Source organism: Hippopotamus amphibius, chromosome 2 (genome assembly GCF_030028045.1).
Source record: "Hippopotamus amphibius kiboko isolate mHipAmp2 chromosome 2, mHipAmp2.hap2, whole genome shotgun sequence".
NCBI classification, from domain to species: Eukaryota; Metazoa; Chordata; class Mammalia; order Artiodactyla; family Hippopotamidae; genus Hippopotamus; species Hippopotamus amphibius.
In genome coordinates this window covers 161,126,258-161,198,346 of record NC_080187.1, presented here as the reverse complement: position 1 = coordinate 161,198,346, position 72,089 = coordinate 161,126,258, and the positions used below count along the sequence as shown (strand labels likewise).

At 36.8% G+C, this 72,089-nt stretch overlaps 1 protein-coding gene across 2 annotated transcripts; it reads left to right on the top strand.

Moving 5' to 3' along the window:
• The first annotated feature begins 13,922 nt into the window (after window positions 1-13,922).
• BRMS1L (BRMS1 like transcriptional repressor) lies at window positions 13,923-48,616 on the top strand. Of its 2 annotated transcripts, none has more exons than XM_057725278.1 (10): window positions 13,923-14,265; window positions 17,734-17,824; window positions 21,812-21,939; window positions 23,806-23,885; window positions 40,555-40,651; window positions 41,718-41,801; window positions 42,414-42,478; window positions 43,208-43,247; window positions 45,506-45,632; window positions 47,010-48,616. In XM_057725278.1, the coding sequence occupies exons 1-10, from the start codon at window positions 14,124-14,126 to the stop codon at window positions 47,125-47,127; spliced, it is 972 nt and encodes a 323-aa protein (XP_057581261.1). In that variant the 5' UTR covers window positions 13,923-14,123; the 3' UTR covers window positions 47,128-48,616. The 2 variants fall into 2 exon arrangements, with proteins under 2 accessions (XP_057581261.1, XP_057581260.1); XM_057725277.1 differs by having other exon boundaries at window positions 45,485-45,632.
• The last annotated feature ends 23,473 nt before the right edge of the window (window positions 48,617-72,089 follow it).

Here is a 72,089-nt window from a genome sequence, read left to right as displayed (position 1 = left end):
TCCATGATCTTATGCAGGATACCTTATTACATTTAGTTATTATTTCTCCTTAGGCTCCCCTTGGCTGTGATAGTTTCTCATATTTTCCTTGGTTTTGATGACCTTAAGAGTTTTGAGGAGTACTGATCAGGTTTATTGAAGGATGCCCCTCTACTGAAATTTGTCAGATGTTTTCCTCATGATAAGACTAAGGTTGTGGGTTTGAGGGAGGAAGATCACAGAGGTAAAGTGCCATTTTCATCATATCAGTGGCACATCCTGTCAACCTGACAACCTGACCTCCACTGTTGATGTTGACCTGGATCACCTGACTGAAGTACTGTCAGATTTCTCCAGTATAAAGTGTTTTGTTTTGTTTTGTTTTTGGCTTTTCCATACCATATTCTTTGGAGGTAAATCATTATGTGCAGTTATTAGTTGATTGCATTTTATTATAAAAGCTGTACATTTACTTCCAGTACTTTAGACATGGTATCTGTTTTAGTTTCATCGGTCTCATGTGAATGAGAAGGTTGAAAATCCAATCCGTTGCAATAGTAAGAGGAGGAGCAGAATGCTTACCAACTGAATCCTAATGAGACATGAATGGCAAGGAACTGAAGTTAGCAGTTAGAAAATTAAGAACCAAAAGAAGTGGTCAAAAGAAAGACCAGCAGTTCTCAAAGCTCTGTACCTCAGGATCAAAATTATTGAGGACCCCCAAAGAGCTTTTGCTAATCTATTACATTATTAAAAATTAAAGCTGAGGACACTACACTCAGATGAAAGAAATCAAATATATAAATAAGTGGAGAGATATTTCATGTTCATGGAATGGAGGGTTCAATTTTTTGAAGATGTCAGTTCTGGACTTCCCTGGTGGCCCAGTGGTTAAGAATCTGCCTGCCAATGCAGGGGACATGGGTTCCATCCCTGGGCCGGGAAGATCCCACATGCCGCAGAGCAACTAAGTCCATGAGCCTAGATCCTAGAACACAATACAAATCAAAACCCCAGCAACCTGTTTTGTAGGTATCAACACAGTGATTCTAAAGTTTATGTGGAGGGACTTCTCTGGCCGTCCAGTGGTTAAGACTCCAAGCCTCCACTGAAGGGATTGTGGGTAGGATCCCTGGTTGAGGAACTAAGATCCTGCATACTGCATGGTGTGGCCAAATAAATAAATAAAAATAAAAATAAAGTTTATGTGGAAAGGCAAAAGATCCAGAATAGCCAACACAACACTGAAGAACAAAGTTGCTGCAACCTGATTTCAAAACTCACTATACAGCTGTAATAATCAAGAGAGTGTGGTATTGGTGAAATAATAGACACAGCAATCAATGGAACAGAATATGGAGCCTGGAAGTAGAGCCACACAAATATAGTCAACTGACATTTGACAAAGGAGCAAAGGCAATTCAATGGAGAAAATATAAATCTTTTCAACAGATGTACTGAAACAAGTGACATCCACATGCAAAAAAATAAGCCTAGACACAGACCTTACACCTTTCACAAAAGTTAACCCCAAATGGAGTATACCTAAAGGTAAAGTGCAAAACTGTGAAACTACTAAAAGAAAACAGGAGAAAATCTAGCTGAGCTTTCATTTGGCAATGAGTTTTTAGATATATCAGCAAAAGCATAATCCATGACAGAAAAAAATTGATGTTAGATTTTACTAAAATTAAAGTTTCTGCTGTGGGAAAGACACAATTAAGAGAATCACAAGATAAGCCACAGACTGGCAGAAAATCTTTGCAAAACACACATCTGAGAAAGGACTTGTTTAAAATATACGAAGAACTCTCGAGAAAACAAGTGAGCCAATTAAAACATGGGCAAAAGACTGAATAGACCCCTTACCAAAAAAGATATACAGATGGCAAATAAGCATATGAAAAGATGCTCAACATCATTTATCACTAGGGAATTACAAATTAAAACAACAGTAAGATACTACTGCACACATATTAAAATGACTAAAATTCAAAACACTGGCTGCACCAAATCCTGATGGGAATGCAGAGCACAGGAACTCTTATTCATTGCTGGTGGGACTGTAAAATGGTACAGCCGGCTTTGGAAGACAGTTTGGCAGTTTCTTGTAAAGCTAAACATGTTCTTAGAATATGATCCAGCAATTACACTCAAAGGTATTTACCCAAAATCTGCACACAAATATTTGCATTATCTTTATTCATAACTCCCCAGATTGGAAGAACCAAGATGTCCTTCAGAAGGTGAGTGAATAAAAAAAACTCTGTTACATCCATACAATGGGATATTATTCATCAATGAAAAAAATCAAGCCATGAAAACACAGGGATGAATCTTAAATGCATATTACTAAGTGAAAGAAACCAGTCTGAAGAGACCACATACTTTATGATTTTAATTATCTGACATTCTGGAAAAGGCAATATTATAGCAACAGTAAAAATCAGTGGTTGCCAGGGGCTTGGAGCAGAGGGAAGAGGGTTGAATAGGTGAAGCACTGAGGATTTTTTAGGGTGGTGAAATTATCCTACATGATATTGTAATTGTGGATACTTGACTCTATGCATTTATAGAATATAGGGTGACCCTTAATATATGCAAATTACAAGAAATCAGTTAGAAGGTCAGAGGATCCCAGGTTGGAACACAGAATGTGATAAAGTAATTTAACTGTATTACAATATATGAAACAGCTTCACTGAAGAAGGTAGGGAAAACATACTCATTTGAAAATGAAAGGAATCTGTAAGATTAAAGACTAAAGAAAATGTACATAAACACTGTATTCTAGTTAAGTCTTTTTCCCATGGGGTATGGCTTGACAATTCTGATATTGGTATACATGTGTACTGGAATTAAAGAATGATGTAAGTGGATGGCAGATGGCGGGACCCAAGCTTCTTCCTGTTGGAAGTGGGAGTTTTTCAGATAAGCACAGGGAGGAGGGTAGAATGATCCTCTGGTAGTGAATTTAAGTTGGAAACATCATCAGGAACTCATGTTTAGCTTAATATAGATACAGATAGTTACATATAGAAACATTTATAGATAGGTGTGTATAGATGGATTATTAAACACATATATTTCCTTGCTCTGTCAGCTGAGAGGGCTTGGAAGCAATGACACCCTAGTAGTAGCAAGCACGCCTAACACCGAGATGTTGGTTTTAATACCATTTTCCAATTAAAAAACAAAACAACAACACACAAAGCTCTTTGGAGTAATGTCTGGTTCTAGGACAGGAGCTGATTCTAGGTCTCATATACAAGATGATCCTGGAGGATTTTGTAGTGCCAGAAATAAGGAAATGCTACACACACACACACACACACACACACATACACACACACACACACGATAGGAGTATGTCAACTGAAAGAATACCTAATGGTCAAAGTTGAGACAATATGAACAACAAAATAAATAAGGTAGCATTAAATGTAAAATAAACATCCATGAGTCCATACTAATATAAATAATGATTGAATAAAAAATAAATGGGAGTCAAATACCGTATGCTAATGCATATATATGGAATCTAAAAAAAAAATGGTACTGATGAACCCAGTGGCAGGGCAAGAATAAAGATGCAGATGTAGAGAATCGACTTCAGCACATGGGTGGGGGGGAGCGTGAAGGGGAAGTCGGGATGAAGTCAGAGAGTAGCATTGACATATATACACTACCAAATGTAAAATAGGTAGCTAGTGGGAAGCTGCTGCATAACACAGGGAGATCAGCTCGATGATGGGTGATGACTTAGAGGGGTGGGATAGGGAGGATGGGATGGAGTTGTGTGGGGGAGGATATGGGGATATATGTATAAATACAGCTGATTCACTTTGTTATACAGCAGAAACTTGCACAACAGTGTAAAGCAATTATACTCCAATAAAGAGCTTTAAAAAAATAAAATAGTATAAATGGGGGAGAAGAGACAAGTCTCCCATGCAAAAAGAATTCCAAAGAATGTATGTAGATACACAAGGACATGGAGAATAACTCCTACTTCTTAGGTGTGTTCTGCACATAATGAGTTTCCTCCAAGAGTACAGCATGAAAGGGGCAGAGGGAGTAACTTTACAGTAGAGAAATGACACACACTGCCTCAGCCAGGTGATCAAGGTCAATATCAACAGTGATATGTCACACCGATAGTGTGTACCCTTGATATAATGTAATGAAAATGGCACTCCACTTCTGTGGTTCCTACTTAAAACCTATAACTTCAGTCTAATCATGAGAAAAACATTAGACAAATCCCAACTGACCTGTGCTCCTCAAAACTGTCAAGGTCGTCAGAGCCAAGGAAAGTCTGAGAAACTGTCACAGCCAAGGGGAGCCTAAGGAGAAATAATAACTAAATGTAATAAGGTATTCTGGATGAGATCCTGGAATACAAAAAGGATTATTAGGTAAAAACCAAGGAAATCTGATACACTATGTAGTTTAATGTTGTATCATTGCTGGTTCATTAATTGTAACAGATGTACCATACCATTTGTAAGTAAAGGAAACTGGGTGCAGGGCATATGGGAACTCTCTATTAGTTCAATTTTTTGTATAAATTTGAAACTGTTCTAAACATAAAGCCTCTTAAAACATTAAACCTGAGAAATTGTAAAGCTATTCTAATATGCTTAAAATAACAATGATAAGCCATTGCATAACATTCACAATTTTTTGAAAAATGTATTCTGACATTGATGAAAAAGTTAAAATATCTTTTTTTAAAGATAAAAAATATTTTGTGAGAGAAGTATTGTTTTACAAATCCCCTTAATGTTTGGCTTCATAGAAAACAGCTGGATTCTTACAATGCAGTATGTTCCTTTGGTTGAAGTATATGGAAAAAATCTGGCTTTATATAGATATGTAATTGGAAAACGGGACTATTTTAGTATTTTTTTTACAAATAATTGTGGCCACTATATTAAAACTAAACCAAACTAAAACTCAGCAAGTGGTAATTTCTTTTCTTTTCTTTTTTTAAAATAAATTTGTTTATTTATTTACTGGTTGCATTGGGTCTTTGTTGCTGTGGGCAGGCTTTCTCTAGTTGTGGCCAGTGGGGGCTACTCTTCATTGCTGTGCGCAGGCTTCTCATTGAGGTGGCTTCTCTTGTTGCAGAGCACAGGCTCGAGGTGCGCAGGCTTCAGTAGCTGTGGCACACGGGGCTCATTAGCAGTGACTTGCAGGCTCTAGAGTGCAGGCTCAGTAGTTGTGGTGCACAGGCTTAGTTGCTCTGTGGCATGTGGGATCTCCCTGGAGCAGGGATCAGACCCGTGTCTGCTGCATTGGCAGGCAGATTCTTAACCACTGTGCCACCAGGGAAGTCCCTAGTGGTAGTTTCTTAATGATTAGTTGTAATGTAGATTGTGAAGGCATATCAGTAAAATTTTTATATTCTTTATATTAAAATCTTGCACTTTAAATGGATCTTTTACCCATGCATAATTTTGTAACATGATACATTTGTCATTCGGAAAATAATTGTTCACTGAGCTATACAGATATTCCAACTGTTAGCAATTTCATTAAACAAATATAAATATTTAAAAAATCATATACATCAGAAAATTCTTTAAGTACTAGAAAGTTGTCATGCTCACCATGGCAAATAAAAGTTTTCCAAATTCCTAATTATCATTTGGAAGCTTGAATTTTGTCTTTGGTAATAAACACTGTCAATTGTTTTACTAAAAGTGACAGGCTCACTTTGTTTATTTGAGTTTTTGTGAAAATATTTGACAAATATTCAAGTCTGAGTAACTACAGTTTGTCAGTTTTTTCAAGTAAAAATGTCATTCCTTGAATCAAGTTGCTAGGTTAGCTCAAAACTCTATTGCACAAGTGTTTTTGCTGAAGACCACCATTGCTGTGCAGTTTGTAGGATTTGCCATAGAAAATATTAAAAAGATGTACTCAAAGTTTGGGATCTCATAAAGAATAATTTTTCCTTCTTCATCAAGACATTCAAAGTAAGTGAAACTGGCAATGAAGAATACGATGGTGTGGTACCACTGCCTTCATGCTGATGTGCCAAGCAGTTTACCTATCGTTGCTTTTGCACCATCAGTCCCAATGTCAATAAATTTTATAATTCCTTTCTGTTGTAATTTCACAGATTATGATTGAATTTTTAGAGAAAACAGGTAGCATTCCCATATAAGTCAAGAAGCATTAGAACTAGCGATGTAGTATACATGATAAATATAATTAACACTGCTGTATGTTGTATGTGAAAGTTAAGAGTGTAAATCCTGAGTTCTCATCAGAAGAACAATTTTTTTCAATTTCTTGAATTTTGTACCTATATGAGTTGATAGATGTGCCCTAAACTTATCGTGATAATCACTTCTTGATGGATGTAAATCAAATCATTATGCTGTATACCTTAAACTTTTGCATTGTTGTCAAGTATATCTCAATAAAACTGGAAGAAAAAAAAAAGCATTGGTAGAAATTTTATGATTGGTTAAGGACAGAAAGCACTGAAAATAATATATAATGAGCATAGAACTTCTTAAGCGAAATATATATATTTTTAGAACTTTAATTGAGATATAATTGACATACAATAAACTACCAATATTTATTTATTTTTATTTTTTATTTTTAAGGACTTTTATTGAGATAGGAATAAACTGCATTTATTTAAAGTGTACAATTCGATATTTTTTTTCTTATTAGTATATAATATATATATGGCAATCCCAATCTCCCAATTCACCCCCCACCCCCCCCACCACTTTCCCCCTTTGGTGTCCATATGTTTGTTCTCTACATCTGTGTATCTATTTCTGCCCTACAAACCGGTTGATTTGTACCATTTTGCTAGATTATGCATATATGTGTTAATATATGAAATCTGTTTTTCTCTTTCTGACTTACTTCACTCTGTACGACAGTCTCTAGGTCCATCCACGTCTCTACAAATGTCCCAATTTCGTCCCTTTTTATGGCTGAGTAATATTCCATTGTATATATGTACCACATCTTCTTTATTCATTCATCTGTTGATAGACATTTAGGTTGCTTCCATGACCTGGTTATTGTAAATAGTGCTTTAATGAACATTGGGGTGCATGTATCTTTTCGAATTCTGGTGTTCTCTGGGTATATGCCCAGGAGTGGGATTGCTGGGTCATATGGTAGTTCTATTTTCAGTTTTTTAAGGAACTTCCATACTGTTCTAAATAGTAGCTGTATTAATTTACATTCCCACCAATAGTGCAAGAGGGTTCCCTTTTCTCCACACCCTTCCAGCATGTACTGTTTGTAGAGTTTCTGATGATGCCCATTCTAACCACTGTGAGGTAAAACCTCATTGTAGTTTTGATTTGCATTTCTCTAGTAATTAGTTACGTTGAGCAGCTTTTCATGCGCCTCTTGGCCATCTGTATGTCTTCTTTGGAGAAATGCCTATTTAGGTCTTCTGCCCACTTTTTGATTGGGTTGTTTGTTTTTTTGATATTGAGCAAAATTTATTTTTAATGAGATGTGTTGACGCAAAGGCTGTTGACATTATTTATTAGCATAAGGAAATGAATCAAATTCAAAGAGAAGGGAGATAAGTAACCTACATGTATATTCTCTCTCTCATGCTCCATATTTAATCTATTACTAATTTTTGTTGATTTTTATCTCCCATTGTCTCAAATTTGCCCATTTCTTTTCACCACACAGCCTCTTCTCCTGTCCAAGCCACCATTATCTTCCCTCAACATTTGATTGATTTATTCCTTTCCCTTGTTCCTACCCAATCCATTTTCCACTAAGAGACCAGTCCATCTTTTTTTTTTTAAATCTGATCTTAAATTAATATAATCTTACCACCAGTCTAATCATATCATCCCTTCCTACAAACTTCCTAATGGCAACCCACTGCATTTAGGAGTGAAAAAAAAAAAAAATCAAATTTCCTTACCATAATCTACCAGGCCCTGTGAGATGTGGCCTTTCTCTAACTTATCAAGCTCACCTTGCGCCCCTTTCACCCTTAAACACGGACTGTCCATAGTGATCTCTTAATTTCTCAAGAGTGAACACAAGAAATCTCTTCTCTACATCAGGACCTTTACATATGCTGTTCCCTCAGTTTATAATATTCCTCCTTCCCCTCCAAGTGAGGCTATTGCCAAACTGTCTGTCAGGTATTAGCTGAAATATTACTACTTTAGAGAAGTGTTACCTGACACACACTCTCACACGTCTCTGTATTATACTCTCATAACACCAGCAGACAGCATACCTTAATTTGTATAGTTAACTGTTTAATATTTATCTCTTTACTTTTCTCTAAGCTCTGTGCAATCAGAGGCTGTATCTGTTTTATTCGTTGATGAATCTCTTGAAACCACCACAGTACCTGACATAATATACACTCAGTATATAGTTAATATATAAGTGAATATGAGAGGGGAGTTTTGACAAGAATAGATAAGAAATTATGATGGGACATTTTAAAATATTTCACTCATTGCTTCCTTTTAAAAAATACACATTTTTAAATAAAAAAAATTAGCTGCCTATTGTAGTCAGAACTCTTTCAGCTGAAAGTAAGGAATAACCAATCAAAACCGCTTCAATAAGAAGATGAAGTCCTTGGTTCATGTAACTGAAAGTCTAAGGATTAACATTGAACACTTGTGGATCCAGGTGCTTAAATAATGTTATCAGGCATCTTTGCATTTTAGCTTTGCTTTTCCTCTCTTGGTTCCCATGCCTGCCTCACTGATTCCCCCAGTCACATGTGGAAGAAGAAATGGCCCTAGCAAAGCTAGGCTCATAGACGTAATAGAATTTTTAATTTCAAAAGACAAAAACTCCTTCCTCATAGCTCCAATAAAAGTTCTGGCAGTGCCCACCACGGCCTAAGTTGGTCCACATGCCTATCTCTGAACCAGGAGAATATAATATTCTGATTGGTCACCTGAACTACATGGGATAATGGGATGAATGGAGGAGAGGGGGTTCTTGAAAGGAAAATCAAGGAGCTATTGCTTTAGAAAGGGGATAGATACTGAGGAGGCTAAAAGATACCCACTTTAACTATATAGAAAAATTATCTGAAGAGCAGAAATACAGATTAAAAATAAAACTGCATATAAAATATTTGTCCTTGGGAAAAATTTTAAGAGAAAAGGAGCATTGTTCTACTAAAAAAAAAATCCCAAACAAACCAGATATTGACTATAGAAAAAGCACATGATAATTTGAGCTATGAGATAGTGGAATAATATAATAATAATGATGATGATAATATAAATATGCAAATAGGAATGTTATCAAATTTATAGTTGAACTAATCCAAAAACTAATTTCTGCAAATAGACATTTCATACAAGGATGAGCCCTGTACCAGTCAACAGGCTATTTCAAGCACCTTTAAATGGTTTCATTCTTAAACAATTGAAACCATGGTCTCATATAATTGATAATAAGTTGGTCTCATTTAGTTGTCAGTGGAGATATCTAAAGACCTAGATTTAGTTTGAATGATTAAAATGTTTGCCCTGATTTGAATATTAGCCATTAGTCACTGCCTCTGGTCTTCCTTTTGTTTTTCTGAGCTACCAGCATCCGGCCTGGGTCAGTCAGCAGCAAGGTTTGCGGGTGTACAGCTGATGTCTCAGCGCCACCACGTGGTAGTGGTTGGAATTAAGTTTGCTTCCCTTTAGCGGCAGAATCTGCTGATTAAAAACAAGTCAGCAAAGGAATATAATGAAGGTAAATCAGAGTAAAAAATGGGCTTATAGCTTCTTTCCTGTATCTACTTTATTCAAAAGATGAAATTGAAAATTATACACACAGAAGTTTTAATCTTTTCTTCCTGTCCCCTAGGATATGCTTGCTGGATACACACAGCCCACTTTGGAGACCTCTGACCTAGAGAAGTCCTCACGCACATGCTTCAAAAGATAAATACAAGAATAGTCATTGAGGCAACTGTTTTAAAAATGAAAACATTGGAAGCAACCTAACTGTCCATTAACAGGACAGTAAGTAAAATTTTTAAGATTCATTCAATGGAATACATATACTCAAGGGACTTCCTTAGAGCAGGTTAAAATAACTGGATTAGAGCTACCTGTATCATAATAGATACGTCTCAAAAACATAGTTGAGGAAAAAGGAAGTTGTAGCATGATATGCAGTGTATGAAACCACTTTAAAACATGTTAACCAATCCTTTCTATTATTTGTGGATACATAATATACGTAATATACAAAAATGGTATGTACACATGCATGGTAATCAAAAACACCGAAGCCAGAATGATGGTTACTCTGGAGAGGGAAGGAGAGAGTTGGGACTGAAGAGGGGTCTGGAGCAAATGTTGTAAAATGATAAGATCTGACAAAGCTTAGAGGGCAATACTGTCTTACATATACAATATTCTGAATACCTTTCTATGTGTTTAAATTATCATGTAATCTTAAAATATTTAATAAGACAAATTGAAAAGTTATCCCAAAGAAGGTATGGAAGAAAAACTAGAAAGAAAAAGCCAGAATTATTTAATGTCTACTGTATACCAGAGCAAACCCAGTAGGAAATGGAGTGGTATAGGATTATTTACATGAACACTAAAATGACCAAGGATTATGATAGGCATACCATGGGAAAGAATGAGCCAAGAGCTAAAATCTTCAAAAAAGAGGGAGAGTGAGCCTGGGAGGTATGTACATGACAGCTGCAAGTAGAGATCCTGTGTGGTATGTCCTGATGACAAGCTGGGGTCTTGGGGGGGAGGCAGAAGGATCATCTAGAAGGAGCAAGGAGGACGTGGCGCATACCTACTCCATGACAAGGCTCAGCTGGGAGCAGGGGTGCAAAGGAAGCAGAGTCCTAGGGGAGAGCCATGTTCCCTTTAGAACAGGAAAGTTAAAGGACCATTTCAGAGAAGAGGGTGATATAGTAGATTTTGCTGATGACCGACCATGAGTTTTAGAAGGCTCTCAATAAATGAGTGGGTATAAATGGATTAATGAAAAGTGAGACTTAAAATGTATCTAATGATTGTGTAAGCCCTACCTGAAATGTAGAGTGCTACATAAATGGAAAGCATCATTCCTACCTTTTAAAACGCCTTGGTTGAGGAAACTTCATTCTGCTTTCATGGTTTTCTTTACGTTAATTTGTATTTTCTAAATTGACGATATTCTTTTTCAGCCTTGCTTTTCCCCTTACGGTTCCTCTTACATTTCCTATGCATCTTTTCTAAAATTTGTTTGCGGAGGAGACAGAAACTCTCCTTTTCAGCAAAACACCATCAAGCAACTCTAATTGCATAATCTCCCATTATTTTGTCTGCCCTAAATATAACGATGACAGCATTTTTAAAAATAAATTTATGTATGTATGTATGTATGTATGTATTTATTTATTTTATTGGCTGTGTTGGGTCTTTGTGGCTGCACTTGGGCTTTCTCTAGTTGCGGCGAGTGGGGGCTACTCTTCGTTGTGGTGCACAGGCTCCTCATTGTGGTGGCCTCTCTTGTTGCAGAGCACGGGCTCTAGGCACGTGGGCTCCAGTAGTTGTGGCACACAGGCTCAACAGTTGTGGCTCACAGGCTCTAGAGCGCAGGCTCAATAGTTGTGGTGCATGGGCTTAGTTGCTCTGCAGCATGTGATGTCTTCCTGGGGCAGGGATCTAACCCGTGTCCCCTGCATTGGCAGGCGGATTCTTACCCACTGCACCACCTAGGAAGTCTGACAGCAATTTTAGAGCTGGAAGAGAATTTAAAGATAACATAATGCAACCTTCTCATTTTACAACTGACCAGAGATTATGTGATTTACCAAAACGAATCGCCTGGTTACTAGCAGAACCAGGCCTAGAATCCATGTCTCCACTCCAACTTCCTTTTGTTTTTTCTTTAAACAGTAGAAACATAGAAAGCACCTGCTAGAGGGGCACTGTATGCTGGTAGTTGAGAGCAGGCTCTGATGTCAGATTACTCAAATTCATATTTTAAATCTGCTACTTATTAGCTGTGTGACCTTGGCAAAGTAACCTAACTGCTTTGTGTTTCAGTTTCCTCATCTATAAAATGGAAGGCATAATTATATCTACTTCATAGAGTTGTTATAAGGATTAAATGAATTATGTACTTAAAGCACACAATAGTACCTGGCACATAAAGAGTGACCAGAAATCTGTTATTGTTACTATTTAGCACATACTCTGCTAGCTGCTGATATAACAGAGATTAACAGAGGAGGGATTTTACCCGCAGCTGTTTTTGTTTGGTTTGGAGTTTAATAAACCAAACCAAAGCAAAACAACAGCCAAAAAAACAAAATGCACTTGAGATAATGTTTACAAATCTGGTTTTTTCACATAGAGATCTAAATTTCCAGTTTCTCTTGAAAATTGGAAGTTCTGACATCTAGGCCAGAATTCCGATGTAGCAGCAATTGGCTGAAGCTAAGGCCAACTACCTGGCTTTAGTCTACACCACTTACATAATGTATGTGCATGTATTCACATGCTTGCCGCTGAAATTGCATCCCAGTCTAAAATAATCCCTGTTCTCAAGGAATTCACAATTCAATAGGTGAGATGCATCTGCTAAATAATGCACAATACAGAGAGAAAGAAACAAGTACAAAGTTGCAAAGTACAAAGTAGAGCAGTAGCCTGAAGAAACAGAAGTGTGTACTGCATGGTGGAAGTGCTGCTGGTGATGAACCTTGTCAAGAAAGTAGCTTTGAAAAAGAGTGGAAGAGGGTTGCAGAGAGAGTAGAATATGCAAAGACATTAAAATGGGAAACAATTCGTGTGTTTATCAACTGAGGAGTTCGGTTTTGGAGACTACAGTAAAAGAGGACAAGCAGGCTGACACTAGATAATAAAAGCCCCTTAATTTGGATTTAAGCCAAGAGATGTTTTCTGTGATTAAATTCTAAATCTAACTTTATTGCGTTTATGCTTGGATACTCTTGCCATTCTGTGTCAAATGGACCTTATGTTTGAAAAATAAATGTACAACCCACAATAGTCTATGAAATCTCTTTCAATAGCAAATTGCCACTTCAGGAAGAATTCCTGTCTTTATAATTGATAAAATGCAGTTTTTAGGTTTGTCTGCAAGTAAAGTTTCCTCATCTGTAAAATGGGTATAATAATAGCGCCTACCTCAGGGCTATTAAATTTAGAATTCAATTCAATCTAACTCATGTAAAGAACTTACCACGGCAGAGTAAAAGTCGTCAATTCGTGTGTTATTATGATTATAATATTTAATGAGTTTTCTTAGTGTATCATCCCTACCATTGAGAAAATATAACATTTCATCAAGTCAAATATGTATTTTTCACTGAAAACTGAAGTTAAGACTGGTGGCATTTTCAGGCTACATATGGTAAAAAATAATTGCAAAACATACTAGAGAAAATTGCCAAGATAAAACTTCTTTTCCTTCCATATGTGGATTGCAAAAGTTTCAAGAACAATTTAAAGATTTTTGTGCAACACAGAAAGTGCAAGCTGTCTGCAGAAACTAATTCAACAATAGTTTATTAGTGGTAATAAAAGTGCTTAGGTAAAGAGACATTTCTCCAGTTCCCGTAGCCTCAAAGAGGAGGAAAAACCCTCAGGCAAAAGACCTTTTCACGTCTGACAGTAACATCTTGGATGGCCTGGGAGCTCAGACAACCATTTGGCGGGAAAAGAATAAATACAGACCAAATTCTCACAATCTGTTTCTGCTTAGTTTATAAACTGCGATCGAGTCTGGCAGCTTTCGCGCCTTGTGGGACTTGAAGTCCAGAGCGGGAAGTGCTCAGGGCTGCTGAAGCTTGGAAGCCGGCGGCCCTTGCAGGTCTGAGCAGTAAGGACTACAACTCCCGACACAACTCGCGAGGCCGCGCCGTAATTACCGGCAACCAACCGGACCCGAGCAGGACAAGCCCCATCCCCCGACTCGGAGGACTGCCTGCACCAATGGCAGAGCTCTCAGCGCAGAGCCTGCGGGTTAGGTTGTGAGGCTCCGGCGGGGGCGGGGAGGAGCCGAGGGGGTTCAGAAAGAGCTCAGCCGCTGGGTGGGTCGGGGCGTTCGGCGCGCCCTTCATTGAAGCGGCGGTGGCCGGGCTGGGCGCCGGGAGTGGGAAGCGACGGCGCGGCTGGAAAATGCCAGTCCATTCCCGAGGGGATAAGAAGGAGACGAACCATCACGATGAGATGGAGGTGGACTACGCCGAAAACGAGGGGAGCAGCTCCGAGGACGAGGACACCGAGAGCTCGTCGGTCTCCGAGGATGGAGATAGTTCAGGTACGCGACCCAGCGGGCTGGGACCCCGAGTGCTCGCGCCGGGCTAGCGCCAGGCCGCTCTCCGCACGCCGGGCAGCAGCGTCCTGCTGGGAGAGCGGGGCGGGGAGAGAGGGAAGGGGCGGAGACTGGCTCCCGGCCCTCCGTGGCACCCGGATCGTTCGTGGGGCGCTGCCCGGCCCCCGGCGGGTCCCCGCTGGCGGGGCGGGGCAGGGCGCGGGCCTGGACCCGCCGGCTCCCGGACGCTGCGCGGTCCTGCTGGCGGTCCGCCCCGCCCCTGGGACCTCCGGGTAGTGCCCCGGGCTATCCGGAGCGGGGAGAGTCCCGCGTGTTGTCTGGGAAACCCTGGAAATGCCTCCTTTCCCCCAGACCACCGACTTCTTATTTTGCTCCTTTGCAACCCTTACTTGTCAACGTGGGTGGGTTGTCGGAGCCGAGGGTAGATTTGTATTGGCTCTTGGCTGGCTTAGAATTTATTAATCTCAGCTTCCAAGTCAGCACTTGACATCAGTCCTCTTTCGGGGGGCTGACGTGGGAGCTGGACCATTTACAGCATCTCTCTGAACTTTTCAAGACTGGGAAGAAGAGCCCAGCAACAGGGGTGATTGGGGATCTTCATATGCTTATAAATGGGCTGATTTTTGGCAACTTTGAAATTCTCCAAATCTTTTCTTCCCTGCAACCTTTTCTCACTTTGACTGTTTCAGGTTTTTTTGTTTGTTTGTTTCTTTGTTTGTTTGGGGGGGGTGGAGTAGAGTGGAGGAGGGCAGGTTGACACCACAAATCAATTTTTGCAAACTTTTAGGAATGGTTATTTTAAAAAAGAAGTGGAATTTGTGATTACCTGGCTTCTTTTCCTTCTATTCATATGATAAAGATGAGACTTATTTCTTTGTCTTGGCCTGATTTTTTGGCCATGTGAAGCAAGGATTGGATGACAGGTTGATGACAGTCTGTCATTACTCTGACACCCTCTTTTCAGGTTTCTCTTTCACAGAAAACCTCCATGGAAGTGTGTAATTTCAGTCAGTAAATCAACCCTCCCCAAATAAGTATTTCTGAGTGACTTCCTCTTGCAGTACTGGGTTCTACTTATGGTGAGGTATAGATAGTTATGATCTGACCGCAATTAAAGACCTTACGTAGGTCACCACTTGATTAAATTGTCAAATGAATGCTTAACTATAAACAATACTGTAGGAATTCAGAGGCAGGGAAAATCTTTTCAGTATAGGGTGGTCAGCAAAGGCTAATTGAAGAAGGTGGGATTACCTAAATTAGCTCAAATAATGGGTAGAATTTGGATTGGAGTGGTGACGTTCAGGTGTTTCTATAGAAGGAGGAATGCAAGAAAAAGTGCAGAGGCCAGAGCTTAAGGCTTATTCAAAAGAGTGAGAAAACCAGTTTGGTTGGGGAGGGATTTGAGCTAGAAAAGGAAAAGATATAGAGGTGAAAGATTTCAAAAAAAATCAGAAAGTGGGATTGATGACACCAAGTTTAGGAGTCAAGGTAAGAAGAAAAACCCAGGTACAAGGAGAATGGTGGTAGCATGAATAGAAATAGAAAAGTAAAAGATGTGAGATGGTGAAAGACAGAATATTACAGATATGTTGTTTTTGAGGTCCTGATGGTATATTTAAAGCAGAGTGCCCAACTGACAGGTGGAAACGTGGCGTTGGAACCTGCCTGGGATGGCAAGCATAATTTGGAAGTCATCTGCCTGGTCATGAAAATAGATGAGATTTCAAAAGTGAGGAATACAGAGAAAGAATATCTAGACTATATGTAGATACATTTCTTAGATCTGTAAAACACTTTATCTTCAAGTGTTCTTTGTTGTTTTATTTTATTTTATTTTATTTATTTTTTACTTGTATGGGAGCTAGGAGCTCACAAAATGACATCTGTTTACTAAAATTCTGCCTATTTTTTTATGTTGACCCTTGTAATTTTTCACTGTTTTTTATTCTATCCCAGAAAATAATGGACAACTTAATTTGTGAAGAATGTAATAATAATTCGAACTACAAGTCAACTTTTTTAAGTGCAAAGAAATTATTTAAATAAATTTTGTACTTTTGTGTGTTGTAAAGCATCTCTTTTCTACCATATGTCTTCCACAGTTTTATTCTTCTCCAACCTTGGTACTGGTCCTAAGGCTGCAGAAAACTCTATCCAGAGATATTGGGGAGTGAGTCATCTTGAGGGACCACGCTTTAAATAGCCAAGGAATAAGCTATTAAGAGCCAGAAATAATTTTAATCTATTTCAGAAAAGTTAAAAAAATTGTATACTTCCTCACTATTTGAGAATAACTGAACATAATTTAACTCTTTCTCATAGTTTGACCCTTTAATGATGATCATTGTGCACATCATTTTGAGCTTCATTTATTCTTATGTTGTCAACTAAATGTGATGTAAAAATAGAAGATATGAAATACAGGACAGAGCTGGTAACTTACAGTTGCTTTCCTTGAAAAGTTTGCTTTTTTCCTCATTTTCCTCTTTCTCACTGACTGACAGGAATTTGGGGAGAGGTAACAAAGGGAGTATAAAAATAGGAGACCAAGATATTCTGAGGTAAACATAATGAGATTAATTTTCTTTTTTATTTGACTGGCAAATCATCTGTGTGAGCAGTACCGAAAGAAGAATTCCATAAGTGTTTTTGAGCAATGTTAACCTTTAAAGGACATTATCATTTTGGTGCTTAAGTTCTGGTGAGTTGGTGGAAAATAAACCAAAAGTGGGTTAATTACTTCATAGTCATAATCTAATGTCAGTCCTTTAAAATTATTTTAAAATGAATAAAAATAAGAAGGTCTAGAGACTGTTGCAGGTTTTTTTTTAAGAATAATAATTTTTTTTTAATAACTTAAAAAAAAATGGTTTATTTAATTTTTGGCTGCGTTGAGTTTTCATTGCTGTGAGTGGGCTTTCTCTAGTTGCGGTGAGTGGGGCTACTCTTTGTTTTGGTGCGTGGGCTTCTCATTGGGGTGGCTTCTCTTGTTGTCGAGCACTGGCTCTAGGTCCGCGGATTTCAGTAGTTGTGGCACATGGGCTCAGTTGTTGTGGCTCTCGGGCTGTAGAGCGCAGGCTTAGTAGTGTGGCTCATGGGCTTAGTTGCTCCGCAGCATGTGGGATCTTCCCGGCCCAGGAATTGAACCTGTGTCTCCTGAATTGGCAGGTGGATTCTTAACCACTGGGCCACCAGGGAAATCCTGAGACTGTTATAGTTTTAACTGTAATCTGTATTTTAAATTAAAATGTATAGTGTAAATTATTTTTGATAAATATGTATTTTAAGGCTTAATATAGGCCTTGCTATATATATATATATATATATATATATATATATATATACACTTCACATTTCATTTTCTTTTTTTTTTTAACCCTGTGAACTAACATTCAGATATATTTGAACATAAAATTAATTTTATGTTTGGTATTTGCCTTTTATTAACAGAAATGGATGATGAAGACTGTGAAAGAAGAAGAATGGAATGTTTAGATGAAATGTCCAATCTTGAAAAACAGTTTACCGATCTCAAGGATCAGTAAGTAGTGACTTCAGAAGGTCATTATCACTGAGTCTCAACCTCGTCCCATGTATACTAGCATGACAGAAATCGTATTCTCTCTAAACTATTTTCCTTTTTGTACTTTATGGGACTGACTGATCTGAGATGGGCTTCAGCTATTGTTTGCCTGCTGAAGACCTCATTAACTAATCAAGGGTTTTGAGGCTGTGTTGGGGGGGATATAATGAGATTTTTATGTGGGTGATGGTAATGAAAATGTTTTCCTGGGTTGTTGCACCATTGGTTCTAATCTGCTTCATTCATTCCTTTGTTGAATAATTAGGTAAAGATAGCATTTTAAAAATTTGAGAATAAGAGAGATTTCCCAAAGGTGGCATAGTGATTTTTGTTTATATCTTAACATTGGATAATATATACATTGCATGTTTTCACATGCATTATGTCGTTTGCTTCTCTGTAAGATTGGAAGATAGATAGTCTAATCCCATGAGAAGATTGATGCTCAGAAATGTTTAATGGTTTGTTCATAGTTCATCAGAAAGTGATAAATTTAGCTAGGCTGTCTGCTTCCTAGTGCTATGGTCTTCCTTCCACTAAGGCATATCACTTTGGAGGAACTGTAGTGGAATAGGCTTTCTTGACAGATTTCAAAGATATAATAATAGATTCTTTATTATCTACTGTAAAGATTGAATGAGTGGTATGTAAAATTCTCAGCCATTTGTCTGGCATGTAGTGTGTGCTTATTAGCTACTGTTTTTTCCTCCTCCTCATAATGCCAGAATTCTTATGTAGAGTTGGTATCGCAAGAATGGGCCCCAGAGATTTGAGAGAACAGAATAGATGCAGATGCAGATTAAAAGAAAAAATCTTAAAGGTGAGCTTTCAGTTTGGAACTTGCTGGCAAGGTCACGGGGCATGCTACATTTTAGGAATTGTAAACGAAAGAGAAACTTCTGGGACTATAGACACCTTAACTTATTCAGAAGGTGGCTCTTCAATTTATGAATTCTTCGTGATTTTGCTGTTTATTCTTTTTCTCCTACTTCTTCCCTAGCGAGGCCCAAAGAAGAGATGAAAGCCCATTTAATGTCTGGAATTGCCAGACTAAAATAAGACAGATTTGGTTGTCATATGAATCCTGCTGTTTATGCCATTTCTGGTCTTAAGTTTCATTGGTATTAGAGGTGAATGTATAGATAGTGTTCCATGCTAGTGCAACAAATTAACACAAGCAATCCAAAATAATCCGAAGTTTAAAATTTTGGCTTTAAAAAACATGATATTTTCTTATTCTAAAGATTAATATTATTAATTTGAAATTAAAATTAGTTTGTATCCCCAGGAATCCATTATTTGGGCAACACGGAGAGTTCATTCAATTCATTTGGGATCATTCTGGAAAAGAGAAAGCAAATTTGTATTTTTGTATTTTAGTACAAGTAATCCATGAATGAATAATTCTTAAACTATTTAAGATATACCTCTTGAGCTTTTTTTAAAAAAGACTAATTGATTAATTAATTAATTAGGCTGTGAAGGCTTCTTTAGTTGCAGTGCATGGGCTTAGTAGTTGGGGTGTGTGGGCTTCGTAGTTGCAGCCTGCAGGCTTAGTAGCGGTATATGAGATCTTAGTTCCCTGACCAAGGATTGAACCCAGGCCCCCTACGTTGGGAGTGTGGAGTCTTAACCACTGGACCACCAGGGAAATCTCCCTATTGAGCTTTTAAAGTGCCTTTTATGGTTATCCAAGAAATGAAAATTTCTATAAAGCTCTAGTATAATATATTACATAGGAGAACTTTGCATCTAGTGAGTCATTTGATCTAATCTTGTTCATCTTGGGGCAGGCAGTTGTCTTAATTTTTGCTTTCTCATGGCTCACAATGACCATCAGCCAGTTTCCCCTACAAGCTTTATTCATTTCTGAAAGTATTAAAAGTAGACCCATTACCACTATTTAATAGGATTCTTTCTCAAGGAATTGGTATCTAGAAGTGTTTTAGAAAAAAAAAGTCTTGGCACCAGGTTTATAATTATTTTTTTATCTTGGCCCCCTGGTTTGTTTTTTTATGTTTTCCTGTTATACTGTGTATCTTTGTAAGCTGTCTCAAATCCTCTTTGGAAGAGGTGGGAGATATAATAATAATAATAATAAATAAATAAATATCCAGCTTTGCCTGTTTAGCTCTACAGGGCACAATACCACTCCTTTCCTAAGTCAGAAAATCCACAATTTGCAGTTTGTAAAGTGGTAGAAGGTGAGTTCTTCCACCTCCTTAAAAAGATAGAGGAACTTGCGGCACCCAAATTTCCATTCATTTTAGTGTTCAGCATCCAACAGACATTAATTGAGCTTCTGTTCTGTGAATAGTCTTGTGGTTGGTGCCAAGGGACTCTTGATCCTTGCCTTTGATGAGTTTATATTTGAATTCCAAGGTTGTAGAAATTATACTGATTTTGAGGAATCTATTCTTTTAAAAGTGAGTTAATTGAATATTGTTAATTCACATATCCTCTTCATTTAAGATGTTCATCTATTCAGGATACCTTATCAATATTTTATATGAGTTTGATATTTTTCAGGTGCAGTCATCTTTTGTATCAGATTTTTAGCATTTTGCCTAAAGTTGTATTTAAAATTTCAAAAACTATAAGTATCATGTTATACTTTTCTGACTTTATACATTGTTGAGTTTCAGAAAAATTTAACCCAGACATGATAATGTATTATTTTGGCAGTAATTCAGATAATTTTTCCCTTTCTGTTTAAAAAAAAAGAATAATTATTGTATTAACACTCAAACTTGCTTTTTGTTCCTTTAGAATCATTGTATAAATCTCTATGCTAATTATAATGACCAAAAATAGACAATTAATATTAGTTGTCTTAATTGTATTGGTTTATATTTTCAAGAGGAAAGAGCAGAATTTTATATGAAAGCCAGGTATCATATTTTCAATAGCCAATTGCTATTTATATTAACACCTACAAGCGTAATCAGTGCTTTCTTTTGGAAGTTACTGCATGCCATTCTTATGATATATTATGACATGTTCTTCACCTGTGATGAAGTAATGGCAAAAAAAAAATTTTACGAAATCATCTTAAATTGTTAATCTGCTTTGAAATTTTAGGATATCCTTGAAATGCCACAAAACTTGGGTTAGAAGTGCCTTTCATAACGAATGACAGTTTAAGCATTTTCCTGTTAAAAAAGAGTTAATTCTATCCTGCAGGCTTATTGCTAAAAATAAATATTGAGTTGTCTCACATACTGTCTTTTGATAATCAGGCTAAAGGTATTGGTGTGGCAGCTGGAAAATTAGGACTATTTGTATGTGGACTCATAAATAGAGCAACAGAGATTCCTTGCCCCACTTTTCACTTCCCTGTCAACTGAGCAACTCATATTGTTATAGCTTCTTCATTTGCAGTCTAGATGAAGTGAGAATGCCAGATCACAAGTTCTATAGCCGTGGGTTTTACCTTCACCACTGTACCTCCTCTTTGTTCTTTTTAAAATCAAGTAGACTGAATATTGTAATACTGACTGCTTTCCAGGAAACTTGGAAAGGAGACAGGGAATTATTTATTTTTGACAGCTGGTAATGCCTGTATCTGAATTATTCAAAATGATTTGTTTCTTTTAAGTTCAGTGTTTATTTGACTTTTTCTCTTAGAATTGATTTATTCTGCAGTTAAAACAAAACAAAAAACATCTAGAGTGCCCAAAAGTAGTTATTTCAGCTGTTTTTTAATATTGTAAATTAACCATTAAAGAGTGATATATCTTAAAAATAGAGAAACATTTCTTTGTGATTATGTGGGTGAAGTCAAATAATGTAACTGTGTTCTCATCACTTGAGATCAAGGCAAGAATACATTTGGTAGACTAGTAGAATATGAATGATATTAAGAAGAGATAATGTATAGAAATGGTAAATTGTTAGCCTTTGTTGGGCTTTTAAAATTAATATCTTAATTTTTGCTTTGTTAAGACTTTATAAAGAACGATTAAGTCAGGTGGATGCAAAACTACAAGAAGTCATAGCTGGAAAAGCACCAGAATATTTGGAACCACTGGCAACTTTACAAGAAAATATGCAAATTCGTACAAAGGTAGCAGGTAGGAAAGTGAAACATCTTTTCCATATAATAGAATATGAACTCTTCAATAGTTTTAAAAGGCATTTGTCAAGTGAGTGGTTGTTGTTAATGGAAGTACAAATGTATTTACATTGACCAGAGAATTTCATTATCAGTCAGCTCACAGTTATTTATTAAATGCCTTACGCTTTTCTCTGCTGCTGTGAGGGGTTAAAAAAAAAAAAAAGTCCTCAAATTGTTCACAGTGTTATTGAAAATGTACTTCCACATGTGAAACAATTAGAAACCATGATGCTTTCATTAAGAGATACTGTTACTATCAGTTTAATTTCCTAATAAGATTCAATTTAAATCCTCTTAGTATTTTTCATTTGTAAGAGTGATAAGGATTTTTCATTTGTAAAAGCAGTTTTAAAATATTTGATCAGGATATTAAAGAATGGGGAATTAGCCTTCAAACCAACAATCGTAAATTTTTATTTTGATAAGTTTGATGACTCATTTGTGGCTATGAATAAATGAAGATGTACTATAGTTGTATGTTAAATTCAGTCCTCTATTTGTAACTGGGATTTATTTAGTCAAGTTTTTATTTTGATGAGTTTGATGACTCATTTGTGGCTATGAATAAATGAAGATGTACTATAGTTGTATGTTAAATTTCAGTCTTCTATTTGTCACTGGGATCTGGCCTCAGAATTGTGTCCTACCATATGTGACAAGGACTATGACTATTTGAAGATCATTTAATGATTTTTCATAGACAAACTAAAAACTGAAATTTAATTAATGGAGATGCTGATTGTTTTCTTTTGGGGGGACACTAATTGATCCTCACATACCCTTATATAATACCTAAGGTATTGTTGGTAATAGGTTCTTTTTGTACTAAATCCACCTTTAACCACATTTTTTTCTTGAGTGCTTAATGTTAAGTATGTAGATGATGTGATGCTTAATCTGCTATCTTTGCATATTGGCTTAGCACACCCTGTAAACATGTCCTTAATTTTCTTTGACATTCTAAAAGAACTTAGTGAGCCTTAGTAGATGTTTAGGAAATATTACTTGAGTCAATTATTCACTTTTCTACTAGATGTCCTCCTTTACTTTTTGATTATACGAAGAGTATTGTGTGTGAATGGGTTGCTGATGGCATAGTTCCAGATATCTGTCCCTTGCTTTAACTATACAAGAAAGAGAATTACATTTTCTAGGGGCAACTATGGCATAGAGTTAAGTATATACATCTAGACCTCTTTGCCATTTTTGTGATGGCATATTTTCATGACTATAGTGCCTATTTATGCTGTTGTCTTGGTACCTCTAAGTTAAACTCACTTGAGCATCTGTTCTCTAGGTAAAACCCTTTTAGGAGCACTCAAACATCATATCACTTTATAAATTTTGTTGTATTAGGTTACACATTTAATCCTCTTAGAAGCTTTGGACTCTGAAAATAAATTAAAAATACTGGTTTTGATGGTTATGGTATCCAGTTGTTACTTTGAGTATATATGATTAGGAAACCAGAGCGTATTGACTGTTTCGCTTATGAGTCCTGAGAGATTGTTTTTCATAGGTGAAGAGTTTTATTTTCACTTTACTCATTCTCTATCAAACATTAGGAGTATTTAGAAAAATGGCTTAAGAACTAAAATTTGCAGTGTAGTTTCTTTCTAGCTCTTAAACTCTTAATTTTCGAGTCTTCTTTGATATATATTTTAACTGAGCCCTTTTATTTTTAGTTTTTAAAGGTAAAGTTAGACTCACTTACCAATTTCTTCTTGATTCATCTTATAAGATAGTTAGGACAGAATTCCTGTAGGGAAGTGATAATGAAACTCCTTGCTAACATAATCAGAGTAATTGTGTTTGGTTGCAGGAATCTATAGAGAGCTCTGCTTAGAATCTGTAAAGAACAAATATGAATGTGAAATTCAAGCTTCTCGCCAGCATTGTGAGGTACTGTTATTTTGCTTAACTTTTAAGCTGATTTCAACTCTTCAAATCTTCTAAGTGCAGCAGTTAAAAAAGTAAATATACTAAGTGAAACAAAATTAAATAGTACTTTAGTTCAGCATTTGTATTTTTTTTTTTATACAGCTGCAGTGGAAGCTGTATTGGAAATAGGACACAAAGAAGGGACCACAGAAAAGAACTAAGTGATATAATTTTAGAAGTTTTGCAACTGTTACCTTAAAAAGACTTTGTAATGATTATGTCATCTGGCATCACTGAAAATAGTATAATTAGTATAATATTCAAGGCTCAAAAACTGTATGTCCAGTAGTACAGTTAGAATGTTGGGCTATATTAATTTCTCAATTTCTAGATCTATTTCCACATCTTAGGGCAAATGTCTCTATGGGGAAAGAATAGATTCTGTATGTTCTGTTTATTTTGAAGAGCGTTTGAAAACATAGTGCTGATTTTGCAGATAACTTTTCATAAAACCTAGCCAAGATCATAAATATACTAGTGAAAATAAGAGGACAAGTTCTATGATAATTCTTATCTTACTTTAATGTACCATACCTTTATAAACCATTAAAGATACTAAGAGTAGATAGGTATAAAAATGATGGAGCTTGTTGTTTCATTTTCTTGGTTATAACTGAGATGAAACATCTTTTGGTATTTACTGGCTGCTTGGATTTTCTTTCCTAAGAAGTGCCTGTTCATATCTTTTGCCTTTACGTTGGGCTTTTAGTCTTTTCCTCATTAACTGTAGAGGTTCTCTATATATTCTGGATACAAATGCATTCCTGGTTATATGCTTTGCAAATATTTTTACCTAGGCAATGGGGTATCTTTTCACTCTTTCTGATAACCTTACGACAAAATCTTACATTTTAATGTAGTTGAATTTATCATCTTTCCTTTATGATATATGCATTTTGTGTCTTCCCCACTTTGAGATAAAATGGTGTATTTTCTTTTTTTTTTGAAGAATAATGAACAGGATATTTAATGTTTTTATTTATTTTATTTTATTTTTTGGGGGGTACACCAAGTTCAATCATCTGTTTTTACACACATATCCCCGTATACCCTCCCTCCCTCAACTCCCCCCCCACCCTCCCTTGAGTCCCCCCCACCCTCCCCGTCCCAGTCCTCTAAGGCATCTTCCATCCTCGAGTTGAACTCCCTTTGTTATACAACAACTTCCCACTGGCTGTCTATTTTACAGTTGGTAGTATATATATGTCTGTGCTACTCTCTCGTTTTGTCTCAGCTTCCCCTTCACCCCCCGCCCCCCCCAAACCTCGAGTTCTCCAGTCCATTCTCTGCATCTGCGTCCTTGTTCTTGTCACTGAGTTGATCAGTACCACTTTTAGATTCTGTATATGTGAGTTAGCATACAATATTTATCTTTTTCTTTCTGACTTACTTCACTCTGTATGACAGACTCTAGGTCTATCCACCTCATTGCATATAGCTCCATCTTATCCCTTTTTATAGCTGAGTAATATTGTATTTTCTTTTAAAAGTTGAAATTTGCTTTTTAACATTTAGATTGCTAAACTACCTTTAATTTTTATGTGTGGTTAAAGTATGGATCTAATTTTACTTTTTTGCATATGGATAGGTAATCTCAACACTATTTATTACATACTTCATTGTTTTCCCACTAATCAGCAATTCCATCTCTTTTTTATATCAAATATCAACATATGTGCTGGCTTGTTTTTAGCTTTTTTCATTTGTTCCATTGGTCTGTTTGGCTCTTTCTGCACCAGATTACAGGATCTTTTTTTTACAGCTTTCAATCTAATAAGTCTTGATAATTCAATAGCCTAATAATTTTATCTTGTTTTTTCCTTCTTACAGTTGCTGTTATTGTTAAATTTTTTTGTTTAGTAACAACTTTTTAAAAATTACTTTTTATGATCTGCTGCTGTAGAGAAAAGTAATTTTGTATATTGATATTATATCCAATCTTATCTACCTCTCTTAATTCTAATAAATTTAATTACAGATTCTTAGATTGTCCATGTAGATAATGATGTCATTCGTTAAATAATGGCACCCTTTTTCTTCCTTTCTGATCTCTTGTTTGTTTTACTTGTGCTAATGGCACTGTACATCTTGGAATAGAAGTAGTGAAAGCAGGTCATTATCGTATTCATGATTTTAAGGGAATGCTCTAACAGTTTTCCAATTAGTATGATACTGGTTTTTTTTAAATAAATAAATAAATAAATAATTTTATTGGCTGCTTTGGATCTTCGTTGCTGCACACAGACTTTCTCTAGTTGCAGCAAACAGGGGCTACTCTTCATTGTGGTGTACAGGCTCCTCATTGCGGTGGCTTCTCTTGTTGCAGGCGCATGGGCTTCAGTAGTTGCGGCACATGGGCTCAATAGTTGTGGCTCACAGGCTCTAGAGGGCAGGCTCAATAGTTGTTGCACATGGGCTTAGTTGCTCTGTGGCATGTGGAATCTTCCCGGACCAGGGATTGAACCCTTGTCCCCTGCATTAGCAGGTGGATTCTTAACCACTGCACCACCTAGGAAGTCCCCTTACTGTTTGGTTTTGATAGATACTCTTTTTATCAAGTTAAGGAAATTTATTTCTTTTTTTCTAAGAATTTTCCATAAATATTGTTAGACTTTATTAAATGCTTTGTCTGCATCTATTGAATTAGTTATTATTTTTGCACTTATATGTATGTGGTGACTCACATTGTTAATGTATTTTCTAATGTTAAACTGTCCTTGGATTCCTGGAATAATTATTTTTCTTGTGCATTACCAAATTCAGTTTGCTAATATTTTGTTTAAAAGCTTCATTTCTGTGTTAATAAGTAAGATTTAATTTTTAATTCTTATACTGTCTTTGATTCCAAGATTCATAAAATAAGTTAGGAATATTCCATATTTTTCTCTTCTATAGAAGTATGTATTTAACACTGCAACCTTCAGTTCCATGAGTGCTTAGTAGATCTTGCCTTTATGATGCATTTTTTAAAACAATCTCATAATAAAGTTGCAAGAAAGTATGAAAACTTTTTTGGTGAACATGAGAATGAATTGGCAACATGATGCTCTATAACTCACATCCTGTAATGAATATTTCAAACAAAGAGGGATGTTCTCTTACGTAACCATACTACAATCAAATCATCAAAATCAGGAAATGTACATTGATGTTACTACCATCTAATCTTCAGACTCCATTTCAGTTTTAGCAGTTTTCCCAGTAGCACTCTGTATAGCAAAGAGGTCCAGTTCAGAATCACATGTTATCTTTGTCATTGCATTTAGTTATCTTGTCTTTTTAGTCTCCTTCAGTGTGGAACAATACCTTAGCCTTCCCTTGGTTTTGATGATCTTTACATTTTTTAAAATTTCAAGCCAGTTATATTATAGAATGTTCCTCAGTTTTGAGTTGGCCTGCTATTTCTTCATGATTGCAGTCAGATTTTTCCATTTTTTGGTAGGATTATCACAGCAGTGATGCTCTGTTCTCATTAAATTCTAACAGGCAGTGCACAATTTCGATATGTACCATTATGGGTGATGTACACTTTGATCATTTGGTTTAAGTGATGTCTTCTAGGTTTTTCTAAGTATACTTACTTTTTCTTGTTGTGATTAATAAGTATTTAGGGGAGAAGTACTTTGAAACTGCAAATATCTCATTCCTGATAACACTTTCAATTTATTCATTCATTTATTTATATAAGTATACACATTGTTTCCTCACTTTTGTTGTTGTTGTTGTTGACTTCGTCTTTCAATTACTGAGGGAGGTGAGTCAGAATTTCTCTCTGTTATGGTGGATTTGTTAATACCTCCTCGGATTTATTTTTTTTAATTTTCTTTTTGATATTAGTTTTCTTTCATTTCCTAAGAAAATTTATGTGCTGTTCTTTTCAAAATAGTAACTAAGTCATTCATCGTTGGAGATCTGGAGACCAAAGGTGCTAATGATGATATCTCATGTTAAGTGTCCTTACCCCAGTTTAAAAAAGGAGAGAAAGAAGGGTGGGGGGTGGCGAGGAGTGAGAGGGAGAGAGGAAGGAAGGAAGGAAGGAAGGGAGACAGAGGAAAACAGGAAAAAAAAAAGATGAAAAATTCCACAGGAGATGAGTTTCAACTGGGTGCTCTGGAATCATGAGCATTCAGTGTCTCTGGGACTGTACAGTCCTTTTTGACCAAAGGAACCTGAGGCAGTGGACTTGTGGGATAGGGAGGGTAGGAGGTGAGATCTCCCCTCTTAACAAATTTTAAGTGTGTAATACAGTATTGTTAGCTATAGGCACATTGTTGTACAACAGATGTCTAGAACTTAACCATCATAAATAACTGAAACTTTATACCCATTGAATAGCAACTCCTGTTTCCCCTTCCCCATAGCCCCTAGCAATCACCATTCTACTCTCTGCTTCTATGTGTTTAACTGGTTTATATACCTTATATAATTGGTATCATGCAATCTTTGTCCTTATGTGACTGGCTTATTTCACTTAGCAAAATGTCCTCAAGGTTCATCCATGTTATAGCATATGGCAGGGTTTCCTTCTTATTTTTAAAGAATGAATAATATTTCATTGTGTATATATATCACATTTTCTTTATCCATTCATCCTTCAGTGTACATTTAGGTTGTTTTTCACATCTTGGTTATTGTGAATAATGCTGCAATGAACACAGGAATGCAAATATCTTTTCAAGACCCTGATTTCAGTTCTTTTGGGTATATACTCAGAAGTAGGATTGCTGGACCATGTGGTAGTTCTATTTTTAGTGTTCTTGAGGAACCACCATACTGTTTTTCACAGTGATCACACCATTTTACATTCCCACCAGCTGTGCACAAGGGTTCCAATTTTTCCGTATGCTCACCAACACTTATTATCTTTTGTTTTTTGAATATAGGCATCCTAACGAGTATTAAGTAATATCTTATTGTCGTTTTGATGTGTTTTCTTATGATTCGTGATGTTGAGCATCTTTTCATGTACCTGTCAGCCATTTGTATGTTTTCTGTTGAGAAATGTCTATTCAAGTCCTTAGCTCATCTTTTTAATCGAGTTCCTTATATACTTTGGAAATTAACCCCTTATTAGACATATGATTTACAGATATTTCTTCCCATTCTATTAGGTTGCCTTTTCACTTTAGTTGTTCCTTTGCTGTTCAGAAGCTTTTTATTTTGATATAGTCCCACTTATATTTTTGTTTTTGTTGTCTGTGCTTTTGGTGTCGTATCCAATAAATCATTGCCAAGACCAATGTCATGAAGCTTATCCTCTTTATTTTCTAGTGGTTTAACAGTTTCAGGTCCTACATTTAAATATTTAATCTATTTTGAGTTGATTTTTGTGTATGGTGTAAGATGAGGCTCAAATTTTATTCTTTTGCATGTGGCTTTCCAGCTTTCCCAGTGCCATTTGTTGAAGTTCAGTTGACCATATATGCATGGGTTTATTTCAGGGCGCTCTATTGTGTTCCATTGGTCTAAATGTTTATGCCAGTACCATTTTTTTTTTTAGCTCTTTATAGGAATATAATTGCTTTACACTCTTATACCAGTTTTTGAGGTACACCAAAGTCAGTCAGCTGCATTTATACACATATCTCCATATTCCTTCCCTCCGCGATTTCCCCCCCACCCTCCCCGTCCCGGCCCTCTAAAGCATCATCCATCATTCAGTTGATCTCTCTTTGTTATACAGCAATTTCCCACTGGCTATTTTACAGTTGGTAGTATATATATGTCTATGCTACTCTCTCACTTCATCCCAGCTTCCCCTTCGCCGCCCGCCCTCCCAACCTCGTGTCCTCCAGTCCATTCTCTGCATCCTTATTCTTGTCCTGTCACTGGGTTGATCAGTACCATTTTTTTTTTTTTGATTCCATATATATGAGTTAGCATACAATATTTGTTTTTCTCTTTCTGGCTTACTTCACTCTGTATGACAGACTCTAGGTCTATCCACCTCATGACATATAGCTCCATCTCATCCCTTTTTATATACATTCCATTGTATATATATGCCACATCTTCTTTATCCATTCCTTTGTTGATGGGCATTTAGATTGCTTCCATGTCCTGGCTATTGTAAATAGTGCTGCAATAAACGTTACGGTACATGTTTCTTTTGGGATTATGGTTTTCTCTGGGTATATGCCCAGTAGTGGGATTACTGGATCATATGGTAGTTCCATTTTTAGTTTTTTAAGGAATCTCCAAACTGTTTTCCATAGATGCTGTACCAACTTACATTCCTACCAACAGTGCAGGAGAGTTCCCTTTTCTCTACACCCTCTCCAACATTTGTTGTTTCTAGATGTTTTGATGATGGCCATTCTGACCAGTGTGAGGTGATACCTCATTGTGGCTTTGACTTGCATTTCTCTAATGGTTAGTGATGTTGAGCATCTTTTCATGTGTTTGTTGGCCATCTGTATGTCTTCTTTGGAGAAATGTCTATTTAGGTGCCAGTACCATATTTTTAAAATTACTATAGCTTTGTAATATGATTAAAATTTAGGAAATGTGAGGCCTCCAGCTTTGTTCTTCTTTCTCAAGATTGTTTTGGCTCTTTGGGGTCTTTTGTGTTTCCATATGAATTTTAGGGTTGTTTTTTCTATTTCTGTAAAAAAAAAAGTCATTGGAATTTTGATAGAGGTTACATTGAATTTGTAAATTGCTTTGGGTAGTATGGACATTTTAACAATATTAAGTCTTCCAATCCATGAACATGGGCTGTCCTTCCACTTATTTGTGTTTTCTTTCATCAGTATTTTATATTATCAGTATACAAGTCTTTCACTTCAGTTTATTTCTAAGTATTTTATTATTTTTGATACTCTCGTAAATGGGATTTTTAATTTCCCATATCTCCTTAAGTCTATCAGTTTTTAATATATATATAGAGAGAGAGAGGGAGAGAGGGAGAGAGAGAGTCTGTATTAGCAGAGTCACATATTTTAGAATTTTTATATTTTATCCTTTTTCTTATACCCTTCTATCTTTAACAATGCAGCGATTTTTGCCTTAAAGTCTCTTTTGTCTCATAGTTAAAACAGATACCCTGGTTTTATTTGGCCTGGCATTTGCCTATTAAAAGGTTTTTTTCATCCTTTTTTTTTTTCCCTCTCACTCTTTTACGGCCTTGTATTTTAGGTGTATTACTTGTAAATAGCATAAGCCTTGATTTAAAATAAAATCTGCTTTAATAATCTCTGTCTTTTAACTGATGAATTTAGTCCAATTATATTGATGGTGATTATTTTGATATTTCATTCCAACCTGTTTTGTGTGTTCAGTTTTGTTCTGCTTCATCTTTTTTTTTTATTCTTTCCTGACCTTTATTGGGAGGTATGTGTGATATGTTGAGTTTTAAAATTACATCATAAAATTGTACCCTCTATTTCTATTTTAATGATTGGTTCCACACCTTCCATTTCTATATTTTAATGATTGCCTTAAATTTTCAGCATGCATACTTACATTGGTAGAATCTAAATATTAATCAATAACTCTGTCCTCCTCCTTAGAACTCCTGTAAAGGACCTTAGAACTCCAGTTACTCCCTCCCAAATTATAACTCCAGTTATACTTCCCAAAGGTATAGTTGTTTACTATTTTAGTTCCATCTTGTTTTTCATACTTTAGATGAGACGTTATTTTGATCTTGTATATTTAGTTCTTTTTAGCTTTATCTACTTTTTACTAGTTTCTTGTTATTGTTTCTGAGTTCAGGCATTCCTTGCAGGTTTATTTTTTGCCTCTTGAGGAACATCCTAGGCATTCCTCCACTGAGAGTCTCTTAGTGGTAAGCTCAGCTTTTATTTGTTCAAAAATAGCTTTATTTGTAAAAATTGTGGAAGGACAGTTTAGGGGGTTATAATGTTCTAGGATGACAGTTATTTCTTGTTAATGTTTTTAGAATCTTACTTTCCACAGTCTGTGCTAGAAGCCTACAGTCATTTGTAGATAACTTCTTTTCTTTCCCTCATGGTCTGCAAAAGCTCTTCTCTTTGTTGTTCTTCAGTTTCTCTACTGTGTGTCTCCATAAAGGTTATCTTTCTTTCCTAACTTGGTTTTGTTGTGCTTTCTGAATCTCAGAATTTGTTTTCCGTTAATTCTGGAAATTTCTCAGCTGTTAACTTTTCTGGCATTGTGTCTCTTCTGTTTTCTTTACTTCTGTTTTCTGAAACTCTAATTAGTCATATGTAAGTCCTCATTTGGTCTTTCCTATTTCTTAATAATTAATTCATATTTTTATTCAGTAAGTCATTATCTGACATTCTTCAGAGACTAATTCTGCTGTTTTTTTATTTCTGCCAAACCTCACAGCTTATTTCCTCATTTCATGATTCTGGAGGTTTTATTGGTAGAAATTCTGTGAGCCTTGGACGGAGGATGTAGCTCTTCAGATAGTATCTGCTTTTAAATATTTCTTCGAAGTTATTTCATCCAGGCATCCTGGTATGCCACTAGCACATGAATGCTTTAGTTTTTTGGTTTGGGATTTTCTGGAAGGTGCAGGGGCTGTATTTCAAACCCAAATATGTAGAAATCAGACCTGAGATGACATATTTTCAGGGAAAATTTTTTCCCCATTTATTGCCTAGGCTGAGACATATAGAATTCCCTCAGGTGGATCGTTTCAGTTGGTCTTTTCAGTAGAGGTAGCACCCTTCAGGGCCATGCAGGGATCCCAGTTCCCCCCCCAAGATCTTTCCCTTTTAACCAAATAGCCACTAAAAACCATGAGTCTCTGTCAAATAACCAGCAAAAACCCTCAAGGAAACCACAGCTTCAGTATCAGGTTAGAATGCTGGTTTCTAGTTCCTTGTTTATATTTGGTCCTTGGGGATATCTCTTATTTTCTTAAGAGATTAGCTATACCTTTAAAAAGATTTTTGTGGTATTTTATCTGAAATGTCTGTCTAGGTGTGGTGGGAGCTTTGTTTTGTTTTTCGTGGATACCTAGTCCACTATATTGCCATAAGTAAAAGTCAATAAGATATCTTCAAGTAATGTTTTTTACTAGACAATTATATTGATTTTCTTTCTCTTCCATCATTTTTCAGCTTTGAAAGTCCTCCCTCCTCCACAGAGATGCTAAATATTTACCTAAATTTCTTATGGTTTAGTTGTGGCTTGATATGTTGTATGTTTAATATATAATTAATATTATAATTACTCTGTTTAACTATGTAATTAATCTGAAAATATTCACCAGCATTTTAGATAGGAAATAAAGGGTGAATGGGAACTTACATTTAGAGTGTTATGTATTTTACATTCATTCTCTCATTTTAATCCTTACAACAACTTTATAGAGTAGGAATTCTCTTGATTTTTATGAGTGGGTTAACTAACGCTCAGAGAGGTTAGGTAATTTGCTTGGGGGAGGGGGTCAGACAGTTAATAAGCAGCAGAACCAGGATTGAAATTCTTTGGTCTTTCTAGGCATTCATGCAGTTTAGCATTAAATCTGAACTTTGTCATTCAGGGTTTTGTATCTCCTTATTCCTTAGTTCTGCTTTTGACTCATATAGAAATAATCTGAAAGACACACTGACAGTTGTCAGAATAAAAGTTTGATTAGCAACAGATAGAAAGGAGGGGCCAGAACCAGAGAGTAGACAGGTTCACGCAGATATGCACACAGAGAGTGCCAAAAACCACAGAGACAATCAAGGCAGCAGATGGCTTGTGTCAAATTAAGGAAGGAGATCTTATTTATAGAATACTACAATGTGCTGGACACTAAGGTGGGTGGAGATGCTTTATTTAGGTTATCTCATTCAAGCCTCCCCACAGAGCTGGAAATGAGTTGTAAGATGTGACAGCAGGTGGTAGCAAGGGCTCAGCCAGGCCCTTAGGGTTCAGGGTTAGAATTCCAGTTCTTGAAAAGATTGGTGAGAGCTCTTTAGCACTCTGACTTTTTGGTTGTCTGTTCATTTAATTATTTTTTTTTTCTGATTGTAACATTCATAAGTGTCTATTGAGAAAACTTGGGAAATAAGTCTAAAGAAGAAAATAAAAGCAACCATAATCTACCAAGCAGAGGTAATTACTGTTAATAAGTGTGCATATGTTTGTATAATTTTTTTTCACATAGCTGGTATGACTTATGTATATTATTTTGTATCCTAACTTTTTTATAAGCAGCATTTCATGAGCATTTCCTTATGGCTCTAAACACTTTTTTTTTTTTTAGGGTGTTTTTAATTTATTTATTTATTTTTAATTTTTGGCCATACCATGTGGCATGCAGTATCTTAGTTCCCTGACCAGGGATTGAACCCGTGTCCCCTGCATTGGGAGTGTGGAGTCTTAACCACTGGACCACTAGGGAAGTCCTTAGTTTTTGTCTATTTTTAAAAGTTAAAAAAATTTTCTTCTAGTTTCATTGAGATATAATTGACATATAGCACTGTGTAAGTTTAAAGTGTCCAGCATGATTTAATTTACATATATCATGAAATGATCATTATAATAAGTTTAATGGATATCCATCATCTCATATAGATACAAAATTAAAGAAATAGAAAAAAATATTTTTCCTTGCAATGAGAACTCTTCGGATTTACTCTCTTAACTACTTTCTTTTTTTTTTTTTTTTTTTTTTTTTGGCACACGGGCTTAGTTGCTCCGCGGCATGTGGGATCTTCCTGGAGCTAGGATCGAACCCGTGACCTCTGCATTGGCAGGCGGATTCTTAACCACTGCGCCACCTAGGAAGCCCCTCTTAACTACTTTCTTATGTAACATACAACAGTGTTAATTATATTAATCATGTTGTACATTACATCCCTAGTACTTATTTATTGTATAACTAGAAGTTTGCATAAATATTTCTGAAGGCACAGGCTGATAACGAAAAACAGCAGTCCCTCTCCCATCTCTATATTCTACATCCCAGCATCAATTTTCTATCTAAATCTTCTATCTACTGCTTCTGGAATTTACCCTCATATTTCTAAATAAAATCAGTTTTAGATATTACCTTTTGGTTTCCTATTATGAAAGCTGAGGATTCCATGAAAGTTCTCCTCATTTGATTCTTCTAATATTGTTATGTCACAAATTTTGTTTTTGTTGTAACTATAAAAACTGTTTACTCATCTAAGAGTTAACACTCTGCTTAAACTTCCCTTCTTGTGCAACAGTTTTTTTAACCTTGGAATTAATTGCTTCATTTATAGCTTGTTAGTTTTCTCTTATTTACCAGTCCAGCGTATTTATGAAAACCCCCAATGCCATTTTTCACATGATCAAATGCATTAGGTAATCCATGAGACCCGTTTCCTTCTGGAGTCCTCCCTGCTGAGAAGCAGCTTCACCCCTGGACTCCTTGTTCACCTGTTCTTCCTGCTCCATCCTTCAGATGCTTTCTAGGCCAGCTGCATCTGTCTTCATAGGTGTCTCTTCACCATCACCCTGGAAATTCCCTTTACATCTTTCCTGATAGATCTTTTCTTTTTTCAGCTTCATAGAGTAGCTTCTTGAAAATAAGTGTGTAGAAGTTAGTTGTTTGAGACCTCTTGTATTGGTTATCTATTGCTTTGTAATAACTTACTCCAAAATTTGTTGCTTAAAACAATATTCAGCATCTATTATTTTGCAATCTCTATGGTCAGGAATTTGGGAGCAACTTAGTTGGGTGATTCTGGCTCAGAGAATCACATGAAGTTGCAATGAAGAGGTCAGCCAGGGAAGCAGTTATCTGAAGGCTTGACTGGGGACTGCAGGATCTGCTTCCAAGGTGACTGACTTACAAGGCTGGCAAGTTATTGCTGGTTGTTGGTTAGAAGCCTTAGTCCCATGGGCCTCTCTACAGGTTGACTGAGGGCCCCCGTGACCTGGTAACTGGCTTCTTCTAGAGTGAATGATTCACGAGAGCAAGACAGAAGTGACAGTGTTTTTAATAACTTTGATTTCTGCCACAGTCTATTCATTAGAGGTGAGTCACTAAGTCCTGACCACACTCAAGGGGAGAGGAATTAGGCAGTACCTTTTGAAAGGAGGCATGTCAAAGATTTATTGGACATGTTTTAAAACCCCTACATCTTTCGTGTCCAAAAACATCTTAAGTTACACTTCAGAGTATGTAATTCTAGATGGTAAGTAATCATGTTTCTTCAGAATTTTGAAGGCATTTTTCCATTGTCTTCTAGCCTCCAGTATTGCTTATGAGAAGCCTCTTATCATTTTGATACCTGATCCTTTGTACGTGACCTGTTTTCTTCCTGAATACCTGTAAGGTGTTTTCTTTATCCTTGATGCTGTGAAACAGCAAAATGATGTGCCTTGGTGTGCGTCTCTTTTCACTCATTATGAATACTCAGAGGAAGCTTTCAATCAGGAAACTCATATGTTAGTTCTGGAAAGTTTCTTATATTGTTTTTTCTCCATTATTTTCTGTTTTCTCTTTTTGGAACTCTTATTGGTTGGCTGCTGGACCTCCAAGATTGATCTTTGAATTTTTTTATATTTCATCCATAATATATTATTTATTAAATATTATATAGATCTTATATATTATATTTTTCTTATATATTATATTTTTATTGTACCTCCCTCCTTCCACCCCCTCTTCCTTCATTCTTATTTTATTCTTTTTAAGAGTGTATTCAACTTTCTCTTCCAATCCTTTTACTGAATATTTTATTTCTATTTTGTATTTAATTTCCAAAAGCTCTTATGTCCTCTGATTACTCATTTTTTATATTTTTTCTAACTCCTATTCTTTTCTCATGGGTGTAATCTTTTTTCTCTATGGGTATTAAATGTCGTTGCTTTGAAATTTTTTTTATTATTTAATTAATTAATTAGTTTTTAAATTTATTGGCTGCATTTGGTCTTCGTAGCTATGCGTGAGCTTTCTGTAGTTGCTGTGAGCGGGAACTACTCTTTGTTGAGGTGTGTGGGCTTCTCATTGCGGTAGCTTCTTGTTTTGCGGAGCATGGGCTCTAGGCGCTCGAGCTTTAGTAGTTGTGGCACATGGGCTCAGTAGTTGTGGCTTTTGGGCTCTAGAGTACAGGCTCAGTAATTGTAGCACACGGGCTTAGTTGCTCCGAGGCATGTGGAATCTTCCCAGACCAGGGCTTGAACCTGTGTCCCCTGCATTAGCAGGCGGATTCTTAACCACTGCGCCACCAGGGAAGCCCTGGAATTTTTTTCTGTGTCTTGACTTTGTCTCTGTTTCTTTACACTTCTGTTTTGTTTGTCTCTATGTCTTTCATTTTGATGCTTTCTGCAAATAAGTAGTCACCTTTGGCCATCATTCATATTTAAGAGTGAGTCAGTAAAATCTGCCTGTGTGCAGGGCTTGTCAGCTGCTGAGCTCTAGATGTTTTCTTCTCTCTGGTGAGTCTACCATGATGAAGAGGGCTTTCTATCTCTAGGGCTTTCTATGTATTTTCTTCCACCAGACCCTCCTTCATTTCTTTCTAGATTTGGAAGTATAACTCAGACTTTTCAGAATATTCCCACCTTGCTCATATTCTTTCTTTACAAAGTGCACACTTGTGTGTAGTGTACGTAATGCAGATCTTGGGGTTCTGTCTCACTTTAGTTACCACATTCAGAGATTATGGCATGACATTGTGCCCCTTCCTTTGTTTATTAGCTGCATGTGTGTTTTGTTGATGTAGTTTGTACATATTTTTTGTTTATTTTATTATGTCTTAAGGAAGAGAGAGTTTATGATCTGGGTTCATTTGTAATCTTATGCAGCAGTTTCTCCCTACTTGTTGAATTCTGAATTTTTGGTGTCTGTAGAGTAGTAGTATGGATGTACAATAATTTAGGTAGCTAATACTCTATTATTGGATTTTACTTTGTTCCTAGTTTTATGCATTAGAAATATTGCTCTTGTGAACATCCTTTTACATACAACATTGGTTGAGGTTGTTATTTCCTTAGGATGGAATCCTTAGTGTAATTGCTAGATCAAAGGATACAATCAGTAAAGTCCTTAATACTTGTTTCTAAATTAATACTTTCCAAATTGTTGAGTTGGTTTATATCCTCAGTATCAGTTGGCATTGTTTATTATAATTGAAAAGAATAAAACAACTTTGCCAAGTGAAAAATAATATCATATAAATGGCAGTGAGTATGGACAGTATTTAGATTTTTCTTACTGATTTATCCATGCTTATTTAATTCCATCTTATGGTTATTAAGCCTTTATCGCATTGCAGATTTTTTTTTATTGCCTTCCTCTTACTTTTGCTTGCTTTTTAATGTTTTTAATTTCTGTGTGCATAGTTTTTAAAAAATAGCTTGTCTTTCTAATTTTTGTGCTTTGAAAGACTTCCTTCATCACAACATCAAAAAAAAAAAGAGTCACCATCTTTCCTTTAGTTCTTTTGGATTTCATTTTGTAAATTTAACTCTTTAGTCCATTAATTTTCTTTTTTTTGATATAACATGAGGCAAAGAACCTGAGTTTTTTCTCTATATAGTTAAACTCATTTTTCTGTTGTCATTTATTGTCATCAGGTTTCCAAATGATTTGAAAAGTCACCTTTTTCATAACATTTCCCATAACCAGGGTCTGTTTCTTGGCTTTTAAATTCTATTCTGCTTATCTTTTTATTCCAGTGCAGCACACTTAAAAAAAAAATGATTGTAGCTTTTTAACATGTTTTGCTCTCTGGTAATGCTAGTCTTTGAAAATCTCCTAGGAATCCAGTCCAGGTTGGGAACTGTGAGGTGCCTGAGTCAGGGAACTGCCAAAGGGGAGTTGGTTCTGAACCCAGGCTAGGGGGAGACGAGTACAAACACTGCGGCTCCCTGAAGTTGCCCTGATGAGAAAGCATAGGTGTCAGCCTGTGAAAGGGCTCAGTGAGCAGGTTTGCTAAGTATAGGCGTGGAGATTGGAGGGATGTGGGATTTTGAAACCAAATAGGTAATTATAATTAGTAATACTTTAAAAGCTAAATTATCCATTGACTATAGAAGCCTCTACAGGCAGCGAAGCAAGGGAGTTTGGATACCTCTTTCTTTTCCAAGGTGTCTTTTAGCTGCTTCATTATGACTTTCTTTCCTTCTTGGGGAAGGCTGTTGAGGGGTTGGGGTTAAGGAAGAGAAGAGCAAAGAAATAACAGTGAGGATAGATTCAAGGCACTTTTTTAAATTATACATATAATATTTTTAGAGATGCCTTTAAAGCTTCAAAGATTTCAGTCCCATTGTGGCTTTTTTTTTTTTTTTTTTAAATTGTGAAGAATGTTTGGTAGATTTATTTTAGAATTTCTACTTGGCCTAAGGCAAATTTATCAATGGAAAGCAAAGAGAATGCAGCAGTTAAAATTCCATATTCTTTTTTTTAATGGTAATTTTTATTTAAAAAATTATTTTGCTGAAATATTCTTAAAAGCAAAAGCTTTATCACTCCAGCTTAGCATTCAGAGTCACCTTTGGTTGGAGAATCCGGCTCTATTCATAGCTGTCACATGATCTTGACCGTGGCTGCAACCTGCTCTCCCTTTTTCTCTACTACGTAACATTTCCTGATTCTTATGGTACAGTACAGATAAGGCTAGAATATCCGTAGACTTTACCAAAGGCAGAGGGGTAAGTAAAAGGAAGTAAGCACAGAGAGTAGCATGTAATGAGGTAATTTTTCATATGAGATCTAGTTTTAGCCTTCTTCAGCTTTGCTTTCTCTCTAGCTCCTAGATTGCTTCCAATTGACAAAAGCCATCTTTTCTCTACCACTCAGGAGAACCTTCAAGCGTGTATAGACCCTAAGTTTCAAACCCCAGAGAGAGGACTTCATAACTGACACTGGGAATGCTGAAAATGGACATGGCTTATGCCTTCCACAAGAAATCATAACTAACTGTTTTCCAGTAGTCTCTACAAGATAGTCGTATCTAGCTATGTCCCAGTAGGCTGATATCCTTACTAGAGATAAGCCTGTGGTGGGTGGGTGGGTGTCATAGCTTTTTGTATAATGAATCTATGTATTATACTGGTGTTCATTCTGTGGCTTTTAAAACAAGGGATACAGTGGGCTAGAACTAGTAGACTTGGATTCTAGTCTGATTTACTAGTGAATAGTCTTGTCTCTAACTTAGCAAGTGACTCAGTCTTTCTATAGTTTTGTTAAAAGATTTGGATATAATTAGCCTGTAATTTTATGATTTTGACTATAATTGAATTGTTTAAAATAATTATAAGTCTATACTTGGAGACATATTCGTCTATTTGAATATGATTCTGAGATATTAGTGAGGAATTGTTCTGATGAGAAAAAATGATCCATTTTATAATGATATGCTTTATAGGACAGGCTGTCCTTTGTGGTGACAGGTGGGACCTGGTTATATTTAAAAGGGGCCATGGGAGCTTACTATGAGGTTTTTTTTTCTTCTTTGAGTTTTTAATAAAGTAAATATTTGCCTCTTTATTACATATAAATTTAGATGTTCTTAAACAATTTAATTGTATGTAGTTCTCCCTATATTTAGATTCTGTATTTTCTAGTTTTAGTTCATTCATTTATTTGGCATTTTATCATTAAAATTTTTAAATTGAAATTAAACAAAAGCACCGTTAAAATACTGAGTTATTTGGTACTCTCCGTTAAGATAATCCGAGTTTTTCTTTCTACTTAACGTGTGATCTGTTTTTTTTTTTTCAGAGTGAGAAGCTTTTATTATATGATACAGTGCAGAGTGAACTAGAGGAGAAGATAAGAAGGCTTGAAGAAGACAGGCACAGCATTGACATTACCTCAGGTAAGGGGAATGCTGTGACTGTCACGTTTAAGTGACACTAAACCTTTGGTTTACTGAGGTATCTTGTAGTTTCTAGTCTCCTATACGAATGTTATGTAAATGAAGTGTCCTCATGAGAGGGGAAGGGGGAAGACTGCTAAAGAATCTGATATGATTGTGATTGTTGCTTTGATTTGGACTCTTACTTCAGAAAGACGTAGAAAATGGAGCACATGAAAAGGAACAAAATATCAACAGAAGTGTGACAGGAACTATAGGCATAAGAATAGTGTACTACAAAAATAGTCAGGATGTTGTTGTAACATAAGGAGACATTGGAAGACAGCTACAGTGTATGTTCTTTCCTCTAAATCTCGAAAAATGGTCATGTGGTAGAAGGAATAAAACCCTTTCCTCTTTGGTCCCACACAAACTAGGACAAACGGATGGACTTTCCAGGCAGGCAGATGTTGGTCTCAGAAAAAGGAAATACTAAAAATTAGATCAGTCCAAAGTGAAATGGCTTTTTCAGGGGTATCATGGAAGGCTTTCTGTACTGGATGGGAGATTTACTGGGTTGTCTTATGGTTCTTGCATGTGTATTATTTTACTTGTTATGAAATTCTGTTTCTCCGGTATAGAGTAGGCGGAGTGGACAAGCAGAGCTGTAATGCCACTGCTCCGTTACTTCCAGTTGGGTGACCGTGGGTGATGGTTACTGTAGCTTTTCTAAATGTCTCCTCGTATAATTGAAGTAATGAGACTCTCTGCCTCAAGGGTAGCTTTGAGGATTAGTTGACACCATTCATGTGATGTATATTTAACAAAGTGCCTGGCATATGTTCATCAGCTATTAGTCATTAAATACCAAGTTGAATTTTGCTCTAATAAAAGCAGAGGAAAATTCAAAATATATAACTACTCATGAAATTACATATAATCTCATATATATGCACAGTATACACATATATACAGTATATAAACATAGCAACCAATGAAATTTTGCTACCATAAAATTATATAGTCTTTTTTTTCCTCCTCTGAGCTCCAGAAGTCAGCTAATACTTCATTTTTATGTACTTGCTAGAGCTGTGGAACGATGAGCTTCAGTCAAGAAAAAAGAGGAAGGACCCTTTCAGTCCTGACAAAAAGAAGCCAGTTGTTGTTTCAGATATCCTTTTTCAAACTTCCTGGGGGTTTTTTTTTTTTTTTTAATGTACATTTTTGCATTGTGCATATCTTTGCGACTTTTGTTAGTATCTATTGTCTTTATTTGCATGATCCTGTAATAAGCAAAAGGTGATTTATAAAACCAATTGAAGGCAGAAGGGTATAGTTTAGAATAAGAGAGGTAGGGAAGGAGTAGAAATTTAGTCATGATCTAAGCATGATTGCTTAATTCTCATGTGTACTTTTAAACATTTTTAATGTCCCTAAAACTGGAGTGTCTTTAAATTAATATGTGCATTCAGTCTTGGCATTCCTTTTGGTACCCTTCCCTAACTCCTGCCTTTTTCCCCGCTCCTCAAAACAGTGATTAGGTTGGTGGTGTATCTTCCTATCAGTGGTACCATAGGATTAAGAGAATATGGTTATAACATCTGAAGTACTGAACATATTTATCCTGGTATTAAGTTTTTTGAAGAATAATTTGAAGTCCGAATTTAGCATGCTGAAGGTTTTTGTCCAGAAGTCATTGTTCCATTCTCTGAAAAACAGAAGTTTGGAAGTATAATTTAAAAATGTGAAATTCTTACAGCTGCACTGACCTTGACTTTTCAACGTCCATATATAGTTTATATGCTACAAGATCTTGATATTCTTGAAGACTGGACAACAATAAGGAAGGTATGATTAAAGAGCAATGGAATACAAACATATTTTTTATAGTCTACTTTTTAAGATTCTGTGATTTTTCACTAATACATCAAAATACTATTGTAAATATGCTTTACTTTGCAATAGTCTCTCTAAGGCAGTTAATACTAATACAGATAACAGTGGATTGCAAGAGTATTTTAAGAGAGGCATGTTAGCTGTTTGCGTTTTTTCCGGTGATAATGTAATTAATAACTTTTGCAAAAGTACAAAAAAGTGTTTATTTAGGTTGCCCCAAAATAATAATAAATTACCATTCTGTGCCTACTTCTTAGCCTGGTACTGGCTCATAGAAGGCACTCAGTAAATAGTTGTTGAATGAATGAAAGTGATTATTTGAACCCTTATTATATGTCTTGCATTCTGTCATTAAACATTCAAGCATTATAGGATTTTCTGTTCTTGTGGAGACTTGTTTTCCTATTAAATTTTTCCGTTTTCAGAAGCTTCTTTGTTGAGAATTTTAGATTATTTCAGGTATTGATAACACCTCTAGGAGATAGTTATTCTTTTTATATGTATTCCTGTGGTCTTAGACAATACCAATTTATTGAAGCAGCTAAAGGTCATGTTGCATTGTGTTTGTTATTGAGCTTATCAGTAGTGTTGTATATATTAAATAGATACCGAAATATACTCTGTCTATGAACTCAGATATCTTTCTTCCTCTTTTTTTTTTTTTTTTTTTTTTAAATTAAGGCAATGGCTACACTGGGTCCACACAGAGTGAAAACAGAACGTAAGTCATTTAGTCCGAGTTCAGAAATCTTCTCTATGGAGACTTTTTAAGTCATCTACATACTAAACCACTCCCCCATCACTGGTTTCATTTCATCAGTGAACACTACCCCTGGAATTATGAGGAATTCTTCTGGAGTCTTTGCCTCATGTAAAAGTTTCAGGATTTCTGAGTGGAATGTATTTCTTCTTTTAGTGTTTCAACTACATTAAATTGCTAATAATGGGTCAGTGATTTTAAAAGTATTTACTTAGTGTTTTTTATGGGTTCAGTAATTCTATAGGGGAGGTGTTAGGAGTCCCTGGATGACCTTCGGGGAGCCTATGAATCCTCTGAAATTGTAGGCAAAATTTCTTCTGTGCCTGTGTCTTCTAGGAGAGAGATATAGAGTGCTAGCAGTGGGGTTCGTCAAGAAAATGTACACACCACTAAGATTTACACATTCTGATATGCCTTAGTACAATTTTTATCAAATTATACTTTCACTATTTTTTTGAAAGTCTGAAATTACTGCCAAAGTAGTGATGGGCATTATTGTCTAGGATAACTTCCTCTGTTTCTGCCTTCTTTCACTATGTATGAGATTTTCTAATCCTAAGAACAATGAAGCTAGAATTTTAAAAAAACATGTTTTAAGTATGGAGTCACATTCCAGTAGATAACCTGTAAGAGATCAATTTCTGTTTTATATTCAACCCAAGGATTCTTCTTTTTTTTTAAATTTTTTTAAATTAATTTATTTTTATTATTGGCTGTTTTGGGTCTTCATTGCTGCACACGGGCTTTCTCTAGTTGCGGCGAGCAGGGGCTACTCTTCATTGTGGTGCGAGGGCTTCTCATTGCCGTGGCCTCTCTTGTTGCAGAGCACAGGCTCCAGGCGCGTGGGCTTCAGTAGCTGCGGCACATGGGCTCAATAGTTGTGGCTCATGAGCTCTAGAGCGCAGGCTCAACAGCTGTGGCGCACGGGCTTAGTTGCTCCGCAGCATGTGGTATCTTCCTGGGGCAGGGATCGAACCCGTGTCCCCTGCATTGGCAGGCGGATTCTTACCCACTGCGCCACCTAGGAAGTCCAAGGATTCTTTTTTAAACTTTATATGATGTCAGGAAATTGTTAGCCATATTATACTAGACTGCTTCCCTTGGGAATTAGCTGGAAGGGTAACTACCTAAATTCTGAATGTTTTTGAATCATGGTTTCCTTTTAAGAGTCTCACTACACTGTTGAGTGGGTCTCCTCCCCGACCCTTGTTATGTTAGCTTTAGCATGTGTACTATTTGTTTTCTTCATGGCATTTACCACAATTTGTGATTTTTTTATTGATTGTTTACATGTTTACCTGTCTCCTGAGAGAATTGTAAGCTCCACAAAGGTCAGAAACATCTCTCTTTTAGTCACAGTGCTCAGAAAACATTTGTTGAATGAATGAATCAGTGAATACTTATTGAACACCTTCTATATACCAGGCACTATTTGAGGTTTGGGAATACAATGGTGCAAGAGATGGACCTCCTGGAACTTCCTTGGGAGGGGGGGGAAGAATAATAATGCATATATAAATACATAACTAACCAGTTAGTGACAAATTGTAATAATTGCTGTGAAGGAAATATAAAGCAGTGATGAGGATTAACTGAGGAGTGGGTAGAGGGGTTGGGGAAGACCTTTCTGAGGTGGTGACATTTGAGTAATGCAGAGGTGCCTGTTTCATGGTACGCTTTTGACAATCTGCTTCTATAAAGAACGTTTTTTTTCTCGGCATGGGTTTATCTGATGAATCTCAAACCATTTCTGGGATTTCAAAATGGAAATTCTACTGAGGACATTTTCTTTTTAGGATCAAAGCCCTGGGGAACTCTGGGAATATATATTAAACTTTGCTTTTTTGGAAGTGTTAGCTACAGCAGAGAAAATATGAAAAGTATAATTTTCAGTGGAAATATGACAATTCAGATTTTAAATCTTAAAGTTGGCCCTAGTAATTGATTATGTATCTGCTTCTCCTTCTTGCACTTGTCTAGTTAATTGATTTATTGTATACTGTTTAGCTTTATTAAATAGCTATATTAAAAACTTAGTGAATTATAAAAATGTAAGAAATGAAATTCTCTTGTTTCTAAAAGATTTAGGTTTGTTATCTAAGAAATATTTTTAGTGTTGTTTCACATATATGCATGGATTGGTATTAATACTTAATGTTCTGCACTTTTGTTCTGACAATGTCTTATTAATATAACAGTTCTTGAACTGATCCCTTTAGCACCTGTGAAACTGGAAAAACACCTGCACAGTGCTAGATCCGAAGAGGGAAGATTATATTATGATGGTGAATGGTATATACGTGGACAGACAATATGTATTGACAAAAAAGATGAATGTCCTACAAGGTAAGAAGCCTTTATCATTTCAGTGCTGCTCAGTTTTAGAGTTTACACATTGTTGTCAGTAAATATTTGCTGCTTCCATAGTGCACTTGTAATACATTATTAATTGCCTATGGATTCTTTTTTTTTTCTTGATGTATGATTTGATTAGCATGTTTTGCACACCAGTATTAATTTTATACACCAGAGTTACATATTAAGTTCATGGACATAAGCATGAACACAAATGGAAGTGTTGGAATTATTTAGCCAGGTAAGAGATGCCATTTGTTAATTCTTGTAATAGATAACTTGTTATGATCCTAATATTGACCTTTAAATCAGACTATTATGAATTTAACAGTGTGCTTCCACAGTGTGGCTCTATTAATACTTAACTTTTTGGGGTATATTACAGTATTCTGGATTAAAAAAATTTGCATCAATTAGAATGGGAAAAGAATTGAAAATTAACAAAAACTCAGAGTAGTGGTAATTAAAGTATAACTTGAAAACTGAAAATTGCCTTTTAAAAAACTCTGTCTAGACTTAAATAAAGTTTATATAATTATTTATAGAGCCTTCTAAGTTTTATCTGGTGTGGCCTTTGGAAAATATTAATGTCCATCGCTGCTCTAAATCCTTTAGTAGTTTAGGATTTAATTCTCAGAGTAGTAACCTTCTACAGTAAGAAAATATCTTTTTCTAGGTATCAATAGTAAATAAAGTGCGCTTAGTATAGAATACTCATTTCAGGAGCACTATGTGTAGTAACTTTTCTCATAGAAGCTCATTGAGCTAATTAATTACTGGGTTGTATATGATACCCATGGACTCTTTGCTTTATTTTATTGCTTTTGAGACATTTAAGTACTACTTAGCATAAATGTGGTTAAAAAGGAGATGAAATAGCATAAAAGAAGATTAAACAAATATATTTTTAGAAAGATTTCTATGTAAAGGTTAGTAGTGTTAAAAAAAAAATCTGTACAAGTACCATAGATGCTTGACACTGGAAATTAAGGTTGGTATTTGAAAAATTTCCTACAGCCAAGGCTGATATGAGTCGGAGGTGTAATACTATATAAGGAGTGGTTTTTTTAGTCCACTTTTTCTTCTTTTGGAGGTGGGGTAGGATTGGAGTTAGGGACAATGCTTTTAATAGTTCTAATGGTAAATTTTACCAATTCTTAAGAAAAGAAAGATTATCTATTGTGTTGCTGAATGTGATATGTGATATTTTTGACAGCATGGCCTGCTGATAGTCAGCATTCTGGTAAATGACAATTACATACCTGAATCTACTCTTATAGTCCAGCTATTTTGGTCTTATAGTTAGTGCCCTGAAATGAGTGGAGGAGGCATATTGTAATTCATTCATTCATATTTTTTTCTTTTTAGTGCTGTAATTACAACAATTAACCATGATGAAGTTTGGTTTAAGAGGCCTGATGGAAGCAAATCTAAGCTTTACATTTCACAGCTACAGAAAGGAAAATATTCAATTAAACATTCATAATCATGATTTAAGTGTTATCTAAATCTACCTTATTAGTGTTACCAAGTATGATGTGCCATGGGAATAAAGAAATATATTCAATAACTTAATATTCTCATCGAGTCATGAGAGACTGTGTATTTGTAGGTAGTACTCTAAGTAGACTCATGTTGATATGTTATTAAAAGAGACAGTAATAAAAATTTAATCATGATGATTACATTTATTTGCCTTTTCGGTCCAATGACCAATAGTTATATATGGTAGGGGTTTCTTACTAAACTTTTTTCTTTGGTTTTTGTGTAAATCTGTCTTACCTTTAGTGAACTATGTTAGCAGTGGCTACAGTTATCTGCAGTTTTCTTGATTTTCAATATCTCTGTCACTGATCATGTATTTGTAAATAAGCCTGGTAAAATGTTTCCTGTAAATGGTTTGTAATAGCACATTCGTGTTAAATCAGAATTGAAATTTAAACATATATACATGAGTATGTATAGATGACATGATCAGCTTATTTAGACCTGATGGCCTTACTTTACAATCTTGGTTTACCCAAAATTAAGCTATTGGGTTTGAAAGCTAAAAGGAGCACTTTTGTAGACTAGCAGCTTTCCTTCTCCTCTTCCTTGATTGTATGGTGGTGACCTATTTTTACAAATTACACTTCATCTTGATTAGTAAAATTAGTGTCAAGTAATAACATGCTTCTACCTGTATTTCTTGTAAACCTTTAGAGGGCAGGTATTTTATGCCTGTTATTTATGATGCAGTATGTAAGTGGTGGACAGTAACTGACAGTATTGTGGTGCTTGCTGTACATGTCTGATCTCTTGAAGCAGATTTTAGTAAGCATTTTCCAGAGGTAAAACTAGGTTCGTATGCTAATTTTATTCCTAGGGCAAAATAGACAGGGATGATCTCCTTGAATCTATCTCCAAATTAATATTTTTATCTTTGGTGTTTCTACACTTTAAGGCCACTTGGTGCAATTTAGAAAGTATTGGCCTCTCTTCCCCTATCCACATTCAAAATTAACTTCTAAAACCTCAGGAGCAGTACAGAGAATTGAAACCCTCAATATGGGAGCACTGTTGGCTGTAGTATATACTAGGGTACAACCAAATCAGGTATTCCTGGTGGTCGTGTGCACTTTAATTTCTGTTATATTGAGACCTAAGAGGATGAGGAAGAGACCTACTTATTAACACTTAGGGCAGGAATATCTGCATTTTTTTCCGTTTGTTTTCTCACTATTTTACCTCTGCAAAGATCTTTCTGTGCAAATCACTACTTCACAGTTGCCAAGTGTTAAAATATTTAACTTCTGAAATTCATTATCAGCAAAGTTATGTATGTTGTTCTGTTTCTAATTAACCTTAGCAAATGTACATATGTCATAATCTGATAGTATTTGACAGTACTTATGTATACAATGTTTCATAAGCATTTTTAATAAGATTTGTATTTTTAAATTTAGTATATAATAAAAAGATGTGTTTGAGGGTCACTCGTAGTGTCTTGAATGACCTGTGTATGAGTTATTTTATTAATTGTAACCTGTCTACTTCTAAGAAGGATTTGAGCCAATTTACAGTAATAGATATGGAGTGTTGGAGTATTGAACAAATGGTTCTGCTTCCCTAAACCACAATTCAAACTATCTATGTTTAGATATTTAAGACAGCTAAGTTATACTTAATTTAAATATATGCATAGGTGTTCTACTTTAGTGACAATATACTGTATAAGTTCTGAAGTTGTTTTTTTTTTTTATAAATTTATTTATTTATTTTATTTGTTGGCTGCATTGGGTCTTCGTTGCTGCACGTGGGCTTTCTCTACTTGCTGCGAGCAGCAAGGGCTACTCTTCATTGTGGTGCGCAGGCTCCTCATTGTAGTGGCTTCTCTTGTGGAGCATGGGCCCTAGGCGCGTGGGCTTCAGTAGTTGTGGCACATGGGCTCAATAGTTGTGGCTCATGGGCTCTAGAGCACAGGCTCAATAGTTGTGGCACACAGGCTTAGTTGCTCCATGGCATGTGGAATCTTCCCAGAGCAGGGCTTGAACCCGTGTCCCCTGCATTGGCAGGCGGATTCTTTACCACTGCGCCACCTAGGAAGTCCAGTTCTGAAGTTGTAAGTAGAAAGTTTTTATTTTAAAAACTATGATTTAGTACACTTACTTTCGAAACTTCAATTTTTATATTATATGTGACTGTTCCATAATATTGATACTGGTTCAGGTAAGTGTATGCATGTCTATGATTGAAGTACTATGAAATATATTGATGTTTTGTTGTTGGCAGTTTGCCATTGGACTTCTGGTCAGATGGTTTAAGTTTAGGGGAACTGTTAGAATCTGCAAAATGTGACATAGCAGCTGCTGGTTCTATGTTTATGAGCAGCCTCTGTCTTAGGGTCAACATCTGGGCCTCTCTTGTCACAGCTTCCAGGATTTCATGGTTAGCCTATCCTTTCCTGACATTTCCCATTAAAAGAATCTAATCATCACTAATCCAATTCATCACTAATAATTATTAGCAAATACTAATGTACACCCTCATTCTGTCCCTTCTCACTGGACACTGAGTACTTTTCATTGCAAACTTCTTCGCGTAAAGGTTGTTTGGATATACGTATTGTTGCTCAGAACTCAAACACCACTGACAGAACGATGTACGATCTTTTTTTTTTTTTTAAATAAAGGCTCCCCTGCCTTTACGATGTACAATCTTAAATAATTGATTATCATTTAAAAAGAAGAACAAGGATGTTGTCTGTTATTTCTGATTTTATTTTTGTATCCAGTAAGTCCAGTACACTAAAATTGAACTAAAATGATAAAATGGATATAGGATGAATGCATACACTAGTTAGGATTTATTTAGTCTCTTGCTAAGTTGGAATATAAATGATTTTAATTGCTAAAGGTAAGGAAATGTAAAATATTTTTGAAAGAACATGAAAGCTCAGAACAGGGTCAGGGAGAGTGCATGATCCTTATATTGTCTTCATGGATGAACTACAGGAAGTGTGCCTGATACATCAGGTGGGATTAATTGAGGCGATTTCCCTCATTGGTCACTGTGGCCCAAAGTCTTGCCCTTTACTTCATAGGCCCAGAAACTTAAACTTCATCCGTATGCCGTATTATGGGCTGAATTGTGTCTGTCCACTTCCGCCGCTCCCTCAATTCATATTTTGGAGCCAGCATACCCATTACCTCAGAACGTGACCGTATTTGGAGATGGGGCCTTAAAAGAGGTGTGATTAAGTTAAAATGGGTGTTAGGTTGGGCCCTCATCCAATCTGAATGATATCCTTATAAAAAGAGGAAATTTGGACACAGAGAGAAATTTGGACAGCAGATGTGTGCAGAGGGAAGACTGTGTGAAGACAGAAGTCTGCCACCTGCAAACCAAGGAGAGGCTTCAGGAGAAACCAAACTTGCTAACACCTCGATCTTGGACTTCTAACCTCCAGAACTGTGAGAAAATACATTTCTGTTGTTTAAGCCACCCAGTCTGTGGTATTTTGTTATGGCAGCTCTATCAGACTAATAACATGCCTGAGTTGACAGCTCTGGGGCGTTAGACTGACCCGCTCACAGTGGATTGAAGTGACAGCTGAGTGTCAGTTTAATAATTTACACTGAGAGGGAGAACTGACTCCTCAAGTCAACCACTTGGCACATTTTTTCCTTCTAGAAAAATCTGTGCGAAAGCAAACTTGGAATCAAAAGATTGTTTTGTGGAAACCTCCAGGAGTCACCCGTCTTCTCATGAGGTACCCCCTTCCTGGTGCTGGACACATTGTTATAATCTCATTTTTAAAAACATGGGGTTGAAGTATAGTTGATTTACAATGTCATGTTGATTTCTGCTGTACAGCACAGATTGTTATATATATTCGTATTGATATTCTTTTCCGTTATGGTTTATCACAGGATGTTGTATATAGTTCCCTGTGCTAGACAGTAGGCCTTTATTGTTTACCCAGTCTATATATAATAGTCTGCATCTGCTAATCCCAAACTCCCAGTCCATCCCTCCCCCCACCTCCCTCCCCCTTGGGAGCCACAAGTCTGTTCTCTGCGTCTGTGAGTCTCTTTCTGTTTCATAGGTAAGTTCATTTGTGTCATATTTTAGATTCCACATATAAGTGATTATATGGTATTTGTCTTTCTCTTTCTGACTTCGCTTAGTATGTTAATCTCCAGGTCCATCCATTTTGCTGCACATGGCATTATTTCATTCTCTTTTATGGTTAATATTCCATTGTATACTTAAACCACATCTTCTTTATCCATTCATCTGCCAGTGGACGTTTAGGTTGCTTCCATGTCTTGGCTATTGTGAACAGTGCTGCTATGAACATTGGGGTGCGTGTATCTTTTTGAGTTATAGTTCCATCTGGATATGTGCCCAGGAGTGAGACTGCTGGGTCATGGCAACTCTGTTTTTAGTATCTTATTTTTTATTTTATTTTTTCCTGGTGCTCTGCTAACTAGGATCTTCCTGTGCAGGCCTGGTCCACCGCCCCCCTCTTAGTTCTTTCGATGCTATGTACTGTGTTTGCCATGCTGCCTAGATGACGGGGCCACTGTGGCCCCCGGCTCGTGGGCAGCCACTGATAATAAGACTTGTAATTTGAGTGCCTGCCGTGTGCCGGGAACTTTGTTTAGTATATAAACAGAAAGTCATTGTTTAATATTTTTCATGGTTGAAACAAAATCAACATAAATATCAGAATTCTGATATGCTTACTTTATAAATTTACCACATATGAGGAATTTCTGGTCATTTTTTCTCAAGGTATGTGAGGCAAAAGATTGTGGCAGAACTTATATTTTGAATGTTCTTAAACTTAGCTGATTATCTCAAGTTGCTAATCTTCCTGAAAAATATATATATGTTATATACATTCTCTATCATCTATCTACCTACCTACCTACCTATCTACCTACCTATCATCTGTCTATAACTAGAAAGCAACTATACGTCTAAAAATTCTTTGCTCCTAAACTTGAAGTTAATATATTATCTTTCAAAGAAAATTTATTAAAGAAGGTCAAGGGGAAAAGGTATGTAGTAACAGTCTTTAGAGTGCATTTTCCCTTTCCTTTTCCATTTTTCTGAATCTAATAGAAGTTTGAAGTGGGTGAACTTGCCAGGAGACTGCACATTCTCTTGAATGGAGAAGTGCCATAATAGTTGTCCAGCAGCGGGCCACATGGTAGCATTTCATCTCTGCTAGTGAAGATGACAATTTATGTTAAACTGCTTAGAAAAACAGATCCTTAGGCAGAGGCTAAATGATGCCTGCTATTAGTGGGATGTTGAAGGAAATATGTTTTGCTTATTATTGAACAAATATGAAAGTGGTATTGCTAATGGCAAAGATAGTAAAGTGTTTTCACTTCTTTGAAGATAAATTTATGATTTCAGTATATTATGTTTAAGTACATTTATGGGTAATTGCACTTATTAAGGAAAGCTGATTTTTAAAAAAAAGACTTAAGGCACTGTTTAAATTATTCATTGGCTATACCAGTTTTTGATTTTGAAGCTTACACGCCACGGTGTTAACCTATATGTGTTTTATCAGTATACTTATACATGTATAAATAATAACAGTACCCACTACACAAGGGCCAACTTGGTTTGGACCTTTCCTACACAACCTTGAGCTGTACCGTCCCTCATGCCCAAGGGTCCATTGGGGGTCTCAGGCTTCTCATAGTCAGGGGAGCCCAAGGGTTGTGTCCACTCGTTCCCCTTCCCCTCCTGTAGAGCTCTCCTCTCCCTCCTCCTGGTGAAATTCTTAGCTCCAGTCATGGTCATAGCCCAAGTCCACTCTGTGAGGCTGCCGAGATGGGAGGAGACCAAAGAAGGAGAGGATGCTGGTCTGCCCAGTGCCTGCAGGATGCCTCCCATGTCCTCTCCTGGTTCTCTGGACTTCCTCTTTTTCTCCCTCAGTTTTGAGCTTTAAAAGATTCCATAACTTAACTTGGTTGTTTTTCTGCTAGGTAAATAAAATCGGGCACAGCAGGACCCATTATTTACGTGAAAGGAATATTACCTGTACTCTTCTGTGCTTCTTTTTTTTTAATGTCAAGACTTTTAATTAATCACCTTTAAAATTTTTTAAAGAATACATATGTATATATATTCCTTTTCAGATTCTTTTCCATTATAGGCTATTACGAGATATTGAGTATTGTTTTCTGTGCTATACTGTAGGTCCTTGTTGTTTATCTGTTTTATATATAGTAGTATGTATCTGTTAATCCCAAACTCCTAATTTATCCCCCTCCCCACCTTTTCCCCTTTGGTAACCATAAGTTTGTTTTCTGTTTCTGTGAGTCTATTTCTGTTTTGTAAATAAATTCGTTTGTATCATTTTTTAAAGATTTCACATATAAGTGATATCATAGATATGTCTTTGTCTGACTTACTTCACTTAGTATAATACTCTCTAGGTCCGTCCATATTGCTGCAAATGGCATTATTTCATTCTTTTTTTATGGCTGAATAATATTCCTCTGTGTGTGTGTGTGTGTGTGCATGTGTGTGTGTGTATCTATATCTATGTATCTAAATCTGTGTCTCACATTTTCTTTATTCAGTCAACTGTCAACGGACATTTATGTTGCTTCCATGTCTTGACTATTGTAAAGAGTGCTGCTTATAGCAGGTGTTTTATTTATAAAACCCGGAACTGATTTCTTTTCTCTCAGGGCTGGACTTCAATTCTTGTGCCCAGCACTCCAGTTCTACTTTTTCCAGAAACTGCTTCTTCCCGCACCATGTGGTTCCAGGGGGAGCATCCATCTCTCTCGTGCTCTGCCATTCTTGGTCACCATTGTTTAGATGAGGTGGGTCTGTAACTCAGCCTGCTCCAACTGGAACCCTTCCCTGGAATCTTTCAAATTATATCCGTGGAAAGGGAGTCAGTCTCCCTTCCATAATGTAACTGGCAGGACAAAATAACCAATAGGCAATTAAGTTTCCTGCCCTGTGGAGAAAGATGACATGGAGACCTGAAGAGATGAGAGGTGGACAGGTAGTTCTTGGCATTTAAATTCCTGCTTCCAGCTGACCCACAGTCCACCTGCACCCAATCTTCCTCATGCTACATGAGTCTTCTAATAAATACCTCCTTTTCTAATTGTTTTAAAGCTGAGTTTCTGACTCTTACAACATTTATCATGAACACCAGGGCTTCAAATTCTATTGATTTCCATCTTAAAAAAACATAATAGACTTTTATGATTTCACCACAAATTCAAGGAATAAAACTAAGGGTATTGGTAGAATTGCAAACGTTCATCTGAGAAAGAAAAGCCATCCCTGACAACGGGGAACTGTCTGGCACTTGCCTTGGTGTTCTCTTGAACATAAACAATTGCATAGAACACCAACATCAAACAAGGCCACTCTGTGCCCACAACGAAGTGAGGCAAAAAACCAAGATGCTGCTCCCCCTCATAATCTTATATAAGTATAGACAAAACCAAGGTCAGCCTGCCAACCACAAAAATCCGAAACCTTCCCCTATCCTGGCTAATATGAACAGCTGCTGCTGTTTTATCAATGATGGCTTTGGCCTTGTTTCATTTCTCCTGCCTTATAAATAATATTTATTAAGATGTCCAATCACAGAAGTGCCCCAACTTCCTGACAGTTTCCCATCCATAGCAAAGCCCCGCTTCCATGAACCCAACCCCAAATCTCCTACTACAAGCTCAAATCGTCTAAGCCCTTTCTCACACCTTTCTCAGAAACCCACAGTTCCCCATGGTGTGTGTGCTCCTTCGCTGCAGTGAGCAGGAAACCCAACTTGTTCAACTGCAGGTGTGTTCCTGGTGGTCTTTGGATGGAGGGCATTGACACATGGAAACTTTAAACCTGTTTTGTTTGAAGAGTTTGTTTAAAATTAGATTTCGTCTAAAGATACTTAGGTATATTCTGGACACTGTTCTGTGAGGTCCCAGTATATAATTATAGTTATAATGACTGATAAAATACTGTAGGCTTTGATTTTCAATTATATTGTAGAAGAATCATAAAAGACAAGGTGAAAGGGCATTTCATGAAAGGCACTTGTACTGCTATCTAATTTAGAGAGCACTTTGCTTCCCCAACCTGAAAATAATGTTAATATTGTAACTACATTAACCAGGGACCGTCTCCTGGAAATGTATAAATTGTACTACAATTGCATTTTGATTAAAACCTGAAGGTGGCAGTAAATTCCTACAAGACTTAGGTGCTTAGCTTGGAATTTGTATTTTTTCTTCTAATCATTCAAAATCGTATGGTGAGACTGCATTCGCGTTTAATTCTACTGTGTGCTAATTAAGGGATGTTCTGGAAGAAGATAAAGTTCTAAACAAGCATTATGTTGTTATTACTGTTTACTGACTGAAAAGAATTAAACTTGCAAAAGGCTTAGGAACATTGCAATGGATTATATGCTTTAGAGTTACTATAGAAACAAAGTATGGAATTAAAAAAAATGAAACATTGGAACTTTTCATACAGATCAAAGTGCTCCGAAGGGATGTGGCAGTAAATAGTTTAATTTGTCTATTAAACAATAACCCTGTTGTAGGCTTTTGCTCCCCACTCCCCCAATTTTATCCTCAACATTCTTAAAATAGTTTTCTATGTTTGTGTTTTACCCAATGCTCTACATATAATTAATAGAATTATTCCTTAATCAGGAATGGCCTTGCTGATAATTTAAGAAAGAATATTTATAAATAGCAAATTAATAAGTATTAATTCACACTGGAAAATGAATAATTTCACTGATCTTTTATATAAAGATCTGGAACTAGATTGTTTCATAGTTCCTTCTCTTAGGGGATGAACTTTGTCATTGGTACATTGAGTTATATTCAAAGTTAGAGTGATGTTTTAGTGACCTCAGTATATAGGAAAACAATTATTAGAGTTTTGAAAATCGGGAAGCATTTCTGTAATCTTTCTAGACTAATGTTAAAATAAACAGGTACTAAAAAAAAAAAACAAAAAACAGGTACTGTATGTATTAGTGTGTAAATACACGAAATGATTAATTTTTTGAGCAAGATAAATAATGATATTTTAAATGTCTTCCAATACTATGCTGACATGGGAATTATTATTTTTTTGTGGCCACCTCTCTTAGGCAGTCAGAAATTTTACGTGAAGAATGAAAGAGGTTAGTCATGGGTTTGTTTATTTTTGACCAGGATAAAATGTAAAATTAGAAGCACAGACTTCTGTCATATATATTTATTCCTGAAATATTGTTAACTGTTCATGATACAAATTTTCCAAAGTAGTCACTTTTAACTAACAATTATTCTCAATAATTATAAATGACCGGTCCACTTCATTTTCAAATAGCATTTAGATTTGTTTGTAACACTTGGAAACTTGTAAAAAAAAAAAAAAAAGTCTCTCTTTCGTACTTTCATTATAGAATATATCTAACTTAGATAGTGAGATACATATAATCTTATCCCTCAGAGAGAGCCACTAATTGTGCTGTGTGTGTGTGTGTGTGTGTGTGTGTGTGTTGTCTTTAAGGGCATTATTTCTAAGGATCTGTGTCATTCAAAAAGAACGTCTTTTAACTGTAGATTCTGTATGTTAGAGCTATTCTAGCTTATGTACTTGAATTCCATTTTGTCGGAGAAAATAATAGTAAATATAAATATAACTCCCTCTGTGTGATCACCAGTTTAAAATGTAGTTATGTACAAATAAAGTCTGCATTAGTAATTATTTGTAGTTATTGACTCTCATGGTGATTAATACTGGCTGCCAGCAGAGAGCGCTTTGAGGTTTCCCTGTTAGAATCCCAAGACATTGGCGGCCCGAGAGTCTAGACTGTCTTCAAACTGTTTTACGAAGAGTAAAGACATTTCTAACATTATTTCCTATGATTTCCTGTCTCAATTTTAAAACCTCCAGACTGTCTGGCAAGGCATAAGAAGGCCATCGGACCAAAGCAGCTGCAGTTCTGGCTGACGGCGTGAACAGGTGCGAGAGCAATGGTCCTGTGTGGTGAAATCTGAGGGGTTGGGAAACTCCTTGGATTTTTTTCTCCCAGCCCCTTTCAAACTCCGTCATTGCTGTCAGCAGTTCTCCTCTAGAGAGCTGTATGCAACCCAAAAATGAAAGCCTGTGGTTTTAAAACAGTCTAATTTAGTCAATAAGAACGTAAACACCGAATGGAAAAGAGGAAGCCTGGGGGGGAGCCGGTGCCCGGGGAACCTTCTGGATGGCCCAGTGCAGTGGCTTTCTTTTTGACAGGGACACATGTCCTAATGTATACACATGTATGCACACACACACCCCCACCCCTAAAACAAAAGTATTTTGAAATGACATTTATTTACCCTTATAATCTTTGGAAGAGGCATCTAAATTGTTAAATACTTAAATGAAATATAGAAAATAGAGTTTTTCAAGGAACCCAACCAACTTGATTTGGAAATGTACATGGAAGAAAAGCACCCAAAACACTTCCAAAGAAATTTAAGTTAAGGAGATATCTTCATACCAGACACTGGAATTTAATAAAGGTTTTGTCATTAAACAGTGAGGTATCAGCACAGAAATAGATGATGAGATCGGTGGAACAGAGCAGAGAGTGAGGAGCACATTCATCCCACTCGGACATCTACGGATGCTTAATACACGACCGAGGGAGGGTTGCAGAGCCATGAGGAAAGAGTGGACTTTTCAGTAGTGGTTGTGGAAAAATAGTTACCCATATGGGAAGATGTGGATGTTGGACTTCTACCTCAATACAAAAATTAATTTCAGATGGAGAATTCTGGAGAGATGGTGATGACAGCACCATGGATTTTCAATCTCTTTTATTCTCCACAGGAAATCAGTCAGAGGAACTAGATAGCAAAACTGAAAACTCGTGGACTCCATTTATGACAAAACTAAGTGGAGAAGTTTCCCTAAAAACCCCAAACTATAGGTAGGTGAGGCCAAACCACCAAGCGCCACAAAACACAAAACAGCATCTGTGTAGGAGGAAGAAGGAAGAAACAGGGAAGAGGAAGTAGTCAGCAGGTATTCGCTGGAAAGCAACGTGGCCCACTTTGGGTAGAGCAGCTGACACTTGCAGAGGCTTTGCTCTCTCCAATACCAAGAACCCTGAAGGTAGACGGACTGAAGGAGCTGGAGAAGCCCAGCCTCATGAACTCTCCAAACAGACCTGACAGGGGCCCTTTAGAGTCAGGGACCCACGCTGAGGAGAAACTTCTGGGAATATAATCGAAGTTGAGCAGCATAGAGACAATAGAGATGAAGGAAAGAGAAGGTTCAGACGGGAGTGGGGTGTGGGAACAGAATCAAGAAAAGCTCAGAAAACAAGCCGCCATACTTTTGAGCATCACACAGAAACAACTCAAGAGAGAACTCTGTAATGTTGGAGAAGGTTTGCTGTTCCTTGCTTATTCTAGGTGGCCAGGAAAACCATTTTCACATAAAAAAACCCATCAAGGTCAAATCCCATACAAAGTGAGTATAAGAAAAAGACAGAAGTAGAATAACATCCCTATGCCAGAAAGACATGTCTACAAGGCAGATCAAAACAGTGATCTACTATTTCAAAACAACTCAAAGATATTAAGAAGTTACAAGACACGAAAGAACAGAATATATCACAATTAGAAAAACTCAGAAATGAGATGACAGAACTCAACAAAGAATAAAAAATAAAAGCAAAAAATCATTTCAAAAGGGAAGATGAAACTAGAAAGAACAGAAGAGGAACACAAACTCAATACATATGCCTTAAAAGAAGTAGGTGAAAAAGAGGAAAATTAAAAAATAAAAAGATCAATAAAGTAGGAAATTAAAATGATGCAAGAGGAAGTGACAAATATTGAAGATGAAGACTGATTACAGGGATTATGGCATCCCTGAAGAAGAAAGCCAAAGTAAAGGAGTAGATCAGTATGAAAAACTGTAATTAAGAAAACTTTTGTGAGGGACTTCCCTGGTGGTCCAGCGGGAATCTGCATGCTGCAACTAAGACCTGCGTGCAGCAAACACGACCCAGAACAGCCTACATAAATCAATAAGGAAAAAAAAAATTTTTTTTAAAGAAAACTATTGTGAGATAAAAATGGATTTGAATTTTATGTTTAAATTATAACTGAGAATATCAAATCATAAGAACCAGTAACATGACATATTCTAGTAAAATTACTAAACCTTGAGGAAAAAAATAATGTGAGGGGTTATCTAAAAAAAGAGCATGTAAGTTATAAAGAAAAGAAAATTAGGTTATCATTGGATTTTTTTTTTCCACAGAATGGTTTATTCCAGTGGAAAATTGAGAAACATGTTTAAAATACTCAAGTAAAGAAAGTGTGAGACAATGATTTTATATTCAACACCCTTGACTTTCCAATATAAAGGATACAGATTGTTGTCAACAAACAAGAACTCAGGGAACAATAATGGATATAATATGGAGATATTGCAGGTTTGGTTCCAGACCACCACAATAAAGTAAATATCGTAATAAAGCAAGTCATGTGAATTTTTTGGCTTCCCAGTGCATATAAAAGTTATGTTTACACTATACTTTAGTCTATTAAGTATGCAGTAACATCATGTATCAAAGAAGAATGTACTTACCTTAATTAAAATAATGCTATTGGAAAAATGATGCCAATAGACTTGCTTGAAGGAGGGTTGCCACAAACCTGCAATTTTTTTTTTAAATTTGGCCCTGCCTTGTTCTTGTGGGATCTCAGTTCCCTGACTAGAGATTGAACCCGGGCCTTGGCAGTGAAAGCACCAAATCCTAACCACTAGACCACCAGGGAACTCCCCCTTTGATATTTAAAAAACACAATATCTACAAAGCACAATAAAGTGAAGTGCAATAAAATGAGGTATGTCTGTATTCCAGTGAAACCTGCCTAAGGAATCTACCAGAGGATGAGCTTCAGACAACCAAAATGACTAGACAGACATCGAAGTAGAGGAATTAAATACATGGTTAACTGTATAACTAAGATGGGAGGGAGGATAAGATTTGCAGTGTGTTGTTTTAGAAATAATATACATTTCAAATTAAAACACCTTACTTTTCAGCTTATACCTATAACTTTAGTGTGAGCTGCTATTTCTCGCAAAATCTACTACCAGTTTTAAAAATTATCTCACCAACAACAGTGTTGCCAAAATCAAACCTGAATAAATTAAATGCATGATTACTGTCTCATTCAGCAAAGTCATTCACATCATTGATGAATGAGATTCCTTTTAATATGAATGTTGGTTGATTTTTTTTTTATTAAGGAGGAAGACAAATGTGAAACAATGAAGATGTGTATCACGAGTTCACTCATTTTTCAATGATGCAAGTGACCACTTTGATGAATTTAATAATAGTTTTCAAGTATTTTTTCATTTTTGGGATGCTATTCAAAAATGTAATGGCTATAGACACAATGCATTTTTAAGTTTAATTTGCATTATTAACATTTCCTCCTTCACTTTCTTAAGTCTAGACAACTGTAAAAAGCAATAAATCTAGCCCTAATTTATAGGGTTTGTCAATTTCTGTGATGTGCATACTCCCACCATGGTCAATTTCAGGCTACCAACGTGATGTCACTGAAGGCGGGGTTGAGAAGAGTTATTCAGCCTCTCACCGTGAGAGTAATACGGTGTTTCCACCATGTAGGTATAATCCGTGTAAATAACCTTACAAGCATAGCCAGTAATAACATGTAGTAAAATAATTAGGAGGTGATGAGTTTTGAGTATTTTCCACCTTTTCTTTCAGTATGATTTAATTGTAAGTTTAAATCATTTAATTTTTTTAAAATTTATTTATTTTGGGGGCTGCATTGGGTTTTCATTGCTGTGTGTGGGCTTTCAGGTTGCAGTGAGCAGGGGCTACTTTTCATGGTGGTGCACGGGCTTTTCATTGTGGTGGCTTCTCTTGTTGCGGACCACAGGCTCTAGGTGCATGGGCTTCAGTACTTGTGGCACATAGGCTCAGTAGTTGTAGCTCTTGGGCTCTAGAGCACAGGCTCGGTAGTTGTGGCGCTCAGGCTTAGTTGCTCCACAGCATGTGGGATCTTCCTGGCGCAGGGATCAAACCCATGTCCCCTGCATTGTCAGGCAGATCCTTAACCACTGGACCACCAGGGAAGTCCCTATATAATTTACTTTTTAATAGTGGATGTGTTTACCAGCCAGCTTGCAAAGTTCTGAGAATTTAACAGTTGGCTCTCCCGAGCTGATATGAGTTGGCTGCAGCATACCACTGGATAAGAGGGAGAGAGCATATGTAGTATGTAATGGCCTGATAAAGTAGAGTATAACTATTTTAAGAATAGGAAGAGTATATGGATTTTTTTAAAGCTCTTTATTAGAGTATAATTGCTTTACACTGTTGCACCAGTTTATCCTGTACAACAAAATGAATCAGCTGTATTTATACGCATATCCCCAAATCCCCTCCCTCCTGTGACTCCTTCCCACCCTCCCTATTCCACCACTCTAAATCATCACCCATCATTGAGTTGATCTCCCTGTGTTATGCAGAAGCTTCCCCCTAGCTATCTATTTTACATTTGGTAGTGTATATATGTCAATGCTATAGATTTTTTAAATGTTTGCAATAGTTATATTGGTGGTAATATTAATATATTATTCTGAGACTGTTTTGTGTATAGTATGAGATAAACTGAGTAATTGTGGAATATATTAATTCTATCATCCTCTGCTAGAATTCTCACATGGAAGAAAGGAGATATAATAGAAAAGAGGTTACATGAAAGCTTGAGTTGGAATTGAAATTATCAATATGGATACAACAAATATTTTACATATATTTCCTAGTTCTGTCCGCTGAACAGTCTAAAAACAATGATCAACCCAGAAACAGGGTGCATCCTTTGTGCTTAGATTGTTGGGGTTTGTTTTAAGATTTATTTTATCATTATTTATTTTTGTCTGCATTGGGTCTTCGTTACTGTGCATGGGCTTTCTCTAGTTGTGGATATTGAGGGCTACTCTTCATTTCGTTGTGGTGCATGGGCTTCTCATTGCAGTGGCTTCTCTTGTTGCGGAGCACAGGCTCTAAGAGTGCGGACTTCAGTAGTTGCAGCACGTGGGCTCAGTAGTTGTGGCTTGTAGGCTCCAGAGCGCAGGTTCAGTAGTTGTGGCACAGGGTTTAGTTGCTCCATGGCATGTGGGATCTTCCCAGCCCAGGGATCGAACCCATGTCCCCTACATGGGCAGGGATATTCTGAACCACTGTGCCACCAGGGAAGCCCAGCTTAGATTGTGATACAATATACAATTCTCATTACAATTTCTCATTAAAAGAAACTGGAGCTTTTGGGAGAAATGGTCAAATTGAGGACTTGGGCAAGAAATGAACAAGAGAAGCCTAGAATGTCCTATATTACCAGAGGGAAAGAAAACTATCAAATACTGCTAGAGTCATATCAAAAGGATTCAAGGGCCAGCTTTAAAGGGATCCTAGGGGTCAAAGATAGGACAATTTGAGCTCAAATATGATAATAATTACAATGGATTGAAGTCCATAAAAATGTTTAAATTGAAAGCTCATAATGATTGTGTGTACATCTGTGTGTATAACCTCTGGAGAATAATAAGGAAACAATTCTTTATCTTGAAAAGAGTCCAACATTTACCCTGCCTTTCCTATATGAACCGCACTACTTGGTAACAACAGAATAGATTATTATAAAGGTAATCTAACAAATAAATGAAAATAAGGTAATAGAATTCGAATATTGCTATTTGGCAATTTCTAATGAATAGCTATAAGCATTAAACATCAATGGCTGCTAACATCACAAAATAAAGAGATAATCAGAAATTATATGCCTCTTATAGTATTGAACCTGAGTCTGATCCAGTTTCTGGATGCAACTGACAATTTGCCGAAATTCAGACAGCAGAAGAAAATTTTGGATTGTACCAAGAATATGCAATCAACAAAATCTAGTCTGTGGGAAACTCTCCAGTCAAGTGGCCCAGGTTCTTCCACTGAAAAAGTATAAGGAAACGACAGGGATAGAGGGAGAACTTATAGAATAAGAGATACTTAAAAGACATATAATTTTTAAAAAACCAGGCAAGAATAACTGATAGTGTGTTGACAAAACTGCTTTTAAAAGGCAAAGAAGTGATTATTATAAAAGCTAGATGGTCGTTTTTCATGTGGGAATAGGAAGAGCGGTGACTGGGATGGGACACATGGAAGAAGCTTCTGGAGCTGCTGGCAAGATCTACTTCTTGACCTAGGTATGTTTGCCTTATAATAATTTCTTGAATTATATATGTGTATTGTATGCTTTCTCTGTCTTCACATTTTACTTTACAACAAAAAGATTTAAATGATTAATTCCAGGTGGATTTTTGGCTTGTGCCAACATGCTCATGTACCGCACCTGTGAACCAGGCCTTGATTGTTTTCCCTGTCAGCTAATAGTAGGGAAGATCTACTGGGCCATAGATGTGAGCTGAAGGAGAGGTGTTGGTTCACAGAGGCAGGTGAGTGGGGGACTGGGCAACGTTTGGGTTGCTTATCTGTGCCCTCTCTACCTGCTCAGTTCTTTCTAACCCCCAGCTTATGTACATCTGTATGCAACTTGTGATGAAGAGCTCTGGTCACATAGTCCCTTGAGGTCCCATGGTCAGGTGCTCAGTCTCTGCTAAGGGCCAATAGCAAGTCAGAAGCTGCTTTAAAATGATGTATAACTCCCTGCTGTTGTTCCAGAACACAGGGGCAGTGTGCCGTCCAGCTCTCCTCTGTGAGACCTGCCAGAGACTGCAGAGCATCCTTATCTATCACAGACACCTCCAGCTCCCAGGATTTGATGGACCCTAACCTATGTGGCAGGGCTGCTTGGAGCACAGCCTACGTCTGCTACAGACCCCTCTCTTACTCTGGATGCCATTCAAAACTGGCAGTGTTTGGAGTCATCTGACCAGTGGGTTGGATTCCCAAATATGCACAGTCTCCCAAATCTGAGAGGACTACTGTTTTGTGTGCCTCCTTCTCAGCAGTAGATGGTACGAGGTGCAGTAAATTGCCCTTTCCTTGGATGGTATTGCTTCAGCAGGACCCAGACCACCCAGTCTTACTCAGTATAGCTTCCTTTATGGCTCAGGTCCTTGAATCATTGTGTGGTCTTCTTCCACTTTCCAATGCATATTTTTCTTACCACAGCATTTAGAGTACTTATCCTCCATCCCTCCTACCGCATCCCCCCAGTCCTCCAAGTAGTTTAACAAAGTGTCATTAATATAACTGACCAGCATAATATTCCGTGGAATGCCCAGACAATCAAAGTCCCTTTGGACTGTATTGTAACAGAGAGCAGGAGAATTAACGTAACCCTGAAACAAGACCATGAATGTGTATTGACATCTGTTGCAAACAAATGTGCCTTGCTTCTGATCTTTCTTCCTCGAAAGGATTTAAAAGACTGCATTTGCCAGGTTAATAGCTGCATGCCATATGCCGGAGTTTGCCAATCTGTTCCATTAAACATAGCGCATCAGAATCATAGCACAGCAGCTATGATTGGGGCTATCACCTGGTTAAGTTTAAAGCAGTGCACTGTTCTGCCCTGATCTGTATGATTTTTGCTGGGCCTGGACCTGTACCCAGTGATGGGGCAAGAATAAAGATGCAGATGTAAAGCACGGACTTGAGGACACGGGGTGGGGGTGGGGGGCGGCGAAGGAGAAGCCAGGACGAAATGAGAGAGTAGCTTTGACATATCTACACTACCAAATGCAAAATAGATAGCTAGTGGGAAGCTGCTGTATAACATAAGGAGATCAACTTGAGGATGGGTGATGCCTTAGAGGGCTAGGACAGGGAGGGGGAGAGGGAGTCGCGGGAGGGAGTGGATATAGGGATATATGTATAAACACAGCTGATTCACTTTGTTGTACAGCAAAAACTGACACAACAGTGTAAAGCAATCAGATTCCAATAAAGCGCTTAAAAAAATATATGATGAGGACAACCATTCTGCCTCCTTTGCATTTTTAAGAATGTCACCTCTTGGACACTTCCTCCAGGATATAATAGTATTTCTTATTTACTAATAATTTACTGCTGAATTATTCTGAAGCTTAATTTTCAAGTCTATAGGTGTTACTCTATAGGTGTTACTATGAACAAAATCTATACCAGACTTTAACCACCAATAAGCATCTAAAATTTCTGCAATACTGCAATATTAATGAGACTTTATAAAACTAAAGCTATAATTTAAATTTTTTGTTGATTTACTATAAATAATTGGACACACCATATTCCACAATTTTAGAAAAAAAAATTTTTTTTAACACTGTGAACAGTTCTCTCTTTTGCCACATATTGTGATGTAACTGTATTAGTCAGGGTTCTCCAGAGAAACAGAGCGAATAGGATTGATATAGGAAGAGATTTATTATGAGGAATTGGTTCATGCAATTATAGGAGCTGAAAAGTCCCACAATCTGTTGTCTGCAAACTGAAGAACCAGGAAAGCTGGTGGTGTAATTCCAGTTCAAGACCAAGGTCCTGAGAACCAGGGGAACAGATGGTGTAAATCCTAGTCCAAGGACAGGAGAAGACGGATGTCTCAGGTCAACAGACAGGCAGGAAGTAAAAACGGGCGAATTCCTTCTTCCTCTGCCTTTTTGTTCTATTCAGGCCCTAAAGGGATTGGAGGATGCCCACCCACATTGGGGAGGGCCATCTGCTTTTCTGAGTCAAGGATTCAAATGCCAGTCTCACTTGGACACAGCCTCACAGGCACACCCAGAAATCATGTTTACTCTGGGCACCCCTTGGCCCAGTCAAGTTGACACTTAAAATTAATCATCATAGGAAAATAACTGTGTCTTTTTTCAAACAATATTTGAATCATTTCCAAGTGACTTTTTAAATTCTGAAGTTTTGAAGCTTTCATTTGTAAGTCTGTTACTATAAATAGAGATCTTCTAGTTTACTCAGGTTTTGCACATTTGTTAAGAATCATATTTTTTAAAATATTTAATTTATTATTTATTGGCTATGTTGGGTCTTCGTTGCTGCATGCAGGCTTTCTCTAGTTGTGGCGAGCGGGGACTACTCTGTTGTAGTGCATGGGTTTCTCATTGTGGTGGCTTCTCTTGTTGCAGAGCTCGGGCTGTAGGTGCATGGGCTTCAATAGTTGTGGCACTCAGGCTCAATAGTTGTGGCTTGTGGGCTCTAGAGCACAGGCTCAGTAGTTGTGGCGCATGGGCTTAGTTGCTCCACAGCATGTGGGATCTTCCCGGCCCAGGGATCGAACCCGTGTCCCCTGCGTTGGCAAGCAGATTCTTAACCACTGCGTCACCAGGGAGGTCCCTAAAACAAATTTTTAAAAACACATTTATCACTAGGTCTTACACATAATTTTTTCTTTTTAAATATAGTTTAAATAAATCTAAGATTACTTTTTACGGTGACTGTTGTTCTTAATGTTATTACTATTTAAATCTCCATGTCCAGCACTTTGATTTGAACATACCTCTATAATTTTTTTACTTTATCAATGTTTTTTCCTTTTAACTATGAAACCACTTATTTAAGGAAAAATTTGCACCAATTGACAGCTCAGATTCCCTTAGCTAAACTTAGTTATTTCCCAACCTGAGGCTTACTTAAGACCAAGAATCTGTGGGCTCCTAGTGTCTGATTCTTAGACTTGGCTTATTTTTGACTGTCCACCCAAATTACCAGCTCTCCCTTAACGTGTTTCTTATTTTCACTTTTCTTCACACAATCACACGTGGCAAATTTGTGAAATGTAAAGGCCTTCTTGCTGGACTTGGACCTAGAACCCTGTTCTACCCTCTCAAGGCCTATATCTATACTTGGAAATTTTGACTTTCCACATGCAAGTGAGTATGAAACCCTGACAGTTTTGTGTCCTAGAAATTTCTACAACCCATTCCCTCAGCATTAGACAGGCTGCTTCAGTTGCAAATTTCAGCAACACAATTCAAGCTAGCTTTGCCAAAAAGGGAACTTATTCTTCTTCATTACTAGAGAGGTCCAGAGATTGAGTCAACTAGCCCCACGTATTCAAACAATGTTATCAGGAATCTGCCTCTCTCCATCTCTCAGCTCTGTTCCTTCTGTGCAGCCTTCACTTCTGATGGTGGGAAGGACAGTCCCCAGCAGCTCCAGGCTCACACAGTGCTTACAGACCCACCTCTGGGTAAGGAAACTGGGGGACTGGAGTGCAGGGGTGGGGAGGAGACGATCAGGATTTGAACTTTCATCTTGTGCTACTAATTAAATAAGTGCACCAATACATCATTGCAAATTGTGCAAAGTGGAGATATGAATCAGGTAGAAAATAACTCAGTTAATTAGGCAATAGTGAGACAGGTGTGGACATCAGTAGCAAATACTGTCTAGAGGACAAGCAGGTAAAGAACCGAAGACTGATTGAACAACACAGAGGTCATTGATGGATTTGATAGGGGAAGGTTTTGGGGATGAATGGCCAGAATGTGGTGAATCGAGAAATGAAAGGGAGATGAGGAAATGAAGGGGAGCCAAAAGGGAGGAGCTTGTAGAAGGGGATATGTTGGAACGCGGAGGGGAAGGAGCCTCTCTAGAGGCAGTTTGAAGATGCATGACAGAGTAAGGTACCTGAGAAGTCATAAGAGGTAGGTCATTCCTTCCTTTGAAGCAGGAGGGAAGAAAAGATTCATCCATGGATAGGTTTGTGTTATTATTCTGGTGGCAGGAATTTGAAGAGGTCCTTCTTGATGGTTTTTTTTTAACAGAAGTCTGTCTCAGATTGCCTGCTGAGGGGTTCTGCAGGGCTGTGGGAAGAGGGGTGTGTGGAGGGCAAAATTCAGATGCTTGAGAAGAATAGAGAAGATTTTATCTATGTTACAGAGATGTGAAGAATAGAAAAGTAACACAACTAGAAAAACAGAATTCTGTAGTTTCTTCTTAGTGCTGAGAGCCCAAGTGAGGTTGATGGCCCTTAAACTATAGTAGCTTCCATCTACTTGACTGATTTTTCTCCAGCAAAGCTCAGAGGACAGTTGGAGGAGTCAAGAGAGTTGGATCATCCAGGACAACTGGACAATGGGATTTAAGGCTGTGCCTTTTTTTTTTTTTCTTTCTGACCATTTGGCTTGTGGGATTTTGGTTTCCGACCAGGGATGGAACGTGGGCCCTTGGCAGTGAGGGCGTGGGTGGAGTCCTAACCCCTGGACCACCAGGGAACTCCCCAAGGCTGTGCTCTTAATATATTGTCTGTTCTGCCTTCTTTGACAACATTTTCTGTTTTTTTTTCCATGGATGTTGACCTGATTAAGTAATGCTTGTCATTTTTCTCTTAGAAAAGTCTGTATTTCACACATAGTGTTAAAGTTTTAGCGTGGAGTTATAGGTAGTATTTTGTAAAGGAAAAACCATCCATATTTGTGGCTAGAGCCCGCATTTCATTCCTGCCTTTCTGTGTATACTTCTTCCTTTTGATTAGCTAGAAGTTGGTTTGTTTTCATTTTTTCTCTTCAGGGAAACTGTTCTTAGATTTATTTTTCAATTGCACTGTTTTTAAGCCCTCTTTAGGATTGTTCACACTGGGCTCTATTTCCTGAATTAGACAGTAGGCTGTGAGTAGAGAGGGACATAGTGCCCCATCCTTGGACCCCCAGGAACCCTTGACTCTGATGTCCTCCACATCCACAGGATTCAGTTCATTGTGATAAGATTGACTTAAATCTTCATGTGTGATAATTTGCTATAGACTCTAAAAGAAACTAGGAATTTTATTAAATCTGCTCTAGTTTTTTTAGTTTAGGACTTATCAGTAGGGGTTTTTCCACTCCCAACAAATCAATAGAAAATTTTTACACATTCTATTTTATGGGTTAAAAGGCTCTAGGCAAACAATTATACGTAGAATGGATAAGCAGCAAGGTCCTACTGTAGAGCACAGGGAACTATATTTAATATCCTGTGACAACCCATAATGGAAAAGAATATGAAAAGGAATATATATATACATACAACTGAGTCAGTTTGCTCTACAGAAGAAATTAACATTGTAAATCAACTATACTTCAATACAATTTTTAAAAGTGCTCTACTTAAGGGGGTGGGGCATGTGGGAAAAAAAGATGTCAGAAAACTCTATTTTATGATTTCTGAAATTGGAATTAAGAGCTGATATTTGAATTGTTGTCCAGCTAGCAACTTGGTGGCTTTGGGTATAGCTTAATTGCACAATACTAAGTGGTATGAATACAGTAGGATTGAAAAGGTTAATTTTCTTTCTGCAAGAATGTTTTGGTAGAGTGTTAGTGAGTGGGTGAGATAATAGGCATTTGGGCTTCTTGTATGCTGCATGGGCAGGTGACTATCATTACAGCCTGTGTGATGGACTATTTGGTAATATTGAAAGCCTTAAATATGCACATACACTTTGTCCCAGAAATACTGCTGCTATGAATGTATCCTAGGACAATAATACAGACAAAAGGGCCAAGATATATGTATGTACATAGATATTTATTACATCATTGTTTAGAATAGAAAAAATGGAAACAATGTAAATTTTAAATAAATAGTAATTTGTATACATTTTGATGTAGCTATACAATCAGTGGTGAGTTATGCAGGTATTTTGTAAAAACACGTGCATCTGTGTGTGTGTGTGTTTGTATATAATTTATACTTAATCTAGGCAGAGGTTTTAGTCGATAGCAGCAGGACACAGATGGCACACTGAATTTGAGTAATTTGAGCAGAGTTCAATGTAAGGGTTATTTACAAGGTGTAGGCAAAACACAGAGAAACAGCAAGGAATAGTATAGAATTGGAACTGATAAGGGTGTGGAGGGTGGGATGTTCTTACCACCTCCAGGCCTGCCTGAAGGAAGCAGAGGAAGGGCTGTTCTGCGGGAGACCTACATGGAAACCTACGTGGAGTTGGCCTTTTGACAGGATTTGTGACTTTTCCTAAGGGGATGTAGTCTTCCCACAGCAACTCAACAGTGTGTTTGCTAGAAAATGAATATCTTGGCTTCTCTTTCCTTCCTCCCTCTACTCTCTAACTGGTGTTCTTCATTCACTGAGCTCAACCAGAAGTCAGACTGCAAAGGGATCTTTTGATGCAGTCCATGTAGACCAGCCTATACGGCACAGAGCAGGGTGGGCAGGATTGAGAGGGGACTCAGAGGGCAATGCGGAAATGTCCAGCTCAACAGATGTACAGTAACCTGGTAACAGAGGAAATCCTGGGGAGTAGGATTATGGATTCATATTCTTGTCTTTTTCTTCTAATTTTTTGAAAATGAACACATATGACATGAGTTTTTAAAAGTTTAAAAATTTGTGTGTGTGTTTTTGTGAAAACATTGAACAGTTTGCCTTAAATTGCCTGAAAGTTATGCACTTTTGTCAGAAGTCAGTTGTTTTGTATCTACACAGCTGAACACCCTCTCTTAATGCTTAAACCTTATTTACTTAAAAAATATCCTCCGGGTTTCTTTAGTTACTAAACAAGGAGTTTGGCTAATTCCAGCAGATGTTAACATTTGGGGGGTTGGATGGGGAATTGGCTTTATTTGGGAATACTTATTGCCTTTTGATGAAATTCTTGGGAACATTGTGACATTTAAAGCCATTATATATAAAAGCAGTCTGAGTTTCTCAGAAGAAAAGAGCTTTAAATCTCAATATAATTCTTTAATCCCTATAGAATATAGAATTTAGTTGGATTAGTAGATAGCATTATTAAAGCATTATTCTTGAAATAAATGTGTTAGACCAGATTAAGATAAAATAGCCTGCTTTATGGCCTTCAGTGGTACACATAGAAACATTTATATTATTGATTTTTGAGCACTGCTCTCCCATGGAGGAGCCTTAATGTATACTTCTTTTTCTTTATTTTGAGGTCTTAGGACTTTGATAATAATGTATAATCATTCTAAAAATGTTGTTGATATCTGGAGAAAACCATAATTCAAAAAAGATACATGCACCCCAATGTTCATTGCAGCACTGTTTACAGTAGCCAGGACAGGGAAGCAACTTAAAGTCCATCAACAGAGGAATGGATAAAGGAGATGTGGTACATATATACAATGGAATATTACTCAGCCATAAAAAGGAATGAAATTGGCCATTTGTAGAGACATGGCTAGACCTAGATATTGTCATACTGAATGAAGTAAGTCAGACAGAGAAAGACAAATATCATATGATATTCCTTATATGTGGAATCTAAAAAAAGGGTGCAAATGAACTTATCTACAAAACAGAAATAGAATTACAGATGTAGAAAACAAACTTATGATTATTGGGGGTAAAGGGGTAGGAATAAATTGGAAGATTGGGATTGACATATACACACTATTATATGTAAAATAGATAACTTATAAGGACCTACTGTATAGTACAGAGAACTCTACTTGATCCTCTGTAATGGCCTATATGGGAAAAGAATCTAAAAAAGAGTAGATACATGTATACGTATAACAGATATACTTTGCTGTACACCTGCAATTAACACAGCATTGTAATTCAACTATACTCCAATAAAAATTAACAAAAAATAAAAATGTTGTCGTTATTGCCTACAGTTAACTAAGAAAGGAGAAATTATTTTTAAGGTCAACTTTCAGTAGAAAGTTTTGTATAAGAAACCCAATTATAGGACTTCCTAGGTGGTGCAGTGGTTAAGAGAATCTGCCTGCCAATGCAGGGGACATGGGTTCAAGCCCTGCTCTGGGAAGATTCCACATGCCACGGAGCAAATAAGCCCGTGTGCCACAACTATTGAGCCTGTGCTCTAGAGCCTGTGAGCCACAACCATTGAGCCCATGTGCTGCAACTATTGAAGCCCATGCGCCTAGAGCCCGTGTTCCACAAGAGAAGCCACTACAATGAGAAGCCTGCGC

Coding starts and splice junctions, on each gene's coding strand:
- BRMS1L (XM_057725277.1), top strand. CDS start 14,124: ATGCCAGTCCATTCCCGAGGGGATAAGAAGGAGACGAACCATCACGAT. Junction 14,266..17,733: donor CGAGGATGGAGATAGTTCAG/GTACGCGACCCA, acceptor TTTTATTAACAG/AAATGGATGATGAAGACTGT. Junction 40,652..41,717: donor CAGCATTGACATTACCTCAG/GTAAGGGGAATG, acceptor TGTACTTGCTAG/AGCTGTGGAACGATGAGCTT.